At 45.3% G+C, this 70415-nt stretch overlaps 2 protein-coding genes and 1 long non-coding RNA gene across 4 annotated transcripts in view; 1 reads left to right on the top strand and 2 right to left on the bottom strand.

Annotated features, from left to right (window-relative positions):
• The window catches only part of LRRN4 (leucine rich repeat neuronal 4), an 8952-nt gene extending 344 nt beyond the window's left edge, over positions 1-8608 (bottom strand). The window contains exons 1-5 of the mRNA XM_059468823.1: positions 8277-8608; positions 6115-6831; positions 4779-4983; positions 3566-3703; positions 1-2502 (exon numbers count right to left, since the gene is read on the bottom strand). The exon at positions 1-2502 is cut by the window's left edge and continues 344 nt beyond it. Coding sequence (XP_059324806.1) covers positions 954-2502; positions 3566-3703; positions 4779-4983; positions 6115-6831; positions 8277-8460 — 2793 coding nt within the window. The 5' untranslated portion in view covers positions 8461-8608 and the 3' untranslated portion in view covers positions 1-953. The remainder of the gene's footprint in view (positions 2503-3565; positions 3704-4778; positions 4984-6114; positions 6832-8276) is intronic.
• A 4659-nt stretch (positions 8609-13267) lies between these two features.
• Positions 13268-32653, bottom strand: FERMT1 (FERM domain containing kindlin 1). Its single transcript, XM_059467966.1, has 15 exons — positions 32564-32653; positions 29473-29646; positions 27750-27983; positions 26177-26323; positions 25427-25640; positions 24889-24991; positions 23612-23719; positions 22630-22761; positions 22438-22487; positions 20251-20375; positions 18646-18752; positions 17869-18090; positions 17087-17211; positions 15271-15412; positions 13268-14198 (listed from the first exon to the last, which is right to left on the bottom strand). The coding sequence occupies exons 2-15, from the start codon at positions 29621-29623 to the stop codon at positions 14025-14027; spliced, it is 2034 nt and encodes a 677-aa protein (XP_059323949.1). The 5' UTR covers positions 29624-29646; positions 32564-32653; the 3' UTR covers positions 13268-14024.
• A 791-nt stretch (positions 32654-33444) lies between these two features.
• On the top strand, positions 33445-39693 carry LOC132071516 (uncharacterized). Of its 2 annotated transcripts, XR_009418129.1 has the most exons (4): positions 33445-33532; positions 34010-34087; positions 38787-38864; positions 39019-39693. It is a non-coding gene; the product is annotated as an uncharacterized LOC132071516 (long non-coding RNA). The 2 variants fall into 2 exon arrangements; XR_009418128.1 differs by having other exon boundaries at positions 38787-39693.
• The last annotated feature ends 30722 nt before the right edge of the window (positions 39694-70415 follow it).

Genomic DNA, 70415 nt, shown 5'->3' with positions numbered 1-70415 from the left:
TCAGAGTTGGGATTGTCAGCATTTCTCAGTGTTATTGTACAGAAATTGGCACCCAAGGGTTCATTTGAAAGGTGTCTGCAGAGCTGTCTGCTGCTAGTGCAGGGGATTTGGGTTTTTCAAGCCTCAGCAGCGCACACATTCAATTGCTTCATTGCTTGGCTCTTTGCCTCTGTATGAGGTAAATCATCAGCTGCTAAATCTGTAGATGGGACGGATGATTGGGACGGAACATCCTCTCTGCCTAAAATCCACTGGGAAGTAAATGTCAACATGCTCCCCTCCCCCTTGTGTGGGTCACTGTTGGGGGCTCAGCTGTGGACAACATCGTAAAAAGTCAGAACAAAACACTTATCCCTTCCCTAAGGATCTCACACAGACTGTGACTACAATAAAATTTCATGTTTCTTTTTCCTGAAGTTAGGTTGATCATCTGCATTTGCTTAGGAGTTAGATCTGCACAACACCTTGTCACTGAGCCCACTCACTCCTTTCAGCTATACTCTATGGATAATACCTTTAAAAAACGGAACCCCCAGCTTTGCTCTGTGAATAAAAGAGTGTGTCTTGCTAAGCTTAATGCACCTTGGATTGCAGCTCTCCTCTGACTGTGCTCATGAGAGATACTGGAGGCAGACAGCTGGCCAGGCAGCCTCTCACTGTGTGAAATTCATGCTACTCTATTTGTAGGTGATTACAAAAACAACTTTTCAAGGTTAGTGTCCAGGCTTGCTGCTGCTTAGCACAGGAACAGGAGTCCAAAGACTTTCTTCTGGTTGACTAACTTCATTATTAGTTTTCCTCTTTTTTTTGGTGGTTTTCTCTCCCTTAGAAATGTCTGGGTTATGGAATCTGCTGGTTCATAGTTTTGCTGAAGGGCACTTTCAGAGTCTCATAAAAACACACCAAGGTGATGGAGATAGTGAACTTTGACTGTATAGAACAATCACCCAGAGCTAATTTGTGGTTTGTACTTTTAAGGGATAATCAAATGCTGGGTTCTTGTAGGAGACTAAGTGTGTGCCATACTGCTCACTCTGAGGCTTTTTACACACCTTGCACAGACATACAGACAAAATGATTGTGGTAATGAGAAAGAGTCCACTTGCTGCAGACAGACCAGCAAAAACATACTTGTAGCTGGGTTTTGTTTTAAAGCTGGTGCACGAATTACCTGGAATTTCCTGGCCTGTTGTGGCCCGGCTTGACCCTGCCTTGTTGGAGGCAGTGACACAGATGTGGTAGGTGGTGAATGGCAGCAGGTTGTACAGGGTGTACTGCCTGGCCGTGGGGTAGATGTTGTCCATGACCAACTGCCTGTCCTCGCTGTCTTGGGCACGAAGCAGCAGCTCATAGCTGTGAACAACGGAGTTTGGGGCACACCAGCGGATCTGTGCGGAGCTGTCAGTGATCTCAATCACTGCCCTGAGCCTGGGGGAGTCTGGAACCTCGTCTTCCCTGGAAGTGCCAGGACATGAGCACTGGGATATGCTCTGGAGCTGCTTGCACGGCTTCTGCAGGTGCCTGCAGGGATCGTAGTCACAGGGAGCCTGGGCTGTCTGCACTGGGCCTTCCTCCCTGGGCTCTTCATAGTAATAGTCATCGGTGTAGTGTGGGGATGGAGTGGTGGGCACAGCCCCTGAGGGGGCACTGCTCCTCGTGGGGTTCAGCTCTGGGGGGCTCGTCTGGGGGGCACCTTGCCTGGCAGGGGTGGCAGAGGAGCGACTGTGGTGGGTGGTGCTGTGGGGGACTCCTGTTCCTCCAGTGGAAAAGGCACTGGTGCTCTGCTTGAATGGCCCTTCCTGAGGGTGTGTCATTTCAGTTGTTCTGAGCCCTCTCTGGAGCTGTTCTGTTCCAGCTGGACTTGGGGAGCTGTGGTCTGGGGACTGAGCAAAGAACTCTTGGAAAAAAACTGGGAAGGAGGTTACAGATGCCAAGGAAGGGGGACTGCTTGTGGGTTCAGAAACTGCCTCCTCCTCGTGGGAGGAACTGTTGGCGTTTGTTAGGATGGGCTCTGTTGGGTTGGATGCTGCTGTGCTCCTTGCATCCCTCTGGATGAGGGAGCTGGTATGGATGTCTTTGGTTAGCATTGGGTTGGATGCTGCTGTGCTCCTTGCATCCCTCTGGATGAGGGAGCTGGTATGGAAGTCTTTGGTTAGCATTGGGTTGGATGTTGCTGTGCTCACCACACCCCTCTGGATTAGAGAGCTGGTGTAGGTGTCTTTGGTTGGCATTGGGTTGGATGCTGCAGTGCTCATCACACCCCTCTGGATGAGGGAGCTGGTGTGAGTCAGATCTGTTGTCAGCAGGGCTGAGTCTGTTGTTACTGCAGCAGAGGCATCATGGCTGGTGAAGCTGAAAGCATCACCCTCAGGAGGGGCTGTATTTGAGTCGGGCTGTGTAACGTTGCTCTCTGACTGGCACTTGTTGTAGAGCTCCAGCAGTGAAAAAGATGTTGAAGGTCTGCCCGAGTCTTCCTGGGATGTACAAAAGGTCTCCCGAGCCCTGCAGAGGGAAACCAGAATAGTCAAGGTCCAGAAGAACATTACAGGTTTCTGTTCTGTTCAGGCTGCCTGGATTGGAACTGGTGACCTGCTGTCAAAACCATCTTTATGTTAGTGAGAATGTGAAACCAAAGTTAGATTGCCTTGACAACAGTGCAGGCAGCTTTGCACAGCACTGCCTGTGGAATTTAGCTGGAACTGCTTTGGAAGGTGCAGGGATATCTATGCCCGGGGGGAAGTGTCCTTTGGTACAACAATGGCTGTGAACTTTAGCAAAGGGCACCGGGATTCAACACAGCTGTAACAGGGGAACACATGCAGGGAGCTGTAACAGGATTCCCGGGATTCCTAATCCATCTGCTTTAGGCAGCTGGAGGTGGGCTGATGCGGGATTTTTCAATGACTAAGATCGAATTCCTTATTTACTCAGCCACTGAAATTCTGGTAAAGAATGCAACTGCTAAACCCATCCCGATGAAACAACACTGTCTAATTTCAACAATCTACTTCCCTGCCCTCTGAGAGATTTGATGACAAATCTTGGTGGCCTTTGAAAAGGAAGAGAGACCATTTATATGCAAATATTTCCTTTAACTGCAGCTTACTGTAATTAGTCTGTAAAACTGAGGGGAGCGTGAAAACAATAGGTGAGAAATGGTGCTATTTGCAAGGGTTTTGTTGACTGCCGGTGGTGATGTAAGCTTTGCAAGTAGCAGGGTGAGGAGAAAATAATTTGTTAAAGATCTTCCAAAGTTTCCCAGTTTCTGTTCCCAGCTCTAGTACATCAAGACAGCTCATTTTCTATCGTTAGCTAATATGGAAACATGTGAAATATGGTCCAAAACAGAAAGAAAATATTCTCACCTAAAAGTAGAACCACAGCCAATAACACCTTATGCTTTGTCCCTGAAAGGGACATTATTTTGCATTTCTACCTCTTGTGGAAGGGAAGAACACACCAGGAATTTGAACAGCTCGGTGAATGGTGAATGCCTGGTCCCCAGACAACTTGCACACTGAGGTTGTGTCTGCAGAGCATTGCTCGATCTCCTGAGCTCACTTACTTTTGCAGAACAACTTTCTGGGGCGTAGACAGCAGCCAGGAGAGCTGGCAGCTGCACAGCAGAGGATTCCCGTGCAAGCTGATGGTGATGCCATCCGAGGAATTGGTGTTCCAAGGATTAAAGGAACTCAGGTTACAGCTACAAGAACACAAATGCAATAATTAAGAAATGCTGAGGTACCTTCCAACGACTGGACTGTGCTCAGTATCCCTTACCCTTAGTGTGTGTAGGGCACAAAGCAATATTCCCATTTCCCCTGGCAGAGAGCAGTTATTAACCCACCACCCTGCACTCTGCATGCTCAGGAGATGCTCTCTAATTTCTAGGACTTCAATTCCTTAAAGTTTTAGCACTTTGATTTTTAGCACTTTGAACTGGTATTTCTGCAAGTGTTGGGAAGTGCTGTGTAAATGCAGTGAGGCAGTCAAGGGGGATGGAATCCATAGGATTTTTGCTTTGTATGGGTTTATTTTCCTGAAACTGGTTTCTAGGCACAGGCAGTGCTCTAGTGTTTGTTTTCTGATATGCTCTTATCTGTCACTATTATAAAAATGTTTCAAAGTGCTCTCCAGATTTTTTTCCTTTGTGCTGCTCTGTGTGCACCTCACCTGCTCCTATTTTGATAAATCAGTTTCAGACTTTTGCCCCTCTTAGTATTTCAGGTATGAGATGTATCAAGAGGTGCTACCCCTAGGATGAGGACTGAAACATGGCTTTCACTAATGATGAACAAGGAGCTCTATTAAAATGTCACACTAAAAGTGGGACAGGGTTTTTGTCTGCTTCTGAGCTGCAGGTTTTGGAGAACTGTCAGCACTCGTCCTGGCAGAGCAGGGAACCCTCAGAGACCTGCTTCTCCTCTGATAGGATTTTGCCCTTGCAAGCCTGGTCTTTAGCACAAGCAGGGTTCAGTGGATCTGTGCTGATCCAAACAGCCCTGGGTGAATTCATTGGATGGGGAGATGAGGCAGAGGAGTGGGAACACAATGGATGCAAGCTCAAGCAAACAGTTAATTGTGCTGTGAGCCCCAGGCTGCCTCTTTGGGCTGCATCAGTTCTATCAGGCCAGATCACAGATTGTACATGGCAAAGACAGCAAGCCCACACCTCCTTCCTAAATCTGATAACAAACCGTTCAATTCAGCTCGCAGGCACCACAGGCTGTGGGGCAAAGGCAGCATTACGTGGGGAAGGACAGAAAAACCCAACTCACTTCTCAAACGAGAGATGGCTCAGGTGAGGAGCGCTGTCAAACACCTCTGTCTGCACAAAGCCCAGGGAATGGGAGTCCTGACAGCGCAGCTCTCGGAGACCAGGCAGGGACCTGAGGAAGTCGCTGTCGAGGCTTCTTAACCATGGCATGTTTGTCAGGTAAAGTGATCTGAGGCTGGCCAAGCCTCTGGCCCACTCTGGTCGAACTGAAACAGAAAAATATTTACAGCTGTTGCCTGAACAGAGCATTCCTGTGGATTTCTGCCTAGAAAAAGGGTTTGAGTTCATAGATATGAAATATCTGTCACCTTCTGCAGCTATTCTCTTTGGGAAAGGAACAGAACAAAAGTCAATACACCAGTGTGTGAACATTCATGCAGCTGCATTTCTGCAATAGTCCCCACAGGTCAGGCTGTCGTAGGGCAGAGGAAAAGAGGGGAAAATAGGACAAAGCTGATAAGAGATATGGAATAGATTTCTTGTTGGGTGAGATTAAATGAACAAGGATTTCTCTGCTCAGGAAAGTGGTCTACAAGGTCCTGACTGGTGCAAGAAAAGCAAATCACTTCTTTCTTCTAGCATGGAAAAAGAGCCAAGAGGCATGAAACTGAACGGATGGTCTTGTATAATAGGGCCTTTCTGTCCCATGACTCAGTAGGGAACTCATTACCACAAGACAAATTAGTCAAATTTATGGAGGAAATTTGGTGGTGCAGCTGTTTAATGTGAGTTGAAGTGAACCTCTAGCTTGGGGCCCTGGCCCTGGCCCAGGCTGAGAGCAGCTGGGCAAGGCATCTCACATCTGTGTGTCCCAGCACCTCAGGTATAAACTGAGGCTGGCAGGGCAAAAGGGAGAAAATATCCTGTGGATTGCTCGGGGCAGGGATTGTCCCCCCCTCAGCGGAAGTGTTTGGGCTGTGGATGGCACAAAAAGCCTCTCTGTGCTACTGCAGTGCAGCTCTGAGAGCTCAGAGTGGCTGTGGGGACAAAGAAAGATTTCAACAGCCTGTCTGGAAAGGGAAACTAATTTCCTCCTGCGCTTCCCAGAGCTAATCCCGGGGCTGACAGGGAGGTGACTGTCAATGGCAGACAGTGGGATTAGGATGGAGGTGGGTGACTACCCTGGGACAAACCCTCCTGTCTCACAGTTTGGTCTGTGCCCTTCCTTTGGGAGGCTGCTTTGCGTGAGTGCCTGCAGCAGCTGTGTGCAGCTTTCAGTGGGGGGTGTTCCCCTGCGCTCCAGCTCAGCCAGGATGGGAGCCATGGTCCCAGCACGGCTTCTGCTCCCCCGGCCTGACCCAGCCCTGTGCTTACAGGGGGAAACCCAAGAGACTTACTGGTCTCAAGAAAGGTCCTGCTCAGATCAAGCACCTCGATGGAGTTCCCAGGCCTGTCCATGGCCTCGTGGGGATCTGTGCTGATGGCAAAAGCAGAGTCCCCGATTCCCCTGCTGTCATCCTGCCCCAGCAGCGTCACAGAGAGGTTCAGGACCTGCAGCTGAGGGTAGCAGGAAAAAGCCAGTGGCTGGATTTCAATCAGGGGATTGCCAGCCAAGGACAGCCACCTCAGGTTGGGCAGGGCAGAGCCGAGGCAGGATGGCACAGATGACAGCTTGTTAAAACTCAAGTCCAGCTTGAGGAGACTGCTGAGGGTTTCAGATCCCCACCTCACTGCCCAGAGGTGGTTGTGCCTCAGCGAGAGGACACGCAGCTGGGGCAGGTTTGCTATCTCTGTGCCATTCACCTCCTGCAAGAGGTTATTGCTGAGATCCAGGCTCTGCAGGGCCTCTGGAAGGCAGACTGGTAAAGCTGTCAGGCTGCTGTTGGTCAGCTGCAGGGTGATCCAGGTCCTGTTCTTCTGATCCTCACAGGACATGCTGGTGAGATTAACATTCTCCCAAGTGTCCTCCTGAGCCAGCTGGAAAAAGGTGGTGACATCCCTGGAAGCTGCTCTGCTCACAGGGCTGTGTGCTGTGGTCCCCAGCAGCAGAGGGAGGATGAGCAAGGGGGACAACATCCTTCTCCAAGGTGCCTGTAGTTTGCAAGGTCTGTTTCCTTTGTGTTTCAGGGAGGGGAAAACAAAACAACGACATTTAGAGCTAAATTTAAATCCCTCCAGTCATCTACAAACTATTTAAAAGAAAAACTGTTTATAAGCCCTTTCCTATTATATCCAGACAGGGATAAATGATAATTAATAATGAATAGCTCTTCTGTAGTTAAGCCTAAGCAAACATGAATCCTTGGGGACAGAAGTATCATGCAGTCTTAGTCTAAGTGTGCCTCCAGTCGTTCATGCAGGAAGCATGACCCAAGCTGTATCCCACACCTGCCCCTCAGTGCCAGCAGGCTGTCCTGCACTGTGTCCACTTTGGGCAGCCCAGTGGGGTGATGCCCAAACAACCGGGTCCAATGTGCCTGTGGCAGGGAACTGGTTCCCATGAGGCTGTGTAAAGCAAATGAAAGATGAGGACAGAGGAGAGTTACCAAACTTTAAAACCCAGAACCCCCGACTGGGCAGAGTTGTGTGGAGTGGGCAGGTATTAGTGCCTTTCCTGTGTCAGGAAGGACTTTCCTTTCCCTAGCAGCAGCTGGAACAGAAAACCCAGGGGCTTGTGTGGGCTCTGCCAGGGCAGTTCTGCCCCGCTGTGAGGGCAGTGCCAGTGGGGACCCACAGGGATGTTTGGGCTCCCGAGGAGCGGGCAGTGCCCCCGAGCCTGTGTGCCAGGCAGGGCTGGGCCTGCTGTGGGTGAGAGGCACAGGCAGGCTCTGCACGGCCCAGCTGCTGGGAAGGGATGCACTGAAAATGCAGCTCCCGAACCACATTTCAGTGGAAGTGGTCAGAAACTGAATATGCTCCTGGATGGGGGCCCCAAAGGCCTGAGCGCCAAGAAACATGTTATTTAGTGTTACAGCTGCCTCCGTGCTCCCTCCTCCCACTCCTGCTTTGGTCTTCGTAAAAAACAAACGTCCTTAGCGCCTTGTGCGAAGTCCCCACAGGTAATGTGTGTCATTAAGGAAGGAATTAACCCCAACCCCAAACTCGCGCTTTCCTTGTTGAGCTGTCTTTTGTGCTTCCCGGCAACAAAATGATTTCTCGTCCAGAAATATATTACAGTTTAGGGTGGTAACCGAAACCCCACGGATTATGAAATATCTCAGACTTATTCCAAAGTTTAATTGCTCCTCGCTGTTCCCTGAATGATGCCAGGTCTTGCCCAGACCGTTATCCTTTGCTGCCATCCCAGGTTTGAAGTAGGGACCAGCAAAATAGTGTACACCGGAGCCCCAAATAATGTGTTGTGTTTGCCCGTGTCCTTTTCGTCAGGCGGAACCGGGCAAGATCCGAGCGGCCTCAGGGCTTCCCGGTCACCGGGGCCGCTGGATCTCCCGCTCCGCAGCACACGGGCAGGGAGAGGATGGGAGGAGTTGGGCTGCTGTATTCCAATATCAGATTTAATGTTAATCCTTGCCTCTAAACCGCACCCGCTCGCACGTACCTGTCCGACAGTGCCGGTGCCTCGTGCCTCGCTCCGAGCGGCTCCGGCTGCTCGGCCCGGCTTTTATAGGCTCGGGGTGACTCAGCCGGCCCCGTGAGCTGCCTCTCTCCGGCCCCGGCTTTCCCTGCTCCCGGCTCTGCCCACAGGCTCGGGCGAGGTCTGTTCCAGGCTCGCTCCCCCGCATCCAGCTTCGAGAGGGGGCGGCTCCGGGCAGCTTTCCCGGCTCCTTGGCCCTAGCGGGAGGTGGGTGGGAGGGCTCTTATTTCCCAACACTCACGCAGGGCTGCTCCTGTCTGTCTTTGTCTGAGCAGAGGGGGATAAAGGGAAAAGATCAGTGTCAATAGTCCCGACTCTCACGTCTTCCACCGACGGGGGGAGGGAGGGGAATTGCTGTGCTCCTTTGTTGGCAGGTCAGGATGATGTAAAGCTGAGGCTCTGCCTGCTGACATGAGCTTTGGTCTCTCTTTAGGCGCCAGTGAGGGGCTTCAAGTGTTTAAATTTCTAAGACTCTTGCTCTTGGAGAGTAAATTCTGCAAAAGTTCACGCAGGACAAATTACTTTCTAAGGAGGCCCTTAGGATATGTCAGAAGTGAAACTCTCACCTGCTCCTCCCGCAGAGAGGAATTCTCTGTGCGGATGGAGAGGGCACCTCACTCCCCGTGTGACGAACTTTGGGAGGCCTCTCCTGCTCCCGCTGTGCGTGGGCTGCGTTCTCTGTCCTGCATCTGTGTACCACATGGCTTGGGACAATTCCCTTCCCGCTACTTCTCTCATCGTTTGCTGGATAAGTAAAACTGACACAGAAACCATCTCCCACTGAGGGACCTGCCCCGAGCTGGGCTTTTCAGCATTCCCACAATTCTAACAATAATTAGGTCGAGAGCAGAGAATAAAGTCAGGGAAATGATCCCAGAAAGGGATGAGTTGATGGAGATTGTTCCAAAGTAAAAGTTAAGAGAGGTTGTTCTGTAGCTACTGTAGGACAATTAATTGTTAAAATTTCCAAGGAGAACGGTAGTCAGTGCTTTTTCTTTGTCGGGGCAACAAAACAGATCCCTGACATGAAGGCAGCACCGACCTGTAAACTTCGGTGCTAAAGTGCAGATAAAGGCCTTGCTTGCCCAAAATCGTTGAGTCTGCAAGCACGCATTAGGCAGACCTTATCTACTGACCGTGTGGGTCATCGTGAGCGTGGGGAGAGAGCCTTGAAAAGCACCAGAACATGCACAGAACACAGATAGGGGCTTCAGTAGGACTCTGTGGAGCCATGGCGTTCCCGGGGAGGCCAGCGAGGCGCGCACGGCGTTCCCGCGGAGGGCTCCGGGGCAGAGGGATGGTTCCCAACGAGGGCTGATGTCACCAGTGACCCGGGCCGGGCCAGCGGGGCAGGCACGTGCGGGCCCGCAGCTACCTCCGGAGCTCCGGCTCAAAGGGCAGGGCGCAGCAGGTTACAAAAATCTGAAGAATTTGGTACAAGGGCAGGAAAGCCCAGCTCCAGGCAGGCCGGTGGAAAGCCTGCCTTCCCTCTGGTTTCACAGAGCTGCCGGCTGCGGCACTCCTCTTTGGGAAGCCGAGGAGCAGGGAGCTGGCCTGGCTTTGCCCCGGATTATTGAATTATTAAATACTTATGATTGCTGCCCTTAGCTCAATATTTACAGACAGTGAATTTTCATTGCTTATTTTAGGGTTATTTGCTGTCTTATTGATTTTAATATTTTTCAAAAAATACTCCAGGAAACTCGGGGAGCCAAAAGCTGCTTTAATTTTAATGAGTTGATCCTTACTGACTTCATTTTGGAGACTGAGTTGAGCAGACTGGGAAAGCTGCTGCTCGTTTTGGTGAAGGTGGAAGGGAGGAGGTTTTCTTTGCCCTGAGGCCCTTGATTTCTGAGTGATACAGAGAACCTGTTGCAAGAGGCAGAGCGCCCTTGGAAAATGAGCTTTGGTTATTTTTATTTTCCATCTTTGTTTCTGCTTTTTTCGTTGGCCAGTTTTTGTGGCAGGTATTGTATTTTCCCAGGTCTTTGGTTAGCTGCAAAGAGCTAATCTCTCATCACCTGAAATATTTCTGCTGTGGTGCTACATACAGGTACTAGTGGAGGTTTCCCAGGGCAGGCAGCAGCCCCTGTTCACCAGCTTCTTTGAAATATCTGCTAACAGCAGGCAGAGATTTCCCCTTTGTGATTCACTTTGGCTTGTTCTCATGTCGCCTTTTATTCTTTTTTTCCGCTTTTCTGAGAGTTTCGGTGACAACCTGAGGGAGCGTTAACAAGGGCAGGCGTTCCTGTCAGCCTTTTCACACGGGCCGTGCAAAGGGAGCTGGAGCAGACGCCCCCTCCCCGGGGCGTTCAGGGCTGCACAAAGCCCCTCTGCCCGCAGGAATTCTCGGGCTGAGCCTGCATTCCTCAGTGACACCAAGATAAGCAGAGCACCAGAAGGTGAGGATGGTACCAGGCTGTAAAGTTTAAGAGGTGAATGTTTCTTACTGGCCGTGATCCAAGTGATGGTTAAGAATGAAAATATCCTGAAAAACAAATCTGGAGAAAGGCTTTTAAAGGCAACAAAAGAACTGTTTCACGGGTCTGTCCACAGAGCAAGCACAAGCAAGACATTTTCCTACAGAGAAAGGGGAGAGAATGGAAGAACAGGATTATTTAGCCTGAGGTTTCAGAAAATGATGGGGTGTGTGTCTCCTAACCCAGGCCGAAGGCAGTGGTGAAATCCCCAATGGAATTTGATGTAAGAGCAGCAGGATCCTCTGACATCGGCAGTGCTTTACCCTGACCTGGCTTGGGTTTAGTTAAGCACCGTGTGCAGAACAGGGTTGCAGCTGAGAGGAAATGCTAGTTTCCTAAAGGTTTGTTTTCATCTAATAACATTCCTGCCCAGGAATTCATCTCTGTATTGCAAAATTTCTGGGGAGACGCCCCTGTCCTGCTTTCACTTCTTCACTCTTTCACTCATTCTGGGAAGCCTCTCCCACATCTGTGCAATTGATAACGTGGTTTGTGCAGCCCACCTGCTCTCAGCCCTGTGTATCAATAGGTGGGATGAGCTCATGGGAGCCGAGGGTGATCGGGGTATTGCACAAACTGGGGAGGGTGTGGAACTCCACGTGCTCTGAGGGAATGTCCGGAGCCTGGTGGGACGTGCTGGGTGACATGGCTGGGATGGAAGGTGACTCCAAGCCGGGGCTGCTGCAGGTGTCAGGCACAGCAGGCTGGGGCAGGCCTCCTCTCAGGTGCTGCCTGCCACATCCAGCCTGGAGTTATGGAAGTGCAGGAATGCCCTGGGTCCTGCCTTCCCACTCCAACCTCTGCAGGAAGGAGTCTTCCCACTGAAACCTCTCCTCTTTGTAGGAAGAGGAGCTGCAGTCACATGCAGCACTCAAAGCAGCTGGATAAAAACAGCTTCAATTCCCATCTATTGTGAAAAAGCCTTGCAAAGTGAGTGGGGCAAGGAAAAGCTACAGCTGAATGACCTGAGGAAATACAGAGAGAGGGCATCAGCAGGGGATCACTCTCTTAAACCTAAAATGGCAAAGGATAGGGCTTCCAGCCAGCCAGGATGAGCTGGCAGAACTCCTCCTTGCAGAGCAGCAGTGAGGGATTCAGTGGAAAGGCAGTGACACATTGGGTAAGATTGAAGGAGGGGCAGGAAAGAAAATGGAAATATTTGCTAGTTTCTCTGAAATCCCAGCAGAGACAGCTTGCAGTGCAAGTGAACGTGCTTGTTTGGCAATGGGACGAGCCACACTGCGTTAATGAGAGAGCTCTGCTCACATTCCCCCTGTCCCTGCATTCCTGTGCTCAGGTCACGTAGGCAAGTGGCAGCTCCAGGGCCTCCCTGCAGCACTGGGGACAGGCTCTGCTCTGAGTGCCCACCGTGGGCTGTGCCTCCCAGGGAGCAACCGCAGCACTGGCACTGCTCACTGCCAACGAGGGGCTCTGTGCAGCCATGGGCAGCATCCTCACTGCAGAGCCTGACTGGACGCTCATCTGGGGGGCAGCTCTCTGTGGAAGAGGTGCTGGCACTAATATGGGCATTTAGCTCTCCCATGGCTCCCTTAGCAGGCTTTTAATATGGCCAGTGTTTGCACTTGGGTGGATCTCACAACGTGAGGAAAATACTTGGCTTGTGTCAAGCAGCTGACAAGTGGGTAGGTTCCAATCTGAAGGAAAACTGGATGGTCCCTCAGCTTGTGCAAGAAGTGCTGAGGAGAGGGAAGAGCAGAGGGCTGGGAAGCGGGCTGTAATTTTTTATTTTTGCAAAATGTAAAGCTGTAGTTTAAACTGCACAAACTGGGAGTGATTCCCCTGAAGCCCATTGACAGGGGCTGGGGGAAAGCAGAGAACATGGCATGAAAATCAGGGCTCTCAGTTTCCAGTGATGTTTGTGAATTTATGCAGTGGTTTCTGCAGCCTCCCTTTATGATATGACACCACCTGTCCATTGTATTTCTTTAGATATGTGGAACCAGTTTTGGTTTGTCCAGCAGTTTCATGGATTCTCCTGGTTTCACTCTGTCCTTGCTTTACAAGGTAGTATCAAATTTCATTCACTTCGGTGGATGTGTGTGGCTCCTTCCAGCAGGCAGAGCTGCTGGCTGCAGATCTGCTTCCTCAGAGCCATCCACAGCTCCTCTGGGAAACCTGTGCCAAGGCCTTTCCACCCTCACAGGGATGAATTTCTCCCCAGTATCCGATCCAGCCCTGCCCTCTGTCCGTGGAAGCCATTGCCCTTGTCCTGTCACTGTGTGCCCTTGGCCAAAGTCTCTCTCCAGCCCTCTCACAGCCCTTCCAGGGGCTCTGAGGTCTCTCCAGGCTGAACACCCCCGTCTCTCAGCCTGTCTCCAGAGCAGAGGGGCTCCAGCCCTCCAAGCATCACTCTTGGCATTTGCAAACAAGTGAAATAAAACAGGCTTTTCAGAGCCTCACATGGACAGCTTAGCTCAATGAGATGTCACAGTGAAACAGTAACAGAGACAGAAATAGAAACACACTCAGAGCCGTTTTAATAGTTTTAGATAGTTCCTAAAGCACATTTTCCAGCCAGGTAAGTAACAATGTTCCTCAAAAGATGAACTGTTGGATGCAGTGTTGCCAAGATGAACGCTCTGTGGCTTTCAGGAAACCACTTCAGTGGATGAAGGTGGACACGGGTTCTACATTTTTGAACAACAGAGTAACCACTACAGGAGTTCCAATAGCTTTGTCGGCAGGACTTTGGAATGTTCTGTGTTCTCAGGGTAAATGTTAGACAAACTGTGGAGCTTTAAAATACATATTTATTCAGCCTTAGTTCTGATAAATGCTGGGCTCTTTAACAATTGCCAGTTTAACAATGGAAGTTGCCTGGCTGTAACAGAGAAGAAAATTCACTGTACCATATCCTCAAGTTACTTGTTCTGGATACCCAAACAGATAGCTGAAATTAAAAGTACTAGGTTAAAAAACTGTCCAGTGGCTAGACACTATTTGTTTAAAAACATGGAACTGTACAAAAGGAAAACAAAGATGATTCAATTTTCTCAAGGATTGATGATGGAGTTGCCAAACTGCATCCAGTGACCTTAAGTATTTAACAAAACTGACATCAGTATTTAACAAAAGCTGTAAACCATCCCAGTCACAGTACAAGACTGACACATACACCAATTAGTAGCCAGCAACTAACAGAGATATTTTTGTTTAATCTCTGGTAGTCTTAGCTAAAAAGAAGCAGGCAGGGGGAAGAGTTTACTCCACCTCATTCCTGACCTCCAGTTAATTTGTGGAAGAGTTCTTCATCCAGCGTTTCATTGTGGTCCTTGGAACGTGTTGACAAGAAGATGTAGCCCCCAATGTACTCATGGATGATTTTGCAGTCTGCACTCAGGCACGTGAAAGCAATGGACACATTCTGGTCAAACTCGATGGCGACCTAAGCACAAGAGATGTGGCAAAATCAGACACAGAGAGGCTGGGAAGAAAGAGAAGAGTGAGAACACCGCTGGGTCCCAAACACTGGTAAAGCACTGCCTGCCCCTGCTAACCGAGAGTTCTGGGCCTGCTGGATGCTCGGGGTGTTTGGCTGCTTGGGGTTGCATTTGCTGCTACAGCAGGGCCCTCTGGTGGTGAAATAATTTTGCTTGGTCAAGCAGGCAACAAAATCTTTAAGCTTTTTCCCAATGGGATATGAAGTGAGCACTGGGAAGAGCAGGAATGGCACTCCTGACTCTTTGTCTAATGAATAATATTTAATCTGCCCATTGTTATGTGCTGACCTTAAATCTGCCTTTGGGATCCTGGTTTTGATTCCAGCTACCGTTAGCTCTAAAATGCAGCTAACAGAGCTTAGTTGATCATTGTGGATTCTGCCTTTTTTGAGAGGGATTTAATGTAAACCTGGCCCAGAATTCCAGGTGCAGGGAGTACTGCAGGAGAGCAGTAGGGAGGGTATCTGATCTCTCCTGGTTCCTGCAAAACTCCATAAGCAGGAACAGTTTCCAGGCTGCTTCAATTTACACAAGTTCCACCCCAGAAATCTACAATTTATAGAGCTGGATTTAAGCTTCGAAGCCCCAAATCAGGGACCACACATGGAGACAGAGTTGCAGGCTTTGCAATCTCAGTTTGGGATTTGGAAAACAAACTGGGCTCCTGTATCCTCAGTCTGCAATAGAGACTGAACCACCACCATGTAGAGGATGATGCATGAGATTAAACAGAGCAGTAAACATAACATGTGGGAATTCACCTTGGAGTCTCTATTTCATCCCATCAAAATCAAGGGCAACTTGTAAAGAGCAAGCTTGGTAGGAACATTAAAACTGGTGATCTTCTCATTTGTGATTTCTGACTACAGACTCCACTAAGAAAAACTGCAGACAGCTTATGGACTAACATGTCACCACATGTTCAAAATCTTTTCAGTGAGGCTTGAAAATATTTTCTGAAGGCATCCCTGAGTGTGTGAAATGCAAGGGCTGAGGGCAGAGCTGTCCCAGGTTTACCTGGCGGATTTCCCAGTTCACATTCCACTGCTTCATGTTGGAGAACCTCCACGTGGTGATGGGATCTCCTGTGGCCATGTCTATCCGTATCAGCCTGTTGTAGGACACGCCAAGCACATCATCCTTCTTGCTTCCTTTAAACCTGAAAAGAACCAAAGCCTCTGAGCAGATCTGCTTTGCAATGATTTCTGGCTAGAGAAACATTTCAGCTGCTCTCCTCTGGAAGTGCAGAAAACGTGGGAAAAGTCACCACAGCCTGGGATTCAGGAGAGCTTGGACTCATCTTTAGAACAGGATTTGTTATAAAGCAAAAGTGCAGGCTGATGAGCCGTGGTGTGAGATGGAATATAGTCAGGAAGGTAGACCTGGCTGAAATCTTTCCATTTCATTGTTTCCTGCTAAAAAATACTGTTCTTCCCAAATGCATGAACTTGATTACATTTTTACTGGAAAAGATGCCAACAATAATTTTTGTTGCTTCATTTCTCTAATGTTGAAACATGTTCCTCTAGTTATATTAACCTATATTAACCTAAATTATATAATCAAAACAACTGATATATACCTGTTTTTGAGTATATCATGTTACAAAATTACTGAGGCATTTTAACATTTCAACTTTCATCTGATTAGAGATGAAAAATAAATACAAAAGCATCAAAATCTTTGGGGGACAAAATTTTCTGAGTTGGGAATAGCTAGGAAGAGAAACAACCTCCCTCTGCCTTTATGCTGAAAGCTGAAAGAAATCTCATCTGCCTGCTGTGAGTACTCTCAGTATTTCTGATCCTGTTTGTGAACCTTCTCTCTTTAGATGCAGCTGGACCTCAGGGAAAAAATTTGTGACACAATTTGTGATTTACTTAATGCCCCACTGAGATTCTGCCCAGCAGTTTGCAGCAATTCATCACTACAAAATGCAGTTTAGGTGTTGGGTTGGTTTTGTTTTTAACAGGATTAATGGTGACAGATGGGGCAAAAAATCTGTACCTGTGGCAGTAAATTCAACAGGATCAGGGACCATTTTGGGCATGGAATTCAGGGAGAATTCTGGCTCCAAACAAGCAGGGCTCTCTCAAGTGACTGCCAGGCACAGTCTGGGACCTGGGACATCCAAGGCCCAGCACAATCACAGTTCACATGAAGCTACTGGATTTTGACAAGTCACAGTTCAATAGTGCAGATCAGTTTGTACCCCAGATGATTCCTAGCCTGCCCTGGAAGGGGTGTTAAACATAAATTAAGGAAGGTGCCTCCGAGTATGGTTGTGTCAGCAATTTTCAGCTTTTTGGTGTTTTGTCAAGAGAAAAGGCTGCAGGTCAGGCCTCTGCTGTGTCCAGGGAAGCTGCTGTGAACACAATGGGACCTTTCTTGTGCTCACTGCTCTTTCAGATTAGCCTTAAAAATGGATAATTTGCTGTTTTCTTAATGAAATACAAAAGGAATTAGCATTTTATCATGTTGCAATGAGCAAGGGTCAGAGTGAACACATCCTGCAAACCTGAGCACACCAATTAGACAGGCATTTTATACATTTTGGAGAGTTTATGACAGTAAGGGTTTAATGCTAGTGAGAGGTTACTTCAGGCTGAACCCAAGAGGTCTGTACCAAGGCAGAGGTAATGCAGTCTCACTCCAGGAATGGAGATACTGGGGGCTACTCCTATAGCAAAACCAGCAGTATGGAAATCACTAAAATTCAAAGAAATCTGTGGGGGAAAACCACAAAATGATCTTGGAACAGGGTGTCAAAGAACTTCCTGCAAATCACTGAGCATGAACTCGTTATGGCAGCTTGATGTGAGAGTGCAATTACCTCACAACGTAGTAGGACAAACCAAACTCAGGCAGGGACTGCCAGGCTTGGATAAAACGCAGCTTGGCCTCCACCAGGGACATCTGGGACACGTTTTGGTGGGCTTCCAGAATTCGGGCAGTCAGCTGGGAAACACAGGAAGAGAGAAAGTTTTCAGCTGACTGGAGAACAAATATCCTGTTGCTTTCACTAAATCAGAAATCATGAGGTCTGTGCTGTGTTCAACACTTTGTTGTCACTGTTTGTGCAGATGCAGCACAGAGGGCACCTGGGGACACATCCCAAATGCAGAGGGCAGAAGGGACAGCAAGGTTTCATGTCTGGCTCTGTGAGGCACTGCCCTGGCTCCATGCACTGCTCTGGGGACCCTCCTGAGGGCAGGGAGGCTGAGATCTTGCACAGCAAAAGCAGGACAAGGAATTAGGTGCAGAGTAAGGAAAGACTTGAAGGACAAGAGGACCCAAAGACCCTGCTGATTCAGATGGAAACAGTGGTTTGCAATCCATAAAATGCTCCCTTTGTTACTCTGAAGAGAATTTCAGGAAGGGAACAGAGTTATCAGGAGCAGAACATCATGGGTGACTTAAGCCAGGGTATGGATGTAGGGGAGGTGCCAGAACACCTGTCCCTGTGTTCATCTGAAGAAAAGGCCTCTCGTAAAGGGACAAAGGACTGCTGCAGGGAGCTGTACTGCGTGGCTTCCAAGTGCTGCTTTGATCCAGCCCCATCCCAGGGCAGCCCCTGGGATGGCCCACGCCCGGCCAGCAGCCACACTCAGGTACCTGCTTGGACTTGAATTTTTTGGTGTAGCGTGGAGAGACGAAGCATTCAGGTTTCATATCCACATTCTCTGGCTCAGAGGCAGCCTGGGAACACATGGTCCAGTTCTTCATCTGCAGGAAGGAAAGGATCTTCTGCACCTCGGGCTGGTAGGAGCTGTCGGCCATCGTTCTGCCCTTGGAGGCCAGAACACAGGCGGCCATCCACCGAGCGTACTGATCCTCCTGGAACACAGACAGGGGTTTGTTCTGTTCTTCCTTCCTGGCTGGACTGCTTCCAGCTACACCTAGGTTTTAAATTTTCTAAGAAATCCAGTACCTTGAAATAGATTCTCTTGGAGATTTTATTGCATGACTTGTGTTCACCTACTGAACACTTTTAACACAATTTGATCTGATACATAAACTGAAAACTAATGTAAGACCCTTATCATGCTCTCCTCATCTGAATGGGGAGAGTTCTAATTAAGAAAAAAGAAAACAAAATCCAAACTTCAATTCTCTGACAACACTGGAACAAAATACTGTAACTTCTTTTTATTGTTTGATAGTTTGTTCTGGCTTTTTTCCTAACAGCCTGATGGTAAGCACAAGGTGACTTACTGTCCTTATTATGTATTTAACAATTATGTATTTGTTAGGTCACAACATCATTCTTAAATTTTCTAAAGATTTAGACAATTAACTCTCTGCAGCATCCTCATTTTTCTATACAAATTCTGGAGCAGGACAATCTGCCATAAATCTTGAATTCAAATTTTCTCATGTCTTATTACTCACATTATCACATCTTAAATATACTTCATTCATGCCATCTGCAACAGGAATTAGTAACTTGATTCCAAACTTCTTCGCTGCCACATTTACATCTGGTACAACTTCACATCCTAGATGACAGGGAATCAGAAGGAAATGAATTTATTTCATTACTATATCAGTAGCTTTAATTACTGCTTTAACACTAAGGAACTTAGTGCTTTGTGGTTGTTGTTCTTTGAGACTAAGGGCCAAGACTTTGAAGCTTAGGCCCTAATGAAAGGGTTTTGTTCCATTCCCTGCCTGGTCTGGCTTGCCAGGGTGATGAATGCTCTGAGCTCAGGGAGCACGTGGGCCCACGTGGAAGTGAAGGGATGGGAGTGCTCCCAAAACCTCAGCCTGGTCTCAGGAAATGCTCAGCACTCGAAATGGAGAGGAACTGCTGGGAGAGGCTGCTTGGTGTTTTTCCAGGCATTCTCTGACCTACTGAGGATATGCACATTGGGATTTGTTCACAGGGGTCAATCTTGTATTTCAAAGGTTTCTTCTGGCATGGGTACTGGGCATCATGGGTTCCCTGATGCTGAATAAAGAATGTCCCTGCAGGAGCAGAGGTAGATGGAGGCTACACAGGGTGCTGTGTGTGTGTGCACAGCCAGGAGCAGAGGCGGATGTGTGTGTGCACAGGGTGCTGTGTGTGTGTGCACAGGGTGCTGTGTGTGTGTGCACAGGGTGCTGTGTGTGTGTGCACAGCCAGGAGTAGAGGCAGATGTGTGTGTGCACAGGGTGCTGTGTGTGTGTGCACAGCCAGGAGCAGAGGTGGATGTGTGTGTGCACAGGGTGCTGTGTGTGTGTGCACAGGGTGCTGTGTGTGTGTGCACAGCCAGGAGCAGAGGTGGATGTGTGTGTGCACAGGGTGCTGTGTGTGTGTGCACAGGGTGCTGTGTGTGTGTGCACAGCCAGGAGCAGAGGTGGATGTGTGTGTGCACAGGGTGCTGTGTGTGTGCACAGCCAGGAGCAGAGGTGGATGTGTGTGTGCACAGGGTGCTGTGTGTGTGTGCACAGGGTGCTGTGTGTGTGTGCACAGCCAGGAGCAGAGGTGGATGTGTGTGTGCACAGGGTGCTGTGTGTGTGCACAGCCAGGGCCCCTCCTGCAGCCACGGGAATCCCCAGGCACACACAGACAAGGCCCAGGGAAGGCCCTGGAGCTGTCCCTGCACAGCAGAATGCAGGGACAGCTCTGGCATTCCTGCCCATGGCACCCTCCCTAATCCTCTGCTGCCACTGTGTGTGTGCCAGGGACACAGGGGAACACTCCTTTTAATGCAGAGTGGAAGTATTTGGAAATAAAGCATCCCACAAGCCACATTCCCTACCGGGCTCAGCTTGAAGAATTCAGCAGTGCAGGGAATTTTACAAATCAGCTCTGATAATCCCAGCTCAGGTTAAACTATTGAATCCTTTCTATGTAAGCCTCTTCTGCAGATGCAATCTGCCTGCTTAGGAGTCTCAGGAGCTGAAAAAGCTCCCAGACAAATGCTGCTATGCTTGCCTTCCTGAGTCTAGCAGGGATTTGTTTTACCCAGTTCACAGATGCAAAAGAAAAATCAAACAAAGGAGAATTCCTACCTTTCAGGTTTAGTTTATCAATAGGCTCTCCCTGTGCAGATTCCTTGTTTTTAAAATAAGATATTGAAGTGTCTCTGAAGACAAACCAGTATGTCTTGATAGCTTTGAGTGCCAGCTTCTTGGGCCTACCAGAAAAAACACATAAAATTGAAAATTGAAAATTATTTCAACACATAAAATTGAAAAGTCCCTCAGAAACACTGCAGAGCCTCTGAAATTCAAGGCTTTGGTTGGTTATGACACCTCTGACGGGGTGGGAAATGCCTGGATCCAGTCCAGGTTATCCCAGGTATGGATGTGGTTTTTGCTCCAGATTTTAGCTGAATCCCATCTGTGATTTTTTCTCATTTATTTCCTCCATTTCTAATCAAAGCCATTCCCTTCTAACAGGCTAATCCTTCCCACGAACTCAGTAGCACAAATGTAACCCCTGATTTATTACCATGAATTTGCATCAGTTTTTCATATCTTGAATGCCTTCTTGCCTTATCTTGAATATCTGCACCCGTAAAACCAACTCATATTCATTGTAAGGAAGCAGAGATCAGCTTTTCTGGCTTAATCTGAATCATATCTAACACAACAAAACTCTATTTCTTCACTAAGTTTACAGAAGCTTTGTAGCCCTTCAGGACAGAAAACCAGAGGTGTTAGCATGTGAGTAGAGAAAATTTGAGTGGAGAAATACTTCATGGTTAGTGACAAAGGTCATCAATGAAGTGAAAAAGAAGAAAAAAGGAAAAAAAATCCAGTGTTTCCCTTTAAATCTAAGGGGATGGTACAAAAAGTATAGAACTAGCTGGAAAACAGTGATGTACTATATATACTCTTATTATATATCCCCAGATCCTCTCTAAAAATGCTGATTTAGAATCTTTTCTAGAAAATGGCAATTTTTATGTTTTAATTAAAAAACCTTATATTTTCAAAACTACCAAATAATTTGGTTTTTAGTTTTCTGATACAGCAACATTCTTCAAAAATAAGGGACTATAATTTTTTTTAGACAGATAAAATTATTTTTATATCCCTGAAAATGTTGCTGAAAACTTTTTAGAAAGCTTCTTCTTGCTGTTTTTGAAAAAAATGTTGCAATTCTCCACAATACTGTCCCCACCTGAAAGCAGTGTTTACTGTGGTGCATACTGTGAATAAACAGGAATAAAAGTTCACCACAGGAACAGGAAGCACTGGGACATGCACAGCTTTGCATCCAGGTTTACAGTTAATCAAATAATTACAGCCACAAAGTGTTGCTGTTTGAAGAATACCTGGATTCCACAGTGCCTTAGACTTTGTAATTTATATAGGAACCTTTTCATGATGATAAATAACTGCTGAATGCTTATAAAAGCAAACTGTTCTACTGCTGGGGAAAAATAAATAATCCATTGTTAAAAGCCTTAATTCCCTTTCACCTTAAGCCACCTTCATAATAAGAATGTCAAATGAAATTCCAAATTGGAAATTAATAATTAACAATTGTTAGCAGTTAACAACAGTTAAAAATTTTCAGGTGCAGTTTTCAGTTCCTAGATTAAAAATACCATCTGTCAACGGATTAATCTGATAAATACTTATAAAACAGAACACTTTATCTCTCTAAAACACAAAGACTGTTTTGTGATAAAAGGCATTACAGACTTGAGGTCTCTACAGTCATTAAATCACCCATAAAACAAGAGACTACAATGGGATCACAGAAACCCATTTTGATATTAGAAAAAACAGACTCCATGTTCAGTAAGAAAGGGGTAATTTGGATGTTCCTTTTGTTTAAAAAATACATTCCCTGAAATTCTTCTCAGGGAGAAATGCAAGTTTCTTCTGGTGTCTTAGTGGGAAAAAAAAAAAAAAAGTAAATATGATTGAAAATAAAACTTAGGCTGTTTTGTTTAGAGATGATGACTGAGGAGCACTAGGAAATACAGACAGCAGGGTCTTTAATAAGTACAAACACAGCTACCCCACATCCCAGGAGTGGCAGAGATTTGCCAAGCAACACTGTCAGAAGCAGGAAGAGAAAGACTGGAAGAGAATATTATTAGGCTGGTTAGACCTATCTGGGGGATTTGTCTATTTATAACTGCCACATGTACTGTTAGATTAGAATGAAAAACTCAAAAGATCTCTTGTAAGGTTAAGCTTTTGGTTTTGTATGTTTTATTGTTAATTTTAACAACTCACCTAACTAGCTTGAGATTATCAGCGAGTTTCGGGATGTCTGTGATGTCCTCCTAATCAGGAATAATGAGGAACAATTTTAGTACAATGCACTCTGTAATCAACTGTTAAAAAAATCAAGAACCAGGAAGGCCCATGAGAGTCAACAGATTTGGCACAGCAAAAGAAATTATTCTGGGATCCCAAAGGACATACCAAAATGTTGCTTTTATTTCCACCTTCCAGTGTCACTTCCAGACTGGAAAGGGCAGCTTCTACTTCATCCACTTCTGACTCACAGGTGGAATCTTGTGTCTCTGATGATAATGATAACTTGCTGACATGGTACTAAAATAAAACAGCATCCAATAGTCAATGCAGCAATTATCAACACTCAATCACAGTGTTTCAAAACAGATCATTGGTTCTCCTGGGTCTTGGGGAACTGTGTGAAGTTCTGCAGGAATCAGGGGTTTTCCCAAGGAAACAGCCATGGCCACTGTGGCTCCTGTGCAATGGCTCTGATGGTTTCCTGTTCTAATGATCAGTGTTTGTGTTCATTTGCTGAATAATTGCCCCTGCTCTGGGAGGCTGCTACATTTGGATCCCCACTCCTGCCATCCATACAAGGTGGAAACTTGGAAGCAAAGTGCTCTGGTGCTCTGCAGTGACAGGCTGTGAATTCTTGGCAGCTCTGTTTACATTTAAAAGGAAGGAATAGATTATTAAAGCAGGTTTGTGCTTTATTACCTATGGTCAGAGACTAAGCCATGCTCAGTCATGTTCAATTCCCAAATACTCCATAGTTTCCCTATCTTCACATTGTGCTGTGGCATTTTCCTGGCTGTTGGGAAATGTTCACATGGTGTACTCATGGTGTATTACAGGAATTTCAGGAAGAAGAGATGAAGGGATGGTAGCTGGTACAGGAAACCACACTTCATACTAACACTGATATCAAAGTGCAGATAATGTTAGTAATGCAGATAATGTTAGTTACTGTTTCCATAATTGTGTCACTAATGGTGTTAGTGCTGCCACTGAATTCAGCTGCTTTAGCTGATGGGTGCTGCTGAGTGTTTCTCACCCCAGGAGCAGACCCCAATCCAAGCAGAGCTCCTGGGCTGTGCGCTGGCCTTGTCCTAACCTGTGCCTGCCTGTTGGGGGAGCAGGTTTAGCCCCGGGCTCGGGTACGTGCCTGCAGCGCTGCGAAGATGAGCATCTCCTCCTCGGTGCAGTCGATCTCCTCCAGCAGGATGGCCCAGCGCGCCTGCTCGTAGATCTGGTTGATGCGCACGGCGTCGTACTGCAGGCAAGGAACAGCAAAGAGGGGGTCAGGCACAGCCTCGGGCCAGCTGCAGCTGATCCAGCTGCCTCAGCCACACTGCTTTGTGATGGGTTCCCTCCTCTGCTCCCTCCTTGCCCAGTACCAGCTCCTGTGATCGTGTGCCTGGTCCCACGGCTGGCTGAGCCTACACAAAACCAGCCAGGAGCCCCTGGCTGGGGCAGAAGGTGAGGCCCAACATCCCCTTTTGAAGGAAGCCTTGGACTGGTGTAACCAAAATGTGAGACCACGCTCATGTGACACAGCTGACAAATGTGACCTGCAGAACTCTCTTGTTCCTCATTTCCTTTCTTCTGCTCTTGACTTTTTCACTTCTGGTTCTGTCTGGCTTTGCACTGGCTTGAGATTTGCCAGATCTGCTTTAATTCACTATCTGTTTTTTGGATAGTGATTACTCCTTATTATCTACTTGGTTAATAGGCTGAAGTGACTCACAGAAATGTTCAAGGCCCAGAGCTGCTGAAATGTAGGTGATGGGAGGGCAAACCTTGGAGTGTGACCTCTCCCAGAAAAGGTGAGATATTTGGTTGCCTGAAGCTCTTTTGGGCATTTCATCCTATGGCTCCAGGGCTGGTTGGGGCAGAGAAGGGAAATGTTTGGGCTGCTGAAGTTGAGACATGTACCTGGATTTTAGTGGGGGTGCCATTTCACCCAAAAACATGCCAAATAAACTGGAAAGTGCCCTGATTTCTTCTGAGGGCTTCAGCCCAGAAAAGCTGTGAAATTCAATGAGGACAGTTCAATATTAATGTGATTGTAAAGCCAAATTTCAAAACCAGGACCCCTTACATAATTTAGGATACTGCTAGTCTAGTCTTCTCCTTAATTTTTCCTGTTAAAAGAGATGCAGAAAGTAAAGCAGCCCCTCTGTAAACAGGGATACTGTTTCTGATGCTCTTCAGATCCCATCTTTAAATTTAAGATCTCATTTAATGTGAGGAACAGCAATTCAGGGTCCAGAGGGTAAAAGTGCAGCCATAGCTGAGAGAAGCTGAATTTGATCTCTCTGAAGGCTTGTTACAAATCCTGGCTAAAATTTTACATGGAGCTATATATATTCCATATTGCTGTATAGCTCCTTGACATGAAAACAGGCAAACAATGAATAGCAATAAAAACAAGGCTCTTACTTTGGGATTCAAATCAAAGAAAGTGTAATATTTAAAGCGTAGAAGAAGTTGATCTTCCTCCTGAACATCTTGTTCCATAAGTGATCGAGATGAATCCAGCCAGCTGTGGAAGAAAACAACCCACAGATCCATCTGTACAGAAGAAACCATCACACCTGCAGAGCTCCAGTGCAATTGTGAAACAAAAGGGGGAACAAACAGCTCTAATTCCTCTAAATCCAGGGGAAATTCATGTAACTCAAGAAGGTGGAGCATTCATATAGATTTCCAACTTCCATTTTCTGTGTATATACAATAAGCAATGTTTACTTGTGCAGAACTCAGTCACCTCTTTTTAATGCAAAATTATTAAACTTATCCACATCTCTTTCCAGTGTCTACTTAAAGCCTTTGGAGTTTGCTATCCAAACTGTCCTTTAGCTGTGCCCACTGTGCTCAAATGAATTTACCCTCATCTAACAACAGACTTGAGCCCAGAGCCTGCACAATGCCACCACTTCTCATTTTGAACCCAAAGGGTCTCAGAGAGGCACCTTACCCTGCATTGAGCTTGGCTTTGTCAGCCAAAGTCCGTGGCTGGTACATCTCTGCCAGCATCTCTGGGGAGCAGGGGGATTGGCTGAGGGCCAGGATGCTGCAGCTCTGCTCAGCAGTGGAACCATCACTGAACCAGGTCATGGTGGAGGAAGCTGGAGAGCCACTGATAGGATCATAAATGGGTGTCATGGTCTTACTGTACAAACCTGAATTGGCTGCAAGTTAAGAGCATCATGTTATTGCCATGAAAAATGGTCCTGTCCACCACTTCCCATCATAAACCCCTTTTCCTTCAAGAGAGTCTCCTATCTCTGCTGTTTGCAGCTGCCCTTGTCCTTTCACAGGTGAGTGACCTCAGGGACAGAAATGCTCTTTGCTGCTCTGTGAGATCTCAGTTGTGTTGGACACAGGAAACACATGCTTTCAAGCCTTTATTCCTCATTTTCCTTACAGGTTGCCAAATTTCATGAATACTTTAATTCTTGGCCCTCTTTTTCAAAGGGTAGCAGCACATCCTGTGACCACAATCTGTTTTCTAGTGTGGCCTTTCTCATATCAATGGCAATGAACACATTTCTAGGGACAACAGGGAAATACTGACATATTGGAGATTTCCTGAAGCCACTGATTTCAGGCCCACTGTCTCTCCAAGACCATCCTACATGAAACTGGCCTCCTTTGTGTAACAAAGAATTTCTTCCTCCTTTTGACTTCCAGTCAGAACAATAAAATCATATTGATTTTTCATTACCTGGTAATCCAGAACTCACTGGAGAGTTGCACAGGTTTAAAATATCTTCTGTAGCTGGTTCTTTGCTGTTCTTGTCTTTTTTCTTTTTCTTTTTGAGTGTGCCTTCTGATTGCTTCAACAAAGAGAGTTCTTCTGGCCGCCTGATATCTACAGAGGCAGTTTGGGAAGTGAAGCAAGATGATTACATCCAAAAGAGCACCCATGGTTGGTAACAGCATTTCAGGAAGCTTCATGTTGCAATCTGGACTTTATTTTTAGCAGGTTGAAAGTAGAAGCTGTGGAAAATCCACTAATTCTATAACAAGGCCAAAGACTTTGGGATGTAAGAGTGAGTTTGGACAGGATTTAAATCTCCTTTTGTAGGAAGTGTAACTGCATTGTAGAATACCAGGAAAAAGCTCTTTCTCCCTAACAGCTCTGCAGTCACCTTTAAGCATAATAACCTCTGTGAAATATCTGAATTATGGATAAGCAAGAACCATTGTAATTGCCTTTTATTATTCAATGCATTTCTCATACAAGATTCTGTCTTGGTTCTCACTGTTCTCTAATGCACTACTAATCCAGATAGGTATTTCCAGTCACAAACCTGGCCCTTCATTTCTGAAAAACACTTTTACCCTGGGGTAAGCAAAGACATTTTTGACAGTATTCACTCATTCATTTAAAGTTACAGTGTTTCTGCACTGACTCAACCTAGAGGGAAAATGTAGAAATATTTAATTTGGCCAAATGCCAGTTGGACAATTATGGCATCATAATATCAGAGTTGTTAGGTATAATAAAGACATTGCACCTTTCACAATCTACTGCTAGGAGATGAAATTGAAAGTGGATCAATATGAGGCAGTAAATCCCTTCTGAAGATGAGTGTAAGCTTTGAAGATCTAAATTAAGATGAGGAATTGAATCCCTATTTTTACCCTAAACCAAAGGGATTTTTTGCTTGTAGACTCAACTGATTCCCATTGGTCACAGGCACACATCTGGCATGCTCCAAACCCTCTGCTTGGAAATGCTCCATTTTTGGGAAGAGTTGGGGACTCAGTGCTGTGAGACATTCATGGGCTGGGCTGGGGTTCTTAGATGGGCCCTGACCTGAACAGATCTGGGCATACAGAAGTCTTGAACATTTAAAACATGCTACATCTGAAGTGAACACATGTAGGCAGAGTTGGATGTTATTAATGTTAGTGAAAATAGGTGATAAATCAGTTGATACCAGTAAAATTGCCTGTGGTGAAGGCTGGTGTAGGACATTGATAATCTTATGCTCTTAGTCACTGGCACAGAATAATCAGGACCAAGTCCTGCTCCAGGAGGACAAAGATTCCTAGAAAACTGCCAGCTTTGACTATCCAGTACTCCTGCAGCTCATGGGACACATTGCTGACAGTGCTTGCATCAGTTATCACAAAGAACCACTGACATGCATTGCATACTGAAACCACCAAAAACCTGTCTCACATTTCTCTTTGAGCCAAACAGTTTTGTGAGGAAGGACTTCACATCAAAACAAAGTCACCAATAAATGCTCCAGCTTAGTAGCCAGAGGAGGTTTATCTTTACTTACTGAGCATTTTGCAGATGTCACTGACAGCTTTGAACACCATGGAAGAGAAGCTGACTTTCAGTCTCACAGTCTTCATGTTCGGCAAGCGAAGCCGCAGCATTTTGTGCTGAGTAGTGAAGATCAGCTTAGCATCTGCCTGCACCCCGCATTTATCCAGTGTCCAGTGGGTTTTCAGAAGCCAACATTTTTTTTGTTCCCACCAGAAAGCATAGTCTGACCAATCTTGTGCTATTTCTAGGAAAATACAAAATGGTTACTAACAAACTATGGAGCAAATATACCAAACATTTGATTTGGAAACAGGTCTCTGCAAACACAAATATTTTAGATTAAAGCAGCAGCTACAGGTCCCAACCTAGACCCTGTTTGCTGAATTCTTGTGGCAGTCACTGAGAACCAACTTTGTTTTCCCTGAAGATCTAACCTAGGTGCTGACTGTGGCACTGCCTTAGTCTGTGGATATCCATTGGGAAAGAACAGCTCCTGAATCTGGGGCTACCTGTGGTGCAATACTGCTGGGATTGTGCTGGGATAAAGACTAACAACAAAGGGTTCCAGCTCAGAACTTGTCAGTGCGAGCTGAAAATCCTCCTACAAAATCTCCTGTCACCCAGATGGGCACAAGCTCTTCCACAGCCTCCTGGCAGCAGCACTGAGCAGCTCATCTCAGCATTAAGAACCAGCTTCAGTTCCATGGAAGTCTTGGTGACACACAGCTGAGTAGCAGCACATGCACAAGGAGAGAGATAAAAGTATTGCTGCTCTTAATTCCATGGGAATTCCAAAATTAGATAACTTCCCAGATGTCAATATGTAGTAGCAGGTAAAGCTTCTGTGTGATCTTGGGCAAGCTATTTCAGTCTCTGCACCAATCCTTGTTCCTCACCAGCTCCATGAGGCAGAGGCTGTTCCTCAGCGTGTCCATAGATAACACAGCAGAGCCCTGTCCTATCTCGGGGTCCCCTGGTAAGAGCTGCTGACTTTTTGTGTCTCAAGACAGCTGCTGACACAAGTCAGTTACAGATTTGCTTTAAATATTAATACACAAAGCTTTTCACATCAGCTGAATATAAAAAAAGAATACTGTGAAAAATTGTTCTTCTGACTCAGTGGAAACTGTGGCTACCAGCAGTTTCCGGCTGAACCGAGTGTCTAAGTGTGCAGAGGGGACAGAACTGATCTCACATTCTCTTCCTGTGCTCCCCTGCACACAGGGGATTTTACTTTTCACTTCCTAACTTTGACTTGGCTAGTCTTGGCTTTTCCCAGCTCTTCCCTACTGTGTCTATGCAATGGATAACATGGCTCAGACTTAGGTTAGAACACCACAACAGCACAGGTGACAGGAACTCCTGAAGTTCCTTTTAACAACTGATCCTGTCTGACAGCCATGGGTGCATAAACAGGGCATCACCTACCTCTCCTGCCCCCCAAACCACACAGCTGTACCATCCTGCTGGAAAGGGACTTGAGTAGTTAGTCTGGTTTAATTATTTTTGTCTAACCAAAAGGCAGCCCCAAAGTTTTGTTGGTACTATGGTAACACAGAGGGTGGAACACAGGGAGGGGTTTCTGGTTTTCTGACCACAAAAAGCTCCACACACTGTGCTGTGACACAGAAATGAGGGAGTACCATTTCAAAACACACAGAAGCTTTTCTTCAGAGAGGGAAAGATGCACATATTATTTAGTAACACTGTAAAAGAAACAGGTCTTTACTCACTGATTTTTTCTACTAATTTCAGCATCAGTCCTCCAACATGAAGATCCCCTGTGACCTGTAGTGGAAATTCCTTATCTAAACCTTCATGTTGATGATCAACTGTCAGCAAGAGGTCCCAGGTGTGTGACCCATATTCATTTGAGGAAACCATCTTGGGAAAGGTCTGTGTAAGCTCTGCAAAAGCAAACCAACCAAACGAACAGGATGTTTCTCTTCCACTCTGAAACAAATGCATTTCTGCACAGTCTCAACATCATTCCATGCTGCCAGGACTTCACAGCGGCCTTGGATGGAACTTCAGAAGTGTTATCTTGTTACCTCTGAACCAGACTCTGCTCCTGCAATTGCTCTTGCAAGATAGGAATGTGCAATTTTTTGGTTTCATTCTGATTTTGCCACACCCCCAACCCAGTTGCCTCCATTTGGGTAGATATAGCTCAGTTTTAGCTGGGTTTGCCCACCACCCAGTGCTAATGTGCCAGCCTGGACACTGCAAAGCCTACAGGGAACAAAGGCATTTTGTTGACTTGTACACTTAGAGCTCTAATTTTTACTGCAAATCCAAGTTTACTTTTGCAGTTTTACCAGCTTGCTCCCACAGCACCAAATCCAGAGAGCAGTTTTACCTATTTGGGTACATACAAGGGGAGACAACTTTAGTGGCTCTCTGCCAGCATTATCCAGACACAGATCTGCAGTTCCTGCTGACTTGCACAGGGATGTAGGCACGTGTCCTTCTCAGCAGGGTGAATTGTCTGAGATCCCACCAGGCTCCTGCCAGGACAGGGGAACAGTAATCATGCCAAGCCAAACTACAGGAGATGCTCCAAGTAGAAGCTTTGGTTATCATCAGCTGGGTTCTGCTGAAGAAAGAGCTTGTAGGTATAAGGTAACTGGTGCTGCAGGCAGGATTTGTGATACTTAAGCAGTGAGACAGCTCTCTGTCCTGAAAAAGGCCTTTGCAGTTGAGGCATAGGCACTAAAATGGATGAATTCCATTTATTGCAAACTTTCAACAACACACGAGAGCCCAGCTCACAGACTCTCTCTGAAGGGGCCCTACACAGACTGCTTTCAACATAGAAAATAACTAAGCCAGAAGAGATGTAACAACGTTACAGTCTGTTGTAGTTCTTCTTAAAAATGAGTCCATAGTAATTTAAAACCTGATGTCAATGACTTTGTTACAAAATGTATTGTCAAAAAGATAAGAGAGATGAAGTAATAATGACAAAATCGACTAACAAGGAAAGTGATTCCAAACATAAAGGTAATGAATGTGTATGTGTTAAAGATTAGATGGATTTCCCCTTAAACAAATGACATTATAAATGAATAATCTGACCTGCTCAAAGCCATAATTTTAGAGGGAAAGCATCGTACCAGCAAGTTTCACTGGGATGGGGCTGGAAATCTCTCCTGAAGTTCCAAAATTACAGACACACACAGAGAGCCCTAAGTCAGAGAGCTGCAGCTTCATAACTGTGTGACTCCAAGAGGCCAAGCCACACTATGGAGCAGGCCGTGTTGTTAACTGGGTTCTTGCATGTGCAGCCTACACCTTTACACTAAACACTTACTAAACCAACAAGGGTTGGTACTTATCCAAGATGTTTGCTTGGCTTGCCTTGGTAAATAAAGGCATTGTGTTGGACACTGGGAACACTGCCTTTCCTGCCTCTGGGACAAAGGATTTTGAATTTGTGCTGCCACGTGCCACATGGATTTATGAGCTTAGGTGTGCACTAGAGCAGGGGGTACCTGTGGAGGGAAAGGGCTGTGGCCCTCCTAAAGCACCCAAGACCCAGATCCCGAGCTGGTCCCCCAGGCAGGGGAGGCTTTCAGCACAAGTGCAGTACAAGGTGCACAGCACAGCAGTCCTTGCAATGTATTGATAGCAAAACAAAAATCCTGACTATAGAAAAGGCAAAATGCCCCTAGTCATGCTCCTAAGCATCAATAAACAACTTCAAAAGTAACCCATGGCCAAAGGATGAGAACTATGGGATTTTATTTCAGGAGCACAGGGGTGCAGTCTGGCAGATGAACTCTACTTTTGCCCACCCTTGTTCCACTATAAACCAATATTGTTACAGAAAAGCAGCAGTCTCATCTGCCCTCTTGGGCCAGTGAAAACATTTAGGAACTGATCTGGATTTTTTTGGGCATCTATAAATTAGGTTTCACTTCCCAGTCTAATTCTGCACACAAATGCCTGTGCTGACACGGGTGAAAATGAGCAGCCCAAGGGGTGGGTGAAACCCTTTCTTTCACCAGCTTGGAAAAGCATGGCCTCAGTGCACTAATCCTGGCACTCCATCACTCCCTAAAGCTGCTCTTTACCTCTCCACTTCCTCTTCCAACCAGGAGGTTTCAGTTTGAAGATAAGGCAACACAAACACTTGTAAATCTACTGGAGTACGCAGCACAAACAAAGCCTGGGCTCGAAAACGGGGCAAGCAAAGCAACGAGGACAAGGAACCCCTCAGAATTAAACCCAACCAAACCCAAACCGTCAGGGCTCCACATCTTAGAGCCTCCAGCTCAAGCCTGGATCTGCTCGGGAACGTGCCCCAGCTCCCGGGCTCCACGTGGGAGCTTGCAAGGCCTGGCACGGGTGGATCACACAGGCCAGAAACGTGTCCTCGGGCTACTGCTGCCTCCACTCGGGATTTCTGTGGCACACTGTGGCCAGCGCAGCTATGGAAAAGCACCAGTGGCTCTACACATCGAGCTCTCCGCAGATTTTAGCCCTCACAGCCCCAAACTTCAATGGAGAAAGATGCGAATCGTGCTGGAGCCAGGCGCTACCCACACGGAGTTAAGGTCAAGAGGGGTCCCGAAATCTCTCTGGTGCCTGGCGCAGCTCGGAGGGGCCAGGGGGGCCCGCAGCACCCTCGGCAGCGCCACTTGCACTTTGAGGAAGTGCCGGCGGCCCCACGGAAGGGCTGTAAAGCAACAACCCGGGCTCTGGGGCACAGCTCTGGGCACTGCCGCCCGCCGCAGGGGCAGCGCGTACCGCCCCCCGTGCCCCGGGCCCGGTCACTCCGGCATCGCCCCGCGCTCCCCACGGGCGCCCCGCGCTCCTCACCTGCCGTTCCCGCCGGCAGCGCTCCCCTCTCCTCCCACGCCTGTCGCCGCCACCACCTGGCCTCTGAGAGAGCCAAGGGAGGAGCGGGGGAGGCGGCCCTTCCTTCCTTCTCCTTCCCTCTGCCCGCCCGCCCGCCCGCGGTGGGAGAAGGCGGCTCGGAGCGCTGCCCGCCCCAGCGGCGCTCAGGGTCCCCTGCCCAGAGACAGCGCCCCATCCACGGCCTCAGGCCATCGAGCAGCTCCAGGGGTGCTTTTACACGTTTGAGGCTACCCGGAGAAAATCGGTTCCGAGGGTGCAATGGTAAAGAACAGAAAGGTGTGTTTGTGAGGTGAGGATGTATTAGAACTGAGGCACAGAGTAAAAGTGGATTGAACCGGCAGGAAGGGGGCAAAAGCTTCTCCATGAGCCAGATTTCCACAGAAAATCTTTATTGCCTTATACACGGTGGTACAGTGATGGGGTAAAGGGAAAAAACATATCAATGACAGAAAAGAGAAACAGAAATAATAAAGGAAAAATTCGTTCAGATTAAACTCATACCCTGGAAAAAGACTGCAAAGATATAAAGGACACCCACACCATGGGCAGCAAATGGTTACTCTTATGAGAACTATGAAGTTGTCAAACCACAGATAATATCACAGGATATTTGCTCCCCTAGGCTTGCTCCCCGAGCTGCTGTGATCATGCTCATCTCATCCAGTCTATGCATGCACTTGTCATATCAGCCATCCTTGGAGACAGGCCCTTGAGAGCTCACAAAGACTTCCAGGGCCCTCCGTCACCTGAGGGCACAGAGCCACCTTTAATCACCCCAGCCAGACCCAGCTGGGGCCAATTTCAGGCATTCTACTTAAGCTCAGGCTGAGGGGCAGTTTATCCTTGAGGTCATGTGGAGTAACTCTGCTTTTGCTGCTCCTTGGTACTGGCTCAACTCAGTGGCTTTTCAGATCTTTGTAGGACAGTTTGGTAAGCTGCCTGCTGATTATTATTTAAATAAAGGTACCTCTGCAGATGAGTAAATAACTTTGTATGGACCATGGGATAATATAAAATTCAGGTGTGAATTTGTTGGTGAACAACCAAGCCTGCTGCTCAACTCAGAAACACATTCTTGGGTTTTGTTCTCTAAACAAATTCAGCAAAATCACAAGCTCTTTATCAAATTGGAAAAAAATGGTGCTTGGGAGATAATCAGTAAAAGTGTAGATGGTTGCCAGGCCAGTTAATAAACGCTGACTTTTATCTCCAGGCTGGTCCCAATCCTGACCTCTTCTAAGTGCAAGTACTATTTCCCTTCCCAGTTGCCTGTGAACAACTAACTTTAGAGAAGAGATTGTAGAGTTTGATGTCAGCCTAGTCCTACTGTGCCAGGAGGGCTGGGGGTCATGTTGCATCTGAACTGCTCTGGGACTGCTGGAAAAATCTCTGTCTCCTATCTGCCAGATCCCTGGGAGAGGAAAATGTACTTGCTGCATGAAGAAAAAAGATCTGGGGAAAAAGCCAGAAGACAAGGAGGCTGGGGTAAGTTCTCTGTGAATCTAATATAAAGCATTGCAAGGAAATAGGTGGGTTTTCAGTCAACACTGATCATACCCCCAGCATCTGAGGCAGTGATGGTTTACATCTGAGGAGTTGCAAATTAGGGAATGTTTCGGAGGCAGCATTTTCATTTTCAGTCATCTTTCAACAGGCTGAGGAAACCAGATTTGGAGACCTGTAATAATCTCATCCTTTGAGAGGTGAGTGGGGAAAACTGTAATAGAGTAGTAACTTTTCTCTTCCAGAGTTCCCATGGAGAAGGATGGGAAATGAAACCTCCATTTGCAGCTTCTTTACAGTTTATATGCTAAAAGCCTCCTATAGTCAGGAATGAGGTTTACTGGATATAGGCAGTGTTAATTTATTCTTGGGGTTACTCAGCTAAGGCTGAATGGGATCTGTTTAGAGTTTGATTCCTTTTCCAAAGGGTCTACTAAACATCTATAGCTGAGAGTCTCTTAGTTGACAAATGTATGGTGTTGGGAGCATAGGAAGTAACATGACAAAGGCAGAATAATAAATACTCAACTTTTGGTAAAATGTGTATTTCTTCTTCCAATACACTTTTAATAGCTTTTCTTAAGCCAGTGTCATAAATTATCAGCAAGTGATGATTTAATCATGTACGACTGGCTCTATTGTTGTGTCAATGCTCTTGTTAGAAAACACAATGTCTGGAGAAATGTTTTCTCTTTTTCTTCATAGGCCTCTTGATTTCTATTATGATTTTTTCTTTACTATAGGAAAAAATGCTCAGTATTTATTTGGGTACTATTGGGCTCACCCCAGTTTGTGGATGCATCTCTTTTCCAAATTGCCATTCCTCTCCAGCTTGCCTTACTTCTATTCTCTGCATTTTCCATGCAGTAGCTGTAATGCTTCCTCCTCCTCCCAGAGCAGCATTTCCCACTCAGGGTTTGCCAGGCTGTGGCTAAAGCAGATCTAGAGCAGAGCCGGGGGGGATGGGGAACAGCAGCAACTGTGCAAGTGCTGCACTTCCCCCGAGGCTCTTTAGGCACTCAGTAACTTCAGCTTTTCCAAGGAATTACTTGTGGGAGTGCCAAGAGTTTGGAGGGCAGTTGGTGAGTTCTCAGTGTAGGGAAAGTTACACAGAGAAGTTTATAAAATATTTAAATGCTCCTGCCAGTACCTGGCACTTTTAAGTTTCCTAAAGCCTTGAAGAAGTGACTTTTGCTGTACTGAGTATCTGGGCTTGGATTGCAGGTGAGGACTAAAGCTGAGCAGAGATTGTCAGTGTTGTGTTCTCATATCCTGTAGCTGGTTACTGGAGATCTTTCTTCTCATACTGACATCAAAACCAAAGAGGGCAGGTGTGAAAGAGTAGTGGCCTCTCTCCCCATGGAATGGAAAACTTGTTATTTTGTGATGGGACTTCTGAAATCTGTGTTTGGCAGGCAGATGATTTTTGTTGTGCTAAATGTAAGCATCTTCCACTTGCTGTAGGTAAAGAATTAAAGTGTATATCTCTGTGTCCCCCCCCATTACTGACAGAGAAATTAATCAGGGCAAACCCTGGCATGAGCACTACTGACAAAGCTGTTGAGAAAAGCTGATCTGTACCACACAGGGCCTTTGTGTTGGAAATCTGCTCTCTGATAAATGGCCGCAGGTGGGAGGTGGCCATGCTTTATCTTTTGGTATCCCTTGGCTGTACTGCTGCTTGGTGGCACCAACAGCCATGGTCTGAATATCTGAAGCTTTGGAAAAATTCAGTTCCTGTAAGAGAAGAATCTAAGCCATGGGGTACCTGGATTAAGAGGAACAATAAAATACCTCAATCTCCTGGTTTAGGAGAGTTGAAGCTGCTGTTGCAGACCTGAACTGGGGTCTGAGGCTGATGCATTGGGGGGCCCCTTGGTACTGAACAGGGAGCACTGACCCATAATGAGTCAAGCTCACAGAGGGTGTCTCTGTCCCCACCCTCGGGGTGTTGGGACTTCTGGGGATTTTAAAGTTTGCTTTCTGTCTGTGGCTGGCTCATGCTTGAAAAGCACCACACAGTGAAGCACTTCCCTGCCTGGTGCACAGGCTGAGTCACTAACACTGCTACCAAAACCCCCTTCCCCAGGGGGAACTGAGCAGGGTGAGGGGAAGGGATCAGAGCAGACCCAGGAGGGAACTGCCCAAAAAGGATCATGTCAGTGAGCATGTTCCCCATACAGCTGACTGGTGACACACACCTCTCTCATGCTGCTTGCAGCTGAAGCAACAAAGCTTTGCAAAGCTAGAGTTGCAAACAGAACTGTTTTTCATGACCAAGGATGAACTCATCCTACTATTTAGCTTTTTTACCTTCTTTCAGTCTGGTGGTTGTAAAACAGAACAAAAAAAAAGGGTGGTTTAGACTGTCTTTTAGGCTTTTAGAAAAAGTGTGGCTTGGTTGTCAAATCTGTTATGTGGCGTAAGATTTTCAGAAATTCTTGGTGTTACCTTTTCTGTGCTCCTGTAAGTCAGGCTACAGGGAGATTGTACCAAGCTAATCTTGAAAATTTTCCTCTTAAATATGTATCATGGTTAATTAAAGGAAATACATTTTCCTTTTCCACCCTTGGAGGCCAATCACCTGCTGTGAGGTTGTAAAATTTATGAGTTAAAAGTTGTTAATGCCTGACTGTGTACATAAAAGTTAAAGGCTACAAGAGACAGCATCACATCAAATGGTGGCAGTGGGTTGAGTCTGCATTCCCTGTGGGGTGTTTCTTGTGGATTCTGTCATGTCTGATGGGAGTGTCTTGCAGTTGGAATCTCAGCTGTAGGACCAAGTGAAGAAAGAGTCTCAAAGGCTAATGCAGGATTTGGTACTTGCCTTTCAAAAACAGCAATGAGAAAGGCTGGGTTCAAAATAATTGTCTGATTACGTGCTGTTATTATAACTATTTTCCTTAGGATACTGGTTCTCAGTTGGAGTGACACTGAGATATTATCTAATGCTGGATTGAGGCTACTGGCATGGGAGCTTTTAAGATAAATAGACTCACCTTTGTTTGACCTCTTCAGTTTGAAATTGCTCATATTAGTAGTACCCTAAATCATTCTTCATCCTTTTCAGATGCTTTAAATATAACAGCTGTATTTACATGATCTAAACGAAACTGAAAGTTCTGTGTCTGTGCAGATGAACTGAAGATAGTCTTTTGCCCTGAGGAGCTGAAACTGCAATAGGGGGCAGGATGGAATGTAGAAGTGGCCTCACTCGCTCCATTCCCAGGGAAAACAGAGTGGCTGGAGATTGCAGAGGCTCTCTTGTAAATCAGCTGTTTCTGAGCCACAGGAGGCAGACACAGAGTTGTACAGGTGTCCCCTGCTCCAGCCCTCGGGCTGCTGGGAGCCAAGTGCTGCTCCCTCGGGCAGAGTTTGGGAACACAGCCCTGAGTATCACCAGGGCTCAGCTGCAGGTGGGATCTGAGCTGGCTTCCCCTGAGCTACTCCTGCCTTCTCCTGACCTCTGGGCCACAGCCCTGGGGAAGCAGAGCTGCTGCTGCCACAATTCTCCCTCTGCTGGGCCGCAAGTGTGCTCTGGGGGGATGGATTAGACCCGTGGGGCTGGATTGGGTTTGAGGGAAGAGCTCTTCCCTGCTCCCTGCAACTGACTCGGCGTGAGGAGAAGGCAGCAGTGTCTGAGTTGTGCAATGTATCAGCAAACATTGGGATGCTGCTGTGAGAGGGGGTTGTGCAACTTTCCTGAATGAATAATGCCTGATGAAAACAATGCAAATGCTGTGTTGCTAAACTTGGGTTCCTATCCAAATGTGCAAATATACTTTTGATTTTTTAACTTTTTTTTAATGCTAGACCCAGCCTTTTAAATATGGAAGCTTTAAATAAGATTTCCCTGTGTCTATTCCTGCACCTAAATCAGCATTTTCCAGAGGCTGAGCAGCACCTGGAGTTCCCCTAAGGCATGTGACTTGTAAAAGCTGCAGTGTAATTAACACTCTGAAAAATCATGTTGCAGATTCATGTGCCTAAGGGTAGGGTTTTTCCCTCTGTTTTTTCATTTTCTCTCCCTCACCCTTTTCAGTCTCTGGCTGGATTACCAACTCTTACAGTTTTATTGTTACCCTTGTGTTAATTTGTGTCTCTTAGAAAGCCAGGCTAGACTTTGAGAACAGTGAGGAAAACCTCATAATATGGATTCAGGGGTGTTCTAAACCCATTAGCAAATATTTTATTGATTATTTAGAAACTAATTTAAGGAAGAGTCTTGTCAGTGTGCAGATCCTCAAAAACTGGTGATATTTTCAATCCTTGAAGTACTGCTTTAAATATTCCTTTGAAAAGGAGCATGCCCAAAACAGCAGTTGTTACAATAGTGGTGTTACTTCATCTCTTCTCTTCTGGCCCTGACACAATGTTGTGTTTCTTGCCTGTGCTTGCTGAAGGACCAGTCATTATTTTACTTGCTGTGACAGAAGAAAACCGATTTCTTTGTAAGACCAAGCAAGAGTTGGATACTTGCATATGATCCTTTAACTGCTTTTCTTCAAAGCTGGGCTGTGTTTTTTTGTTGCTTTGCAGTTAGAGCTGAGCACTGATAAAAGAGAAACTCCCTAAAGACAAACTTCTCCCTTGTCCTGACACACTATACACAAATCTCATTGAGTTCAGCCTTTCCCTCTCTACCTGTGGCTGAATCACATCCTGTCACTCACTCCTGCAGATCTGTCTGAGCACTGAAGAAATGAAACCCTGCAAGATGTGGTCATCTGAAATCCCGAGGGAGCTCCGGATGCCCCAGGTCAGGGCTGGCAGGAATTGCCTTCGGGGCGTGCCCAGAAGCCCGGCAGTGCCAGGCACCCAAAGGGCTCTGTGCTGCTGGGAGCCAGCCTGGTCACAGCCTGCCTGCAGCGGTGCTTTCACCCTCGGAGCTTTTACATCTGCTCTGCTGACAGGCTCTGCAGCTGCTGCTGTAACATCTCCAACGCAACGGCAACAACACCAATGGTGATACCCGGCAGGAGCAGCGGGGAGCGCACAGCTGTGCGAGAGGCGTGAGGAGCTCCGGTGTCCCGTGAGACAGCGGGGCTGGTACCAGTCCCTGCTGTGGGTGACCGCCAGGTGCCACTGCAGCGCCGGGAGCAGCGGCACCGGGGCGCGGGGGACACCTGGCGGCCTGCTCGGTGCGCCGAGCTGATGAGAGCTTGTGCCGATACTCCTGGGGGTGCGAAGGGCGCACTCGGGGTGCAGCCCCCTTACAGACACATCTGCATCATCAACTCTTCCCGTGCCGGACTCTGAAATGGTTCTTCTTCCTGTCTCAGTTTCCTGTTTGCCCTTGCCTCACGATCAAGTGAGATCCATCCTGGTGTTCCTGCCCCTGCATGAAGGTGTGCAATCAATATTTCCTCTCAGGTTGCTGTTTAGGGCCCAGCAAGCAGTGGAGGTTTCTGTCACAACCAGTGTGTGCTTGGCATCATATTCAGGATTTCATAAACACTGGCTATTGCATGTTCACAAAGTAGTGTGAGCAATCAGCTTTCTTTAGTATATAGATGATATCTGGGAGAAAAGATCTCTCATTAAAATATCACTTAATAAAAAAACGACTTCATGATATTTTTTATATACATATGGGGTTTTTGTTGTTTATTAGTTTGGGTTTTTTCCCAGGAAAAGCAAATAGTAGCAGCCATGCAGTTTCTTCTGTAGTTCTAACTTTTACATAGTTAAAAAAAAATATTTTTTACTCCCTGACTTTAAGTCTGTCTGGAGCACTATCTATTTAAAAGGTATTTCTTTTAAATATTTTCTTTATAAAACCTATCCTCATCAGAGGTCTTGCACTGCTGGGAGAAGATTCTGAGATTACAACTGGTGCAGCTGAGCTGTACAGATATTAGGAGAGTTGAGGATGTGGTGGTGTCAGGTCTATGCAATTTGAGATTTAGTGTGGAATTTGTTAATGCCAAAGAAGTTGGCTGTGGCTCTCTTTGGGCTTTTACAAACCTGCTGGTGATATTCCTGCCACTTTCTCTCCCATGGAAGTCTCCCCCTTCCTGTCACATCTCACCATCTCTGTCAGGCAGGTATGTGCAGGGTTTCTGTGGGAGGAGCCCTGCTCTGAGCACCTTTAACCTCAAGGGGCACCCCCCAGTGGGTTCCCCCTTCCTAGCCTGAATTCCCCTTAATGTGAGCCCTTGATCCCAAGGGTAAGGTTATATATTCTGGATTGATGCCTAGGGAAGGCTGCCCTAGAACAGAGGCTGGACAGAGCTAAAGAATAAAGCAGAGATTTATTCAAAGGCCTCCATGGGTCCACCTTGGGCAGCACAAGAGCCCAGCCAGGGCTGCACCTAAGTGAACCCAAAATGGTCCCAAAATGCACAACTGGTCACAGGGTCTGTCACTGGGATCAGTTCTGCTCCATTTGCACATTGGAGTTCATTGTCCAGTTATAGCTTCAGGTCATGCTATCCCATCCTTCTTGTTTTTCTCTCTTCAGTCCATGTTGTTTATGCTTTTGGGCCTGAGATCTGGATCATTTGTCCTTGGTGCCCAGCTGGAGCAGGAATTGTTTTGTCTCCCTGTTCTGTGCAGAGAGCTCACCATCCCATAATGTGGGGCCCAGACCCACACACTAAAGCAACACAGAACCTGAAAAATAGAAAAGCAAAACCTGAGGCATCAGGATCACTTTGGAAAAACACTTCAACAGGTGCTTAACTCCTGGATTTGAGTGGTCCTGTTTAAGGTGCTCCTTTGTGCTTGGCCTGGTGTGACTCCTGCTGGACCTTCATGGACCAAACCATGGGTGACTTTTACCTTGGCTGGCACTGGAAAGGTGGGTTATTGTTTTGCCTAAAGAGTGCTGCAGCTCAAGCAGAGCAGATCCCTCATGATTTGATACGGATAGCTGCTCATTCTTACAAATGATTTGTCTAGCTTCATTATCTTATTTGTCACTTTGGCTTTTTATTTGAAATTTAAGCCCTTCAATGCAATCAAGTTCTATTGCCAGTTTTTACTGTGCAGCTGGAAGGAAGGGAGCTATACCTTGATGAAGTGGATGGTGGCATTCAGGAGTGACTACATGAATAGAGGAAAGAAATAAAAATACAAAATACCTGGAGAATTGGATCAAGAGTTGTGGTCTTTCAAGGATTTGATTAAACTGGATTGGAGTCATGGTCTTTTCTCCAAAAGAAAGCACGTAAGTGCAGTTAATAAGGTAAGAGTAATGTGGTTTAAATGGAGCTTCTTTTTTCATGGATGGATCTTGAAAAATCCTTTGTCTCTATATGTGGGTTCTTCTAAACTGATTACACTAATGTTGTTGTTTCTGTAATTTAATTATCTCTGCACTCAATGAGAGCAAGTTAATTAAAAGTCTCTTCTTTTGTTGGCTGAGATGTATTAGTTTTTCCTATGTGGAACTTCATGGCTTTTGTTGGCTCCTCATGTCACAGGCTGGTTTTGTTCAGTGCAGCTGTGCTCTCTACTGCGCAGTTCAATATAGTTGGCTTTGTAGCCCCTCCTTTCCGTGGGCTGGACAAAATTACTTCCAGGGATTTGCAAATGTAGGGCAGTAGTGTAAAAACACAAGTCCCACTCCTATATTAAAGTTTGCTCCCGAGTGGGAAATCAGGTTAGCTTCAGCAGGTTGGATTGCAGGCACTTTGATGTTGGAAGGCTGAAGGTGTGTGCAGGGAAATTGCTGGGCTTCCAAGCACAGTCCCAGTAGCCTGGGTTTAGAAATTGTGTTTTGTTTATAACCAGAAAGGTTTTGATTTTAGAAAGCTCTTGGGAGATGAGCTTAACCCTGGGCTACAGTAATGTCAGGGCTGAGCAGGGCCGGGCATGATTTGTGTTTGGGTTGGCGGCAGGCAGAGCTGTGCCCCAGGAGCTGACACACTTCCTCCTGGGCAGGAATGCCACAGCACGTTGGTAGGAGGTGCTGCATGCTCCATGAGTCATTAAACCCAAAGCACTGCATTTTTCCTGCTCATTAAACATCACTTGGCTCCCTTGGTCAGAGCAGGGCTTTGCCTTCTGACTAACATGACTGCAGCTCCCTCCCTCCCTGGCAGTCAGGGCTCCCCGTGTGCTCTTTGCTGTCCTGCTGCAGTGCTGCTCCCCGTGTGCTCTTTGCTGTCCTGCTGCAGTGCTGCAGATCCATGATGTTGGTACAGACACCACATGGGGACACCCATGCACTTCCACAGCTCTGAAACCAGAAGGGCAAATGCAACCTCATCTAGTGTGAGGTGTCCCTGCCCATGCAGGGAGCTGGAAATCAATCATCTTTAGAGACCCTTCTAACCCAAACCATGCTGTGATTTTGTGAGACAATGAGACAATATAAACTGGACAATTGCTTTTGATTGTCAGTGCACACAGCTCCAGGGATCTTGTGCCATCTGTTAATGTTTTATCTCCTTCCCAAGATAAGTCCTTGGAGTGAAATCCACCAACCTGAAACTCAAATATTTCATGTCCATTTCAGGAGTTGGGAGGAGTTTCCCCTTACCTGCAGCAGGATCCAGAGAAGCTTTGACCTTTGCAGGCTCCCAAGGACGTGCTATACTGTGATAGCCACAGATGTGCCTCCTTGTTCATCCATTACCTGGAGTGGGCTCCTCCTTGTGACTCTGACATGACAGCAGTGAAACATTTCCATTGCACCTGGCAGAGGAGCCCCATGCCAAGGCCACTGTGACTTGAGGATATTGGAGGAGCTCTGTGCTAGAATGTTCTTTGCAGGCAATGGCTCTAAAGTTGACTGGAGGAGTTGATGGTAAGGTCACACCCTGGGGCAGGGAGCTCTCCTTTCTGAGCCCTGCAGAGCTTCAGGACTTCAGTTTTAGGAATTGTAGGTTCTGAACTGATGAGGATGAAGGAGGGCAAATGCAGAAAGGAGCAGTGGGCAGTTGTTCTCTCTGAGCCCTGGGCAGCTTTTGAGATCTGCATCCGCTGTAATTTTCCATCTGTGTGGATTCTTAGTGGCTTTTGGAGATGTCTTTTCTAGCAAGTTTCATGAGTTAGTCATGAGGATTTGTAAACAAAAGTTTTAAATGTTGCACAATATACCCTGCCAGCTCTAACTTATGTTTGATCTGGAAAATTTTTGGAAATAGCCAAGTATGAAGGCAATGCCTGTCCTTTAGATGGGAGTAGAGGAGACACTCCATTTCTAGGTGAATATCCCACAATCTTATTTGTAAAGATTGTATTTTGATAATATGTTTTAAAGTTACATTTGTAAGAGCCACAGTTCTGTGTTTATTGGGATTTTTGGCTCATTGAGTAGACAGCCTGTTTAGTTTGGTATATCAGATAAAGGTCTCAGGTTTCTAGCACTAAGATAAATGTGAAATTTTATTTCAAATATATTTTTCCAAGGTTGATTTCAGAAGCAAATCTTAGAAGGAAGTGCCTACATAGAAAATGTAAATCATAGTGCTGTAATTATCTTAATCCTTCTCTGGGAATGAAGCTGTCATCCCAATATTTGGAATCTTCTGGTGCATTGTCATTGGTAGCCAGTTTTGGGATGTTATTCAGTGACCATCCAGTACATTCCTGCTTTATCAGAGATTTTAAAGGCTCTGTTATATTTCTTGGAGGTGAGGTGAGCAGTTAATAAGTCTTTGACAGGAACAGGAGTATTGTCTTAACCTGCTCACTACCTCAATACCTGGAAAACTCCTCAAAGTCTTGGGTTCAGGGTGGCTTTGAAGTGGATACCTGCAATAATATTTGCAGCTCACACACTGATTCCATGCTGTGCTTGTTCTGCCCTCCCCTCAAGGACCTGATCCAAAACCAATTTTGAAATGAGCAGAAAGTCTTCTATTGATGTTGTGCCTGAGAGCAGCTCCTGAAGAAAGTGCAGAGGAAGCGATAACATGGTGGTGGGTCATGTGTCTTGTGTCTGCAGGGCTGGGGAGCTGATGTCATGTTTATTAGAAGCCAAGATCAGAGTTCACAGGCTCAGGAAATGTCTGCAGAGTTTAGGAATGGTTTGTAACTTCTATCCCAATGACAGGTTTATTTGGCACTTTTTGATAAGTGGCCTGTTTGAAATTTCCTCTCCAAGTAAGCAATTTGTAATTCCCACTTGAAAGGGCTACTGTGGGGGATGGTGATGGGGCCATATTTGAAAACCACTTATGGGTTCTAACATCCTGGCATCTGTCATCCAGGAGCCCTGTGCCTTTATTGTTTTGATCTGTCCAAAATGACTTCTTTATATAGAAACTGGAAAGCTCTCTTTGTGTCCTGAGTGCCGATAAAAATATTTATGGTCCCTTAAAACACACAAATAGAATTGGAGACTAAGCTGAAGGATCATTAGAAATAGCTCCACTGTTTTCCCATCATGAAATTTGCTCACTTCTTTGGGTGACCTCGTCTCATTCAACCTTACAGTGCATTTTTCGCCATCCTTTGTCACAATATCATCATTGTGACACTCAAATTCTGCCAGTTCTGAGCCATTGCATGGATTCCCAATCCTCATTTCTTGAGTCCAGCCCCTGCTTCCATAAGCAACAATGCAGTTTTTTTGCAGGTATTGGAGGTTTCTTCCACTGATGACTTCTATTGACTCCCAAACAAAGCTGGAAGAACTCTCATTGTACTGGTGATGTAGCTGCAGTTCTTAAAGGATGTTGACTACTAGAAGCACTTAAATAATTGAGATTGCTCAGCCTGGAGAAGAGAAGCTTCAGGGTGCCCTAACTGTGGCCTTCCAATACCTGAAGGAAGCCAACAAGAAACATGGAGAGAAATCATTTACAAGGTCATTTAGCAACAGGAAAGAGGGAATGGCCTCAGACTGAGAGGAGGTTTAGGTTGGATGTTTTAACAAGGTTCTTTTCTGTGAGAGTGGTAAGGCACTGGATTCCCCATCCCTGGAGGGCTTCAAGGCCAAACATAAACTTGGTTTTTGACTACTGATTTTTATTTTAAGAATTAGGGCAGGTATTCAGGGAAGTGTTACTGAAACAGAAGCTCTTCAGAATCAGCACTCAGGGACATGGAGGAGCCCAGCTCCACTGTGTTTAAAGAGGATTGGCAGGAATTTTGTTGTTACCAGAGTTCCTGAGATGCCCAAGTCTCCTGGAACAGGAATACTCTGAAAATCTACTCTTTAGTAAATGTGCAACACTTGGAAATAAATCCAGACTACTGTGTCATTTGTGTGCTCTTGGAATTGTCTCAGCTCATTTTTTAGGGTAAGGTCTAGCTGGGAAAATGATGCCTTCCCTGTTCTGATGCTTTCAAAATCCAAATAGATGGAAGAGACCTGAGGAAAAGCAGCAAGGTTGGGAGGACAATCTGGTTCCCTTTTCCAAGCTGCTGCACTGTTTGCTTGGGTTTGGAGTCATAGGCCAGTCCTGAATCATATTCAAATTTATTTCTTGTCATCAGGGGTTTTTGCATCAAATATCCCCTGACCTCTGTCCTTATTGGAGGTGAATGAGACAATACCATCCAAAAGCCATCTTGTCTGTCTTGATTTTGGTGTGTCCTTGGCTTCCTGTTCAGCCTGTTCAATGCCTGTCCCAGAATCCCTGGGAAGGTGCTGCAGCTCAGCGTTACAGGTTGGGGCTGGTTCCTGCCAGCAGAGGACATTGTTGTTCAATAAATCTCTCCAAGAGCCTCTTTGGGGATTTGCTGTGGCTCTTTAGCCTGATGTTTTATAGGGTTTCTATATACTTGGACAATTTGTTACACTTGCAAAGCTTATTTTGGTGGAGGACTGAGAACTTTGGAGACTTTAGAACACAAATTGCAACTTTACTATCAGCCAGGTCCTGGAAGGAGAGAGCTTTTTGTGATGCCCATTTTCAGCCAGGAATGCACTGCTGACTGTACCAGCACTGCAGACATTGTGTGTTCTGGATAAATGATCAGCAGGAGGAATTGAAATCTAGGAACACGTCATGGATCTGTTATTAGTGAGAGTTTTACCTGCATGTGAAGTATAGGAAAGTGTCATGCCGAATTTGAAATTAAGGAGGCTGATGCTGCTGCAGGAGGTTTAGTGGGAAAAATTGAGTTTGTTCAGCTTTTTCCTGATATCAGGTGTGGAGGTGGGAGCTGGGGAATCAAGCTGTTAATATAAAGGGCCAACAAGAGAAATGAGAGTTCCACAGACACAGGGCAGCCCTAAGCCATGTGCAGAAAAGAGGAGGAGCTCAGAAGTGATGCTGAACCTGGAAAGGAGTCCTTGCTTGTGTGCCATGACTGTACTCAGAGTGGGAGCTTACATCTGGTAAGGTGTCTTCTCTAGGAGGTCAGCCCCAAAATTTAGAGGCCTCTTGAAGGGCACAAATATCTTTTGTGCCGAAACCAACCAACCTAATCCTAAAAATCCTCCCGTCTCCCCTACTTTGACAGTAAAAATAGAGATTTAACAATTTATTATTTCATCTGAAACTTCACCTAGTTTTGCAAAATAATTTGCAGAATAAAAATAATGTGAAAGCTAATATTTGCTGCTTTATAAATGCTTCTAATCTTCCCTGGAGCAGAAAATCCTTTAATTCACTGTTAAGTTGTAAAATGAAGGTGGGAGGGAAGGTTTTAAACTGACTTCAGTTGAAATGTTTTCTGTCTTCTGAGACTGTTGAGCCAACAGGGAGGATTCACCTCTGGTTACAAGTCAGTGAACATCCTTTTTGTCCAGCTTCTCCTTCAGTGCTTCTGGTGCCTGCCATCAGCCATGGCTCTGTTTCTGATGAACGAAAATGCCCTGGTGCACTGCCAGCTCCTCACTGTGCTTTCCTATCCCAGGCATGCAAACAGAACAGTGCTGTTTCCTTGCCTCCTGTGTTAGGGAAGGTATTCTGCCTCAGCTCTGTTTGAAAGGCAGGACAGGGATGTGTTTGACAGGCCTTGCTCTATCAGCTTCAGTTGCACCATATTTGTTAGCTGAGGATGTGGCTTTGGGTTCTGATTGCAGCTGTTGGTTGACTCAGGAAACCCAAGTTTGTCCACTGTGAGGCTTTTTTTCATTTGTTTACATGGAATCTGAGTGTTGGAGACAGGTCTTTAAGCAGGCAGATATGATGACTGAAAAGAAAAAATGTGAATCTCCTTTCACAGGTGAACAGAAAATCACAGACTTACAAGGAAAGATGTGGTCAGCTTCATCTTTGCAGCTTCCTTTTCCCACTTTCTACTGCAGAAGTTCAAGAGGGCTGCAAAACCTCAGGTTCCACAAACTATGACTGTCTCTAATTATAAGGTTAAAGGATTAATATTGCACACAGTAATGGGAAGTGTGAGGAGGAAGTCCTACCCCCTTTTCAATAAAAATAGCAAACTCCAAATTTATAGTAGGAAATGTGGAAGTCCCAAGAGTCTCAGCCTCCTCTGAAGTAATTTCTTCCACTTCTGGGTAGTGAGCTTCCTATTTATTCAGCAGCCCTGCACCATCTGTGGGCCAGAGAAAGGCAGATCCCACGTGTGGCCTCCTCCTGAACCTCAGGGCAGAGAGTCTTCCCCACTGCTGCTTTTCAGCTTTCATTTAACACCTGCACAAAGCTGGCCTTGGCCAAGCAAGGAAAAGGCACTCAGGACTAATTGGCAGCTGTCCTGCTGCTTTTAGGGGTCCCACAGTCTTTGGGACCTTGCTGGGACAGGCAGCAGGGCTGCCCTGGCTCTGTCTTGGGCAGAGCCCTGGTTAAAGCCAGTAGGTTTCAGCTGACAGGGATGGGATTTGAAAGTTTGAACTTATAGTTCAGTGGTTGAGAAGAATTAAACCCCTAAGATTGATTTACTTAATGAATTTTACCATGTCACAGAGACTGGGTTGTTGCATGGTGGAGGGGAGAATGCAGGAAGGTTTTGGAATCCCAGTGCCCTTGAGTTTTCCTGGCTGAGTGGTTTAGTGAGTGGCCAGGGCCACAGAAGGGCTCTTGCTTCCAGCACCTATTGGAAGTGGCAAGGTACAGATGAGACCTTTCTTTGTGGTGGGATTGGTGTGTTCTCCCTGTTCCCTGGAAAAGGATAGGAGACACTTTGGTACCTGGCTGTGCTTAGGAGACTGGCTTATATATGACTCATGGGCACATACCAACCACATCAGCTTTGGATGTCTAAAACCAGCTGGGGTGGGGATGCAAGAGGAGGCAGGGAAAGTATTTGTCCCTTCTAAAGCTTTATCTCAAAAAGCTTTATATCAAGGTTCTGACTCCTCATTTAAACATTCATTTGCTTAAGACTTTTTTTAGCTTTGTCTTGCAGGTCTGCCTGGTCTCTGTCTGTGTGAGACACACATCTGGCCTCTCTGTCCTGCCCTCCCATCTCCCTACAGACAGTGTGTACATTTTAAGCATCTCAGCTTTCCTCCAAGCTCCCCAGCTGCCCCTGCTCCCAACATCCACATCTGGCATTTGTTAGTGGCAGTTTATGGCATCACAGCTCTCCAGCCATCCACAAATGCAGACCTCTGCTTTGTCCTGTTGTGTGACTTAGCTGGTAGGACACCTCCCTCAAGATCTCAGGTGGAGGATCCTGATGCAGAAAGAACAAGTCTCCTTCTTGTTCTTAGCCTGATTTTTATTTGTGGTATGAGTTAAACCAGCCTAATGGAAGTTTGAGAATAACATTCTCAGTGTTTTTGAATTTCTCATAAATTAGCTTTAATAAGAGAGAATACTGAAGTTGTGTCCTGAAATGAACAAAAAGAAAAACTATGAGTGGGCCCTAACCCAAGTCATTTGTTCTCAGGAGGGAAGGACCATCAGCTCAGTGAAGGCTATAGACCAGCCATCAACTGAGAATTGAGCTGGGTTTTGTTTCCAGTTCAGCCAGTGCTTCTAAGCCCATGTTTGACTTTAATCCTGTTAGTGATGCTGTGTGATGGTCAGGTAGAAGTTAAGAAGATGTTGCTTCAGTTGTTCAGGTGATGGCTCACCCTGTGTTAAGCACAGGTGACATTTCCTGCTCCTGTGTGACCACTGGAGCATTCAGTGCTGGGGTTAACCACTCATGCAGACAAATAACTCTGCATGTTCCTGTACTGTCAGTGTGCAGAGCTGAGACACACCACGGTGCCTTTGTGCAAATCCAGGGATCTTCAGATGAAGATCAGCCCCTTGATGTGACCTGCTTTGGGAAGTGACTCAAAGTAGCTTCATTTCTAGTCTTGCTCAATTCCAGTCTTCTGGAACAGCCTCTTCTGATGGGATTGTCTTTTCCTTTTAATAATGCCACCAGGTTAAGGTATTTGCTCCTGTCCTTCAGCACAGAGCAGCAGAATTGTTTGGGTATTAGTGCATATGTGGAGCTTGGATGTCTGTGTCTAACATGGATGTGTGTGGATGGATGTGTCAGGTTTTAGAAAATTATTGGAAGCAGCTGTGGGTGGAAGAGAAACAAAGCCGTGGGTCTGTGAGCCAAACAATTAACATAGGAGTGGAATACTGCAGTTACATCAGTCTTTCTCTAAAAAGCCAGAGTTTCTCCCCAATTCCCAAATGTCCATTATTAATTCTCTTGGCATGTAGCATAGCAAAATGAGTGCATTTATGAACTTGACTACTTCTTTTAACAAGTTCCAATAACTGCTTCCTAAACCTTGTGTTTTTATATCAATTACATACAGTAAGCATTGAAATCAACCAAAGAGAACTGCTGAGGCCAAGAAGGGTTATTTATGTTAAATGAGGATTGCCAACTGCCAAAAGTAAAATGTGGATATAATTTTATAACACCATTTTATAATTAAAGTCATAAGTGAGGTTTCCTGCTATTGTTTAAAAATGTGTCACGATAAATTTAAATCAAGGTTGCAGGCACAGAAGGGGCTACTAAAGAACATATCAATACAACAAAGATGGTACAGCGAACATGTCTGTTGCAAAAGAAAAACATGTGCTAACAATTTCAGTGAAATAATTATATTTATTGCATATAGATTCTGTTTTAGGAACTATAACCACTTAGAAACTGTTTTCATTCATGTCAGATGGAGGTTAATTTGTTGTTACTGTATGTCTATAGATACATTTTACTGTCAGAGAAATTTAATATGTTGGTTTAATGATAAGGCAGCCTTCTAGCTGGGCCAGATTTTTTTTTAAAAGGCCAAGAAATGCTGAAAAAGTTAATAGTTTTGGCTAATATTTATGTGTCCACAGCACTTTTGAGTTAATGTTGCACCAATAAAGAAAATAAAACCCTGGCAAGTAAGTACCCACTAGTCAGAAAAATATTTAAGCACACACTGTACTTCAACAATTTTGGTGGAATGTTGATTTTAATAGAATTAAGCACATATCTAAGAACTTCTATAGGGATTCTTTTTTCAATTGTAACCTGAACTTGAAGGACAAATACCTTCAAATTGTCAAAGTGAACAGGAATAACAACAGCCCTTCTTTTTTCATTTGCTCATTGTCTGAATCTATAACTACTCCTGTACTGTCAGAGATCTTCCAGAGATTTTAGGGCTGACCCCTTGCAGCCTATGGGTGGTTGCTCCCCCTTTTCCCAGCATGAGGGGTTTAACTCCCATGCATTCAGAAGAGTTAATCTGTAGAACATTCCTGGCTTTGGTGAGTCATGTTCATGGAATAGGTAAGTAATTTCCAATGGATCATTTCAGCCATGGCTTTGCTAATAGAACCCATGTGTTTCATATCAGCACCGAGGGGACATTCATCAGTGCACGCCACTGCTGCCAGACACACTCTGTGCACAGTCCCTGGGTGCATCTCAAATGTCAATATGTGGAAAAAGATGAATAATAAAATGCAATAGATAGCATTTGTTACACATGCCATTTGTAAGTTCCTTGTAAAATAGATCCCAGGGAAGGAGCTGATGGTAATACAATGTTGAAGTTATGAAGCTCTCAGAGGAAAGAAATGCCAGAGTCCAGCAGTTCTTTGTAATTCTGCTGCCTTCTGCACATGCATTATTGTCATACAGGCCTTAGCTAGAGGACCACAGCTTATTTCTGCACTGACACAATGTGTTTTCCAAACTGGAAAAAATTTGGATGCTGCACTATGCAGGAGCTATTGATGTCCTCAGGAATTCTACCTCATGCCTAGAAAATCTCAAGATGTGTTTTTAAGTTGTTCATGACCCTGCTGCAATGGAGGCAACTCTGTAACTGGAGCACAAGAAGTCACCATAGCCACTGGTCTAATAAAAGCTGGAAAATGTTCTCATTAGTGACACTAATTCTATTTTAATTCATCACTCACTTGAGGCAGAATTCTTTAAAGCCTTCTCCCATTGCTGGGGGAAGAAGTGGTGCTGGGAAGAGACTGTGAGACAAGGAGGAATGAAATGGGATGTCAGGAGTAAGAGGAGATGGTGGGGGCTGGAAGGCATAGCTGCAATCAAGTAAATAATTAGCTGGAACCACTCTGACAGGTGATTTCACAGTCTTTACAACTATTACTCAACTTTTAAACATCTTTGTGATTTCTCAGCTGAGTTTTTGTTTTTATAATGTAGTCCTTCACTCTTCCTGTCCTTGGGGGAGGAAGAGAACAAATGCCTGACTTCTCTCTGGCCCCCAGTTTGCTATTCTGCAGCATGTCTCCTTTTCCCTCTCTCTACTTTCTAAATCTTCTGATTTTGTTTTTGAGCCAGTTATCTTTTAAAGGTGACATTTCTGTTTGTTCTGATGCATGTATCCATTTCTTACCCTTTCTTTTGTATCATAGAGGTTATACTCAGGCCTACAGACTGAACTAAATGTTCCCAAACTCTTCCCTATCTCTTAAAAATCAGCTCTCTGGTCCCCTGGAGTTTGATCTGTGTTTCCAGTGAGCACTCCACAGATAGCCAGGAATGGCTCAGTGTCCTTCATTCTCTTTGTAAGTGCTCTGAAGTTATCATGTGTGCCTGATCTGGATATATTTAACTATTCCAAATATTTTTAACATGTTTTTTTCCATAGTCTGGACTGTGCACTTACTCTGTTGCTGTTAAGTTCAGCTTTAAGTATCTGATCTCAATTAACCTCCTTTAAAATCTGAAGCAGGAAAGGCCATGTTTAAGCCTTCTAGATGTTATCAATAGTCAGGAAAAGCATCACAGATGCCCTCTCCTATTAAGCAGTTTACTATCAATAGCCTGAGAAGGCAAACATGGAAATGTCTTGGAACATTTAGAGGAAAAGATTCTGCTACTGTGGTGTTGGGGGGGTTATGCTGCCAGAAAGCTCAAATATTTGTGGATTACTCAATGTGAGAGCAGATGACTGAGCTGAAATCACAGCCTCCTGCCTTTAACAGCAGCAGGAAGCATTTTGTTGTGCTACTTCCCTGGGTGCTCTCTAATGACAGAAAAATTGCACATTTCTGTCTGGTGAAATTCAGTCAGAATCCTTGGTAGCTGGACAGAAATCAGGCTGGACAGAGCTGCTTTACATGGTTTGCATTACACATGAGCTGCAGATGCTGCCTTGAGGAGAGTATGCTCACGGAATATTTTGTCTAATTAATTCCAGTCTGTGTCACTAAGAGGTTTTAATCTTTGTCCTCAAAGTTAACGTGTTAAAAAGTACACAAGGCTTCTCCCTTTCATGTATCTTTTCTTATATGGATCCAGAAGGATTTTGGGAAACAAGAAAATGCAAGTGACAATGTTTAAACTGAAGTGAAGGAGTGTAAGGTCAGTCCAGAGCTGACTAGTGAAGAGGAACTGCAGTTTGGTGGTTCTGCTGCTTCTGTAACTGAGGGGATAAATGCAATTACTGTTTGGAGCTGCAGTAAATTTGTACTTGCACTCTGCATGTCACACCTTTAGGAGGCCTGCTGCTAAAGAGGCCTCTCCAGGCTCTGCTGTGGAGAATCTATATGTGAATCCATCAGTGAAATTAGAAATAAAACCAATTGTTTTCATTGCTCAGAGAGAGCTGCCAAATGCTGGTGCATTTTCTGGATTTCAAATGAGCTGTGCTTATGCTTAGCTTCCCTCTAGGATGGAGCACAGCTGTGATCCAAAGCTGGCACAGTGGTTAAGCCTCCACCTTCACTCCAAGTGCCTGCTTTGGCCACTGCCCCATTGTGTGTTTGGGCAGCACTGGTGAGAACCTTTAGGAATTTTACCCCTTCTTGGTGAGCTGCATGAAGTGTTCATTTTTCCATCCTTGCTACAGCTAAGCACCAGGAAGTGTTTGAAGCTTCTCTTTCCATGACTTCCATGAGGTAGGAAGTAATTTCCTGGAAAATGGAGACATGGTTCCTCTGTGCCCTAACTTGAGTAGGGACACTGTGACAGAGCAAAAGACTGATCCTGGATTTCAGCAGCTCAAGTGTTTTCTGTAGCTTTTAATCTTCCTTTAAACAGTGACTCTAAAAGCTGCCTCAGGAACATTTCAGAGGATACTTGGCAGTGGAGTCCCTCTCTGTGTCCAGAAGTTTTATCCTGGATCCAAGTGCATCGTTGTCAGTATTGATGAGACATTTTACAATGAAACCCTGTTTAAAAAGAGAAAACCAAACTAGCCCCTGATTGTTACAGGAGATGAGTGTTGCTCTGGACAGCCCTTACCTCACCCTCTGACTGGCCCTTGGAGCCCTGGCTACAAGCTGGTGTAACTTCTGCTCCTCTGGGCCTGCTGCATGTTCTAATCTGGCTGTCACAGCTTTCCTCAGCAGCTTGTACAATGCTCCCATGGGGCTTGTGCATCGTGGGATTGGTGGCAAAATTGTGATGTGGAGTTAGAATTAAGGAAAGCATTCTCCAACAGCCCTAGAATCTTGCCTGGTTTCATGGTTCATTAGAAACTTTAAACTCTTGCCATGCATGTTGAAAGATTTGCTTAAGTCAATGAAGTATTTTTCGAGTGAACCTCATCAGGCTAAATTGGTGGTTCCTCTGAGGATCCAGAAGAGCATTTCTAGTTTCAAGCAGCTTTTGCTTTGAGTTTTCTTTGATTCACTTGGAGCTGACACACTAGAGCTGTGGAGCAACATGAGAGAAAATACTTAAATGATCTACAAAGCAAAACCACAGAATTTTGTGAAGTTATCATTAGAGCTGTGTTGAAAACTAGATGGTTTTTTGAAAGGAGCAGGGAAATATGACACTAAGGTCTGCAAAGCTGCCTTGCTTTGATTGCCACAGAAAGAAGCTCAAAGCCTGGAAACTTCACCAGCTGCTAAGTCTCATCAGAGAACTCAGACCAGCCATTATTCCTGCAGCTACATGTGCAGCCTCCCAGATCCTGTGTGAAGAAATACACAATTGGAGCAATCCTTGTCTTGGAAGGCTGAATGGGCACAGAGGAGATTTTTCAAGAGCTTTGTTGCCCAAAATTTATTGAAAATATTTTGTACCTTTAATCTGCTTTGAAAATCTTAGCTTTGGGAAGCTGATAACATCTGATATGTAAAAATGAGAGCGATTGAGAAAATGTGGAGTTAAAATGAACTTTACCTACAAACAGACCTGAGGCATTTTCTTTGGATCATCCCTTACAAGCTGTGCCTGCAGTACTCCTAATGCTGTAATTTTACATATTTCAGTGACCTCCTTCTGAAGGTTTTCCATAGATTCCAATCCTGGTACTTCTGTATTATTTTGAATTTACTGATTCAGTGTTCCTGTTGGGCAGGTTTGCCTGACCAGGTGTCCATACTGAATGATGCTTAAAGATTCCCAGGATGCCTGTGCTGTTCTTTTCCTTGTTTCTTTTCCAGTTGAGAGCTTCCATCAAACCAGAAATGACTGCAGTTACAGGAGTACACGAATGTGAGGCAACTGAATTACAGCACCTGTAACACTGGAGTGGCTTTTTCAAATGGGTGTGCTGCTGACTTTGGCTTTTTTCCTTATCCAGAAGAAAAGTACCTTTTCTGTGGAGAAAGCCAACAGATGCATGTGGAAAGGTGTTTTACTCTGGAAATGATTCTTACCCACAGGAATGGTGGGACGTGGCTTCAGCTGGTTTCATTTCTCTCAGAATTGTCTGGTCTCACCTCTTACTTTCAGTGCTTGAAACCAACACAAGCTTGTGATAACAGCTCCTGCTGTTTTCTGTCTTTGTAGGGGAAATATAACAAGGGGAACCACACCTTAGAATTCCATCTAGAATTTGGATCCCACAGGATTTAATTCTCATCTGGCCAATCCCTCCCTTGGATGAATCCCCACCAGCCAGGGAGTCAATTGAAACACGCCTGGGCTCCAGGTACCCTACTCCATGCTCAGAGTGCTCAGCTCCCACCATCACCAGGCATGGCAGAAGCACAACCTCCACATGTAAATCCCCTCCTGATATCACCAGAGCAAGGGGACCACAGCCTGAAATCCAAATTAAATGAACCTAATTTCCTCTGAGATGTTAACGTGCCGCACTGATTTCAAGTTAATCAAAACAGATGTTTTGAAATGCATCAAACAGGATGTAGAAAATTTGGCTATTTAATGCAGATTCAAAGCAAATTCCTTACAACCACCACGGAAACCATGGCTGTTTGCTCAGGAGCAAGGCTGTGCTTTTTGAGTGCCACTTGGGCTGCCTCTGCCCACTGTTGCCTCCATTCTGTGCACTTATTTAAAGCTTGGTTATACACAGCCACTAAAGATAGATGGCCAAACCTTGTTCTTGGGTAATTAATGTATCCTGCCAGTTCCTTAAATAGATGCAGATCTTGTTCCTGTGTAGGAAGAAGACAGTGTGACGTGTATTTTGTCATCTCTTCTGGAAGCTTTGCTCTAAAATTCAGGCATTTTGCACAAAAGAATGATACAAACAGAATTCAGCTGAGGAGTTCATGTCAGCATTTTCAGATTCTTTGTATTTTCCCAGACCTGATTGTGACCCTTACAATTCAATACTAGCAAAAAGCAAGAGTTGTCTTATTCCTTCTGAGGTAAAACCAATATTTTTAGGTTCACAACACCCGTTTCTGTGGCTACCTGATATTAAAGGTGAAGTCCAGTTAATGCAACAACATTTTAGTTGAGGATAAGTTGGTCTGAATCCCCCTTTTAAAATCTTTCCTACATGCGCTAATGGATCAAGAAAAGAAAAATTTAAGCAGAAGAAAGAGTTTTGATACTTCAGTGTATATTACACCTGATCTGCAGTTTTGCATTTTTTGTTGATTTTTATTGCAACTTAATGATTCTGGCATGACCTAATGGAGTAGAATTTGGTCTCTAACAGCTTTTTAACAAAAGAACCAAAGTAAGCTGAAGAACACATGTCACTGAGCCTGGGGAACTCAGTGTCTCTGAGCTTTCTCAAAAGTCTGTCTGTAGTTTGACACCTTGTGCAAGACCTGGGTATGAAGGAGCTCAAGTCCTGCTGATGCCACAGCAGTGCTCACCTGAATCCTTCTGAAGATAAGAAGTGTCCCAGGAGCTGGATGGAGGAGCTTTGTCCTGCTATCCAGGGAAGTGATGCTCCTGAGCTTTACACTCCACGCTGCCCTCCCTTCCTGGCTGGCTCCTCCTGCCCTTGCTTCAGTGATAGAAGAGTTTAGGTTGGAGAGATCTCTGGAGGTTGTCTGGTCCAACCTTTAACCTCATCTTTGTGGAGGAAGGAAAATCACTTGTTTAAACTTTCAGCCATAACCACTTGCAGTTGTTTGGTTCTCTTGTGCCTCCAGGCACCCGTATTTAAATGTTTAATGTGCACACTTGCTGTATCAGTTCCTTAATGGCAAATTAAGGACTAAATGAATGGATTCCAAACCAAACACAAACCAGACCAGACACACATCCAACCAAGCATCTACACTGCCTGTATAATCCAGACCACATTTATGAATAAATGGCTATGTTCTTTTTGGTGATTTTGATAATATGTTGTACTGAGTAGCAAATTCTAATTACTGCTCTTTGATACTCTGTAGCTGTGGGAGAGAAGCAACCTTCCCCTTGTATTTTTGCATGTTTTGTTTTCTGGTTTATAAGTTATAATCCAAAAGCAGGATCTGTTTTTCTTTGTGGAATCATCTATGTTTTGTGAATTTGTGGTTAGGAAAATTGAGATGTACTCAGGGAACAGTCATATATTTGACTGGGCAGTTGAATAGAAGCACACAGGGAAGGAATGGATTTCTTCTTATTTTTTTAATAAATTTTGTGAGCCTAGTGAAGGTTTATATAATAGTGAGTGATCAGCAGACTGAAGGCTGGGAAATTGTGCTCTGTCTTGTGTAGCAGGGAGACATAATTACATTAAAAAGTTAAATTATGAAAAAAGTTAAAATTGTTAAAAAATTAATGAACCATAATTTTATACAATGTATCTTTGCAATGTGTTTGGAGTATCTTTGGAACTTGCTGTTGCTGGTCTGTGGTGAAGCTGAGGAGGCATTGAGTTCATATCAGATTTGTTGTTTGTGTGCATAAAAGAGTACTAAGGATGCTTGTCATTAAAGCTCAATGCTCTATGAAGGGCCACCATGCTTTGTGGCATAGTTCTTAGGCAGGACTGGCTCTTGCATCTCTCTGTGGGAGTGTTCTGCACCTTCTGATGAGGAATCTGCTGTGGGTTGTTGGTCTGGGCGAGCTTGGGTCTTTTCCAGGCTGGCACTTTTTGTCCCCGAGGTTTTCCCAAATCTGCAGTTACAGCCCGGAGTAAGGCAGTAGATGGCACTACAGACTCTCTGTTCTTCAGGGAACTTTCCACAGCGACTCCTCCTTGCCAGCTCACCCTGAACAAGTGTCCGTGTTTCCAAAAATAACAGCGCTGTTTCCAAGTTCTCCTGAAATATATGCACGGCTGGTTAGCCATTCATAATCACTTCTTTGCAAACACTGGGGATGTTTCACAGAGGAGCAGCACGTCAGAAATGGGAGTTTTGCAGGAATTCCCAATATTGTGGAAAGGAGTCCCTGAAAGGCTCTTTCTGGCAGCAGGGATGCTGCCTCTGCCTAGGTCAGGGACTGAGCTGCAGCAGCTTCCCTTCTCCTCTCCAAGCCTTGCTGGGGCTGCAGCCTGTGGCACTGGCTGAAGGTGGAGGAGAGACCTCTGGAAAACTGCTCCTGTTTTCCAAAGGGTCCTTGGGTCAGCTGAAGTTGTCTTGCTCCTTTCTAACCCCTCAGAAACAGGGAGAGTGTAGGTGGGAGGAGTGGTGAATCGATGGATTTTGCTAATTCTGCGTGTGTGAAATCAGAACTGGGCCCTTGACCATCACTGCTGTCTTGACCTGCATTTCTGTTTTACTTTACCAATAGTGCAAGGTTTGGTTATACAAGTACCTAAAGCAGGACAAGTGAATGAGTGAAAGCACTTCCATGGGTTCTGCAGGATGAATGATGCAGAAGATGAAGCAGTTTAGGCCAGTCTGGATGGATTGTGGAGCAGCCTGGCCATGTGGGTGGTGTCCCTGATGATCTTTAAAATCCCTTCCACCTCCAACTCTTCTATAATTCCATATCCTTCTTTGTACTACACATAAGAGCTTGCTGCAGGCCTGGCCTGAAGGGCCTCAGGTAGAAGCAATAAAAGGCTCCCAAGCTGATGAAGAGGTTTCAGCAATGTTTTGGAGTAATTACCCTTTTCCCAGAGACTTGTGAGGGTAGCCCTGGTCTGGCTCCTGTGGGGCTGAAGCTCAGAAATGAGCCATGTCCTGCTAGTGGCAGAGAACAAACCTGAACCAAAGTCACTGCACGTTCCTGCTCTGCCTGCACCAGTGCCCTTGCTCAGGTTCTGCAGACTGGAACACTTCCTGTGCTGAAAACTTATGTCCAAACATGTCGTGGTTTGGACTTCCTGTCTGCTGGAGCCCCTCACATGACAAGTTCATGCTAAATCTTCCTATGACTTTGAGCTTTGTCCCCTCTTCCTTGCTCCCTTCCCCACCAACCTGTCCCACCTTCCCCTCATATCTTGACTCTTACACCCCAATTCACAAGCCCCATATTCCATCTGTTGTTTGGGGAAGTGTAAAAGCACCTGCTTTTGGCAGGGGATTAAAAGCAGCTGGGAGTAAAGGAATGAATGGGATATGTGAACATGCTTAAAGCTTCAGCACCTGAAGATTCTGGCCAGTTGTGCTTCCCATAACTGTGTTGGTGATGGCTGTTTCCTTTCCTTGCACAGGGAGCTGCCAAAACAGGGCTCTGAACTGCTCCATACCTGAAGAGGTATAAATAATAAAGGTGATCACTTTAGCTGTCTATACTGCTGCAAATGTGGTTGCCATTTTTAATTTGATTTTCCTGCCAGCCTTTGTTCTTGAAGACACAGACTGTTTTCTTTGCTCTCCAAGAACTCATGGTGTGAAGGAAGAACAATACAGCTGGGAGAAGCACAGGAAAACACAGAGCAATGTTTATGATTTTTTTCTTAGTTTTCCCTGCAGAAAAAGCAAGTATTTGATTCTGTTTCTTTTTGTTTAAACTCTGTCTTGAGAGATCAGCCTAAGAAAGCCTGAATCAATTAGAAAACAAAGAAATGTTGTCCAAAGGCTGTGTAATGAATTTCAGTTTGAAGAGAGCCAGGGCAAATGGATTGGTTTGAGCCCAGATCTGCAAGGGGCACAGCCCCTGCCTCCCAGGGGCCTGTCTTGGCTCCCTGCCCCTCTGTATCATCCATGGACAGCCCAGGGCTCCAGCTCTGCCTCATCCCTGGAGGAGCCTCCCCTCCTCTCCCCATGGGCTGCCAGGGAGCCTGGGGAGATCAGCCTCAAGGTGCTGAACTGTGCAAGTTGGAATGGTTCTACCTCTTTCCTCTCTGCTGAGAACAGATACTTTAAACTTTGTTCAGTTTATTGGTTTTGTTTTTTAATGAATTGGATACTTTAAGCTTATTTTCCCCTATTTTCTAAGCCTGTCCTTCAGACTAGAGGCTGCTCATCCTGTTTTCTTCAGCACATCAGTCATGCTGGTGATGCTAATAAAACAGGAGATAAGCAGGATTGTGTCTGGCTCTCCAGCAGAACATGTCCCACTGTTGTGGGAATGCTTCCTGGCAGAGAGGTGAGGTTTAGGTGCAAAATCAGCCACTCCTCACTAAGCAAGAGACAAAAGTCAGCTACCCCCAGTGGTGCTTTGGCAGGGGATTAATTCCTGCAGCTGGATCCTGCACATGAGGGTTACAGCAGCTCTCCAAAGGCCAGTGCATCCTGCAGTGTGTGTACCATCCCCTCCAGTGGGCCTTTCCTGCTAGGCTCTAGTGTAAATACAGCTGCTGGCACAGGCCAGTGTGCTGTCACTTCTTTGGTACTGTAAGACTACACTTGGCCAGCACCAGGCTAATGGTCTCTTTCACCCTCTTGTGTGCATGTTCTCTTTCTCTCCCCCTCTCAAAAAGAGGAAAAAAAAGGGATTTGGGTGGTCTTAAGCCTATATTCATATAATTCTAAAGACCAAGAGTCAGACTAACCAGGAGGCCCTGGGAATCTTTTTAATTGACAGCTGTGCTGTCACAAAGGCATTGCCTTCCTTGAACTTACAACTTAAGGCACTTTAAATAGAGGTTTTGGGAACTTCTTGAAATTGGTAATTATTTCTTGACTTTTGTCATGAAAATGCTTATTTAGTAGAGGCAGTGGATGCTCCAAAACCACTGCACAGCTGCCTTGTCCTTGTGGTTGCTATGCTGAGGTAGTGGATGATCCAGGAGCATCTCTGATCCACTGAAATGAATTTTGAGAAGTGTGGAAAAGAAGGTGCAGTGTGACAGTGTTGGGTCAGCGATGCTGGGGCAGGGCAGGCTCTGGACATAACGTGGTAATTAGTTTACTTTCTCAGCTATCAGCTTGGCTGAGGTTGAACTCTGGGGTCAGTTAAGCCAGGGGAAAAAAACATCCTTTCTAATGCTTTGCTTTTAAAAATACAACAAAGCTTTTGCACCTTTCTAAAGACCAAATTGAAACTGAAGGCTTTGGGCTTTTTTAGAAAGTTTATATAAAAACTTCTACATTCCATGTATGAGAACTTTGTTCAGTGCATGTATTGAAAAAAACCCCACATTGTAGGGGATTATCCCTAGGAAAAACATTGAAAGCCTAGGAAATTTGAGATAATGATGTCCTGAAAAAAACCCCTCTTGACATGGTAATATGAGCAATTGCAGAATCTAAATAATCAGAACTCTCCATAGGAGGTGACCTTTTATTGTGACTTCTGGAGCCATTGAGCACCTTTAGTTCTAAGCGAGTCGGTGGAAACTGTGGGTGTGCAGCACCCTGGACCTGAGGCTCAGAAAGTCTTGTTTGTTCCCCTGGGGTCACTGCTTCTTCCCCAGGAGAGATTTTAGTACAGCAACTCAGCAGGGAAATCCTGGGGTTATGGTGAGGGTCTCTCTTTAACCTCTTTGGATTCATGTCAGTAGAGGTTAGGAGAGTTAAAGCTTGCAGGCTGTGGGGAAGGGATTTCATCACACTCCAGGGCAATTCCCAATGGGATTTAGGAGTTTCAGACCCAAACCAGGATGGTTGGCACTGCAGAATTTAATGGGACATCACTTTCTGTGGACAGCAGCATGCCTGGATCTTGGACCAGGGTGTAGCTATCAGAGCTTGCATTCATAAACAACTTTTCACAGTGCTCAGCTCTAAGAAATTTTAGGGAAATGGCTGGGAGATGATATTCAAAAGTCTCCATCCTCTGTGAAGGGCTCTTCTGCAAATCTGTCCCCACAGCAAGTAGAGCTCAGCAGAGCAGGTTTCACAATCCTGTCTTTATTTGCTGGGCAATGAGCATGGAATTTTCTTTTCATTACTGCATCATTCATGACCTGGCCTGGTGGCTCCAAGAATCACATAACCTTATCCTGCTCTCACGTTAGCATGAGCAGCTTAAATCAACATTTCTGCTGGGGGAAATTGCTGTTTGGGAAGCAGGGAGCATCCAGGAGGTGTTTCTGTTGGGATGTTTTTCCTGCTGAGCTCTCCATGGATTCAGATACCTGTCTAAATACAGGTCCCTACCACTGGCAGTGCTGTTTTGTGGGGTGGGCAGTGAGCTCAGGTCACTGCATCTTGGGGTGCAGCACCAGCCTCGTGTTCTGCTGGAGATTCCTGCAGCAGAGCTCTTGTCTGGTACCTCATTCACAAAAGGTGAGGCTTAATTCAAACCAGGATTTAGGCTCAATTTTTAGTGGGAATGAGGTTCCTAAACATACAAGAAGCTGGGCCTTATTCTCTGTCTCAAACATGGGAGGCTGTAAGAGAAGCAGCAGTCATAGTGCAGTAATTTGTAAGTGTTTATTATTATTTTATATTGTTCTTATAGAAGGATGAACAGCATTTGCAAGTGTATTCTTGTGGAGACATCAGCATACAGAAGGCTTCTATTTTGGGATATTGAGATGATAAAGATGCTTAGGATGTCTAGTGAAGTGTCAGTGTGTCACACTGGCAACTGCTGTTTGCAAGAGGAGGATGATGAAGATAAATGTCTTTTGGGTAAATCTGTCTTGGAATTTGCCTGATAAGGCTATATCACTGCACTCACATCAGGCAGTAACACTGATAGTGGTAAAATTTGATTTTCAAACACCAACCTTTGTCTACCAGCAACAAGGTAAGGAAAATGGATCATTTTGATCATTCTAAATGCAATTTGTTCAGTTCCTTTCAAGCATATAATCCTGATACAATGCAGGGATTTTTGTTTGGGCATTTTTCAATTCAAACAGAACAAAAGCACAGACCACTTGGAGGTTGAATTATCACTTGCAGCTGCACTGATAAAAGAGCAAACACTAAATGCCTCTGCAGTTCTGAATGCTTGAGAAGCACCCAAGTTTCTCTGAAGCAGCTGCTTTCCTCACTGTTATCTGGTTTCTCATTGAAAGCAGTGTCTGCTCCTTCCTGGGGCATTCCTGCATCTGTCTTATGCACGTAACACAGGCAGGCTCAGCAGTGGCAGAAGATCAGTTTTGCAGCCTGGGATCTGTTCCCAGAGAGATGCCAGGTTATTATCATCAGCCTCCAGCTCCTGGCTGAAGTGCAGTCACATCCAGTTGTGGGCTGTGACTCTGTGTGCTGTCTGGGGCTGTGGGCTTCCAGTGTCTTCCTTCTGAGTAGGAAATACAGAATATATCTGCACATAACAATATACTCATCTTCTGGAAGGAGAGCAAATTGCATGGGGAAAATGAGGAACTTCCTTGCTTTCAGTGATGCTTGGAATCTGTGTCACAGCTGCATTTCTGGGATCCTCAGAGTCTTGGCTTGACATTCATCAGGTTTTGTAGCATTTCCTTGTGGCCACTGCAGAGATAATGCACTATAAAAAGTGCATTATCTGTGTGCTGTGTGAACTCAGCCTCCTGGACTCTCTGTAGCAAAGATCTTGATGTTCAGAGAGAGTCAGGAGAGAGAGAGCTCCTCGGCAATGTGGGATGCTGTGTTTTCCCAGAATAAGCAGCAGGATCTCTGCTTCTGTTCCACTCCATTCATTTTCACCTCGCTGCTGACAGTCGCTATCTGCAGCCTGGAGCTAAGCCAACACCAGTGCCACTTTGTGAGTCAAGTGTCAGGACATGGCATGGGCTGATAGTGCCTGAAATCTTCCTGGGCCCTTAGAGATAACAAAGCCAGGTGCTCTTGAGAGCCAAAGTTCAATTCCCATCACCTTCCCTCCAGGCTGCAATCTCCAGAGGCCGAGCGCTGAGGCAGCGCGTGTTGACAGCCCAGAGGAGGGCTGTGCTCTGGACATTGACTTTCTGAGGAGTGGGAGAAGGTTGCCTGTATTCACACACTTGCTGGATACTATTCTTACATGTGTAGCTGCTTTGAAGGGCCACTTTGAGGGTATTTGGGCACTGTAAGAGAGCTGTCAGACACTGAGAGCCAGAGCCAGGCTGGAAATCAGAGCTGGGCAGGATGGGCTGCCCAGCCCCGGGCTGGGGCACATGCTATGGGTTCAAACACAAGCACACCACCATGGAGGGCTTAATTAGCTCTCTCATTAACTCAGTTTAGGCTTCTCATTAATACCCATCCACACTGACAAGTCCCTTGGTAAAACAGGGTAGGTCCCTCATGCCTTTGCATCAGTCATTGACGAAAAGTTAATGGTGGAATTGCCAATATTATTTTCCCAGATAGGTAAAACAAATAGTCACTCCTCTGGTTTATTTGCTGAAAAATCAGGCCCAGTTCAACAGAAACTGTTTGCAGTAAAACTTGGCAAGCCATTTTGGCCCAACTTTCACACCCTGGAAAAAAACGAGTGAAGTGAGAGCTGTCACTTCAGTGCATTTTGCATAAAGGTTTAGGCTTTGTTTTGAAAGGGAGTTCCAAGATCAGTTCAATAAAACTTACTAAAAAATTTCTAAAAGTGAAGAAATGGCCTCAAATGGAAAAAAAATCCACTTGCCATCTGTGAATGTAATGAAACATTTCTTTCAGTCTGAAATGCATTTTCTCCCATGTTTACCTTTTGACAAGCAAACAGAAATATTTTGGTTTTCAAGTGACCTTAAGCAATTAGAATGAGAAATACTCCTTAGATCATCCCTGCTCCAGGCTCTGGGACATCATGGATATGTGCTGATGCTAACTGAGGAGGTTTGGAGGGGATTTTACTTTGTGCTGAAGAAGCAAATTTGTGTCATCAGAACCAGCTCAGTGTCACCAGCCTGGTGCTGTAAATCACCCTCACACTCCAGGCAGTGCTGGGACAGTGCTGTGGGGCTGCCTTTTCTTCATGTCCTATATGTTTGTACTTTGCATGAGGGAGGGAGTGTGTCCTCAGCATTTTTATCAGATAATGCCACAAAGTGGGATAAATGAAGGGAAATGGAAGAAAGGAACATTTACAGCCCATCACCACTGCAGAAATTTGCTGCAGTGAAATTGAGGCCCAAGAGACACATATAAAAATAACTTAGGATATGTTTAGTTAAAATAAGACTAAATCTCAGCATTTTGGCCCAGCCAAGTGGAAGAATCCGATACTAACTGGACATCTGCAGCCAGAAATATTTTGGAAGTGGACCTGTTAAATGATCAAATGCGTGTTATGTGTGGAACCTTGTTTAAATCTGAATGTTAATACCACTCAGAAGATTTACAGAAACTGTTTGATTCTTAATACCTCTTCTAAAGATATATCTCTACAGCCCAAGTGTGTTTATTGCCCAATAATAAACAGTGTCGACAGGAAACTCATACAGAGTAAACACGATCCTTATGTTTTACTTCTCTGTTTTCATGTGGGGCCAATGCCCTGCTACAACTTTCTTCAAATTCTTAGCAGTTCACTTTAGATGTTTCTTCAGGGATATGTGTCATCAAAGAGTAAAAAAAGCTTAATTTAATCTAGATTTTTTAGGCCTGTGAAATATTTAACTGGTAAAAATGTCTGTAGAAACACCTCACATAAACAAACATTATGATTATTATCATTATCAGCTCTAATTTGATTCCAGTGATAGCAGTAATTCTTGTACAAACTATTTTCTTCTCATATATTAAGCATTATGTTGACTAAAGTTAGACAGAACTAGTTCAATAAAGTTAGATAAATTTAAATGTTGGCAGTATATCTTGTTCACATCTCCCGTTGAAAATGGTTCTGATGAAAGACAACTTTCTTACTAGATCATAAACATCACTTTTCTTGCTTTTTCATTAAAAATAGAGATGTTAATCTTTTGGACTTCAGATATTTTTGATATGCCTTTTTATCCTTTATTGATCTTTATAGATGCAAAAGAACAAGTGTGTTAAAAAGTTGCAAAGGATGAAAGAAAGTATAGAAAACTTTCTAAAGTTTGGCAACTTACTATTTGAATTCCCATTGGCTTCAAGTGAGACAGAATTTCACCCTTTAGTTTTATAATTCCTTTAGGGTTTCTTTGGGGAGGGGAAGTAGGAAAATATGGCTTTAATGCTAGTGAAAGGAACCTGGGCTGATGTGTGCTCAGCACAGGGTGGAAGCCTGGCCTGCTCCAATGGGATGTGAGGGTCGGGCACGGGGTCAAGTTACTTCTGATGGGCTCTGTGCTGAAGGTTATCACAGGGCAGGGCTTGAGGAACACAGGACAGCCAAAGGTGGTGGGGGCATATTCAGAACATGAATATGTTTTTGGTGGAGGTGATGAGAAGAAAATAAGGGGTTATCAAACACCAAGTGGCAGAGAACTCATAATGGTCTAAACAGGAACAGAAACTTGGAGTGCCTGTAAGGCTGGATAGAGCTGTGGTCATGGAGAATTATTTTAGAAGTGCCAGGAAAACATCCTGTAAGTACAGATGAAACTATAGCACAGAGGTGGGGAACACCAGCTTGTGGCTTGGTGCTGCTGGGAGGTGTGCAGGCCATGCTGTGCACTCTGCCTGGCATTTAGAAATACCTGGGCTGAAATTCCCAAAATGCAGAGTTATGTGCAAATCCTTTATGCCCTCTGTGACTTCCTTCTCCTTGCCAGGTAGTGCAATCTCAGTATGAAGCCTTTTTATTCTCTGAAATCCAAGACTGGACTATGCAAACATATAAATGGGATTAATGAACGCAGCTCATTACCGGCTCTTGATTGAGACCACACATGATGGCAATCAATCACTCTGGAGTGCTAATGGCTTGGGGTGCCTGACCCCTAACCCTGGCTTTGATGGCCATCTTGTCAGGGACACTGAGCAGAGCGCTCTGGACAGTGTCCCAGGCTCTGTAAAGCAGTCCAGGGCAGGCTGGCCAGATGGAGCAGTGATGGAGGGATGGTGCCCATGGTGATGGAGGAATGGTGCCCATGGTGATGGAGCCATGGTGCCCATGGTGATGGAGAGATGGTGCCCATGGTGATGGAGGTTGTCACTATAACTAGAGAGAGGCAAGAGTGTGACTGATGGAAGAACTGCTCTGTCTGAACATTGGCAACTCTCCCTTTGGTCTCTCCTGCAATACTTTGCCATTTTGGCTGGGTTTTAGCCCATGGAGAAATGTCCAAAAGGGGACGCCGAGGTTGTGTGCAGTAAGGATTGTGTTATCCTGATTAGGGCAGAGCAGGAACTGGTGTGTCTGCATATAATTATGGAACAGTACAGAGCGTGCAGTGCAGAAAGGGCTATCCCCAAAACAACCCCTTTACTTATATCTCATGGATTTTGTGCCTTTGATATTGCTTTGGCTATCTCTTACTGGGGGTTTCCTTCAGCAGTGGGGCTGGATGTTCAGTTTTGACAAGCAGCCAGACGTTTTCAGTTCTCTCAGAGAGGTCACTGAGAGTTGGGCTGGCTATCTGACTGCAAATCTCATGGCTCTGGGTCTTCTCAGGAGATTTCTTATCCTCTGGGTTTTCCCTTGGCTGGTTGGAACTGTTAACAGCTGCCCTTGTTTCCCTGCTTCTGGAGCTGCAGCAGACATAGAAGCAGAGGAGTGTGCACTGCAGAACTGTCACTGTGGTGTCTGAACCACAGGGGAGTTCAGAGAGGAAAGCACTGGAGTTTGCCAATTTTATCATGTAGTACCAGGCACTTTGCTAGGAGCTGCAAAAGGTGCTTCAAAGCAAGAAATCATCAATATCTATTAACAAAGGTTAATCTATTAATTAACACAGCAAAAGGTTGCTCACACTCAGCTGGGCAAAGAGAAAAGAGTTAAAATATGTGAGTCAAGCAAAGAAAATACCCCAAACTCAAACCTCAGACCTGCTTGAGAGTCTTGTCCTAAAATAAAATCAGCTGGCAAAAGACTTTAAATCAAATGAAGAGGAAATCCAGCAGCTTATGGTCGTGATGTGGAAATATCATTTCCACTCTGCATTGGGGCTTTATCAAGTAGGTGTTGTGGATTAATCAACCAGGAATGTTACATGGAATATTTGAAGGGCAGAAAGTCAAGGCACAGGCTGGAAGTTGAGCTTTGTGTGTGGATTTCTCTTTTTTAATTGCAGGGAGGACAAAAGAGGAAAAAAGCCTATGAAATTTTCAGCAATATCTTGTTTTACACCCAGAATGAGAAGGAAGGTGGGAATTAGGGGAAGTTTCACTGCACACACCTGTTCAAATAACATTGTAAAGATAAAGAAGATTTTGATTCTATTTTATATTCTATTTTATATTTTTTGATTCTATTTTATATTCTTCTGCCCCTTGGTTTTCTGTGGAGACTGCACTGTTTTACACTTCCAGAGTTCATTGAAAAGGAATAATAGAATCAGGTGAGAATTTCTTTGTGACTGCCAAAACCTGAAGAATATTCCCAACCTTTGGCTTGGGTGACAGATTTCAGTGGAAACAGGATTTTTCAGAAAAAATCAGATTCAGTTATGATAATAGTTTCACAAATATATGACACTTTTGCAAAATTGCTCTTCTATTAAAAAAGAATCATTCCAGTCAGGTAGATCTTGTAATCTAACAATTCAAGGGGGCTTATGTTTCAAAATTACCTCTTTAAAACACTTCAATATTGAAATAAAGTAATCCCTTCAGATTGAGTTAATGTTGCTTTGGACCCAAATTAAGTTGTTATGAGGTTCTACTTTGTGGGAAGTTTTTAAAAGACACTTGGATAGACCCAAACCAATGCAGAGTCAGCATCAGTCATTCCATAGTTCAGCTTCTGGTGCTGATCCTGGTCTTGTTCAAGACAATGGAAATCCTGGATCTGACACAAGGTGATGGAAGCTCCTGAGATTTTTCTGCCACGACATACAATATTTTGAATAAGTGGCACATTTTCCTGTTGCCAACAGGCAAAGCCAGAAAGTAGAAAGAGGACATTGGGGGTGTCTTTGCTTTATTTCCCAGCAAATAGCTTTTGCTGTCCCCATGGTTCTGCTGTATTTTCTGATCCCCACAAACATCTCCTATTCACAGAGCTCACTGCTCACAATGCCCAAAGAGTCAGGATTTTGTTGTCCCCTCCCTGTGTTTATGTTCTTAGCTGGGGACCAGCCAGCAGGGACTTAATTTGCAGTTACAGCCCTTATGGGAGAGCAAACTCATAACCCCCCTTTGCCTCAGTGCAGGGGTGCTTGGAGGGTCTGCTGAGGTCTCCTGGAAGCAGTGAGATTCCAGAGGAAGCAATCATAGATTCCTGCAATTTCAGCCTTACTTGTCTTGCCAGTAAATGTCATTAAGGCTTTTTTATGAAACAGGTTTAATTAATTCCCCTGGATTTAATGGCCACATTGCAGTAGTCTGTCACCCGTTTACAGCATTAGTTTCTGAATGTACACAGCCCTTTTAAAAGATGAGAGCTGGCTTTGCTACATCAAGTTGTCATTACATTTAACTAGGTCTTTAATTATAACCAGATGGATGAATTATTTTAATCGCTGCTATATATCTTAACAGTAGTTTGTACATTGACACAAAGTTGAGAACATCAAACAGAAATTAACTGCTAGAGCAGGAAAGCTGCCAACCTCTAAGGGAAGCAGTTGATCAGAACCTGTCATCTTAAAAGGCTCAAAGAATGCAAAACAAACAGTCAGGATTAGTATACTAAATATGGCTTATCAGCCCCACTCTCTTCTCTGATAATCCATCTATATCATTTATTTTAATTCTTTGCTGTGCATATCTCAGAGTCTGTAATTAGACAGCTCCAGGTATTCACTTCTTCCTGCCTTTGAAATCGTTTGCTTTGAGGCTCTTCAGAGAAAATGATACAATTATTACACCACTATTTGATGCACAGTACAAAAGGATTTCCTCCTAGAACTGTCCCTTTGTTAACAATCAACTGGAGCTCCTCCTGGCACCTCCAGGGATTCCTGCCCTCCAGAGCAGCCTGATGGAAACTGAGGAAAGAGCTTCCAGGTTGGAGTGGGAAAGCTTTTCATGCCATGTGTGTAAAAAACTTCCTTGCACTGACTCCTGCACTGAGGGCACAGTGCTGAAGCCTGAGCTTCCTTACTGGGAATGCAGGAGAATATCCCTCGTCCAGCTGGGAAAAAGCTTAGATATTTTTTCCTCCCATTACCCCCTGTTTTCTGCCTCTCAACCTGATGCTGCTGTCTGCCAAATCAGGGGTGTGGGTCCAGAAGTAAAGACTGGGAATGGTGTTTGCCTGGATTTGTACTGGGAATGGTGTTTGCCTGGATTTGTACAGGGAATGGTGTTTGTGTGGATTTGTACAGGGAATGGTGTTTGTGTGGATTTGTACTGGGAATGGTGTTTGTGTGGATTTGTACAGGGAATGGTGTTTGCCTGGATTTGTACAGGGAATGGTGTTTGCCTGGATTTGTACAGGGAATGGTGTTTGTGTGGATTTGTACTGGGAATGGTGTTTGTGTGGATTTGTACAGGGAATGGTGTTTGTGTGGATTTGTACTGGGAATGGTGTCTGCCTGGATTTGTACAGGGAATGGTGTTTGTGTGGATTTGTACAGGGAATGGTGTTTGTGTGGATTTGTACAGGGAATTGTGTTTGCCTGGATTTGTACAGGGAATGGTGTTTGCCTGGATTTGGTGCTGGAGCAGACAGCAGGGATGTGCTGTGT

The sequence above is a fragment of the Ammospiza nelsoni genome, chromosome 3 (genome assembly GCF_027579445.1).
Source record: "Ammospiza nelsoni isolate bAmmNel1 chromosome 3, bAmmNel1.pri, whole genome shotgun sequence".
In the NCBI taxonomy this organism is placed as follows: domain Eukaryota; kingdom Metazoa; phylum Chordata; class Aves; order Passeriformes; family Passerellidae; genus Ammospiza; species Ammospiza nelsoni.
Note: the sequence above shows the minus strand (reverse complement) of the source record. Positions and strands in the feature narration are given on the sequence as shown.

Bases quoted from the DNA above. Each gene is read 5' to 3' on its own strand.
- FERMT1 (XM_059467966.1), bottom strand. From the start codon at position 29,623: ATGGTTTCCTCAAATGAATATGGGTCACACACCTGGGACCTCTTGCTG. The intron at 23,720-24,888 runs GTAAGAGCCTTG...CCTTGCCTGCAG, and splicing joins TCTTTGATTTGAATCCCAAA to TACGACGCCGTGCGCATCAA. The intron at 20,376-22,437 runs GTGAGTTGTTAA...TTTTTCTGGTAG, and splicing joins GATAATCTCAAGCTAGTTAG to GCCCAAGAAGCTGGCACTCA.